The sequence below is a fragment of the Chenopodium album genome, chromosome 3, assembly GCF_948465745.1.
Source record: "Chenopodium album chromosome 3, dcCheAlbu1.1, whole genome shotgun sequence".
Lineage (NCBI taxonomy): Eukaryota > Viridiplantae > Streptophyta > Magnoliopsida > Caryophyllales > Amaranthaceae > Chenopodium > Chenopodium album.
Window position 1 is genome coordinate 42,615,577 of NC_137836.1, and position 72,089 is coordinate 42,687,665.

Here is a 72,089-nt window from a genome sequence, read left to right on the forward strand (position 1 = left end):
ATGTCATGTCATATCACTTTGATTTGAGTCTAACACATGTGTCATTTCACTTTGAGTCGAGTCAACCTCGACTCAGTCGATCAACGAGTCAAGTTTATACCTTGAGTCGTGTCAAGTTATTGAGTCAAGTAACATTAAACCTTAGGTCAACCCTAAGATGGCTAAAGAAATTGGCAAAGTTCTATAGTCAAAAATAAATACAGGTGCAGCAGAACAGGGAAGACCCTACTCTAGCGCCTGGCGCCAGAAATATTTCAGCAACGACAGAGCTCGAAGCCTCTCAGAAAGGTGATTTCAACTTCATACAACAATTTCGGGTTCCTTGGTACGCTAGTTAGCCCCTATAAGCAATTTGACATGATTAAGTAGTCAGTTTGATTACAATCACAATAAGGGGTCGACCTGATGAAAGATCGTCTCGCTTAGCTTAAAGCGCCTAAGATATGGCTCATTACGGAAACACCGACATACTGGTTTTAGCGAAAGCAAAGTTCAGGCGAGCTTTAGAAATCGACAAACGTTGGTCTTCGGAAATTTTTCTTCAGAACATTATCGCAACAAACATTCACGCACCGAAGCTCTATTGTTCAGAGACGCGTGAACATTTCCATCAAAAGCTCTTTTGCTCTAGAGACGCGTGGGCATATCAATCAAGCTCTTTTGTTCAGAGACGCGTGGACAATCCTTTTCAAGCTCTTTTGCTCAGAGACGCGTGGGCATCCTATTATCAAGCTCTTCGTTCAGAGGCGCGTGAACATATCAAGAAGAAGCTCTTTGTTCAGAGACGAGTGAACATCGAAACAGCAAGGTGGCGTTCCCTGGATTATGGAGAGTTGTCACAAACAGCTGAAGATTGTTTCAAGAGAAGCAATCTTCGATAGTATTCCCTTGGACGCGGAATATTATCAATGCGGATGAGGATTGTTTCGAGAGAAATAATCTTCGATAATGTTCCCTAGGATGTGGAATATTATCATAGTGGAGAGGATAGTTTCAGGCGAAGCAATCTTCTAATTTGGAAGCAGTTACGGGCGTAGCGGTTTTCAAGCGGGATGGCATTCTCTAGCTTGTAGGAGGTCATCAAAACAGTAAAGCAGCAACAATCGGTTACTTTCAGAGACGTGTGCTCGACGGTGCAAGATACGCGTTTCTTAACTCTTTTATCTGTTTAACTAATGCTAGTTTTGCAGGTATCGGCGTTATAAGATTGATTTAGGATCGCAGAACGTTCTGAATCATTCTCCTTCCCTATCGTTACTTTGACTTTCGTTTTCGAAACTTGCGTTTCTCCAAACTCAGTCAAAGTGGGGGCTTCTGTAGACACCCATTTGTGTCTCCCTAGAACCAAACCCGGTGATGAATGCCTTTCACGTCGAATCATAATCGAATGAAACGAAAGTGTGGAAAGGTCTAGTGTTGCGGAAAGTTTTATTTCTTTTCTTTTCTCCCTGTTTTGGAAAACTTTATTTTAAGAAAACAACCAATCCAGTTTTTTTGGTCCATGATATGGGTCCAATAGTGGTGTAGTTGGATGGGGCTTGCAAAGGCCTTTCCAACGATATATTATAAGCCCAATTCCGATGAATATTGAGGAAGTTATGGCCAATTTACTAAACTGGGCCCGGTTTGAGCTTTATGTACGGCCCAATGATCTAGGGGAGGGCCTAATATGATTTATCATTCCTAATGAAATTAGGAATGGTTTTAGTCTTCTAGAATATTCTAGAAGGTTCTTTTCATTCCTAATTCAATTAGGACTTTTCAGAGTTTTAATCAAAATCAAATAGCATTTTCGAAGAAATTATATTATTTTATCTTCCAGTACGGGAAATTTATCAGATTTTCGAAAACGCGTTGAAATCCAGTTTGGCGTCCAACCCCAGGCCTTGGCGCCTGGAACCAGGCTTGGAGCCTGGAACCAGGCTTGGCGCCAGACGCTAGCCATTGGCGCCAAGCGCTAGCCACTGGTGCCTGGCGCCAGCTAGCCAGGGTTGGCGCCAATACTGTTTTGTGATCTTCAGACTCTGTTTTGTTAAATTATCTTTTTTGGCTGATTTTCTCTATAAATATCGTATTCAAAACTCCGTTTTCATACACCAACTCTCTTCATCTACATCTTTCATTCACCAATTCTCTTAACAATCAAGTATTCTTTAGCATTCAATTCTTTCTTGCTTTTTCATACAAAATTCCGCATTCGCAAGATCTAGAAACACCTAGCCATATTCGAAGTTGCCTTCGCCCTAGACGTGAAAGGTTTAATTTCTGAGGGTTTGGTCCTAAATCTCTATTTCAATTATTTAATTTAATTGTTTTGTTTATTATTTTCCTTGAAGTTACTAACGTGTGTATTTTGTAATTAGAAAGAGGTACGAGGCATCCAAGTAAGTACTTTTATTGATTTTATGATGTAGATTTCATGTTTATATTGTTATTATGATATTCCTAGTATCATGTCTAGGGTAATTTTAATATTAAATATGATTGCTATGATGCCTTTTATTCTCTTCCTAATATTTATGATTGTTAGTATCATGTTAGGGTTAAAGATTTGATTTTTATTGCTTAGTGACATGTTAGGGTTTGTTATTAATCTGGTTAGTATCATGCCTAGGATCTTACTTTTATTATGCTTTAACATGAATATTATTTATTATTATGTTGCTTGGTACATTATTTTTATTGTTATTGCTTGATCACCTTTTATTGCATGTTAAAGGGAATTTGTACTTATAATCACGCTTAATAAGATAATTAATAATTTTGTTAGGGTTAATATGATTATAATTCAAGTGATCGCCAATAATAGTTTATTTGTGCATTAATATTCAACCAACATAGATTAAACAGGTTTAGGGTTAATCCTATTGATTGCATGTTAATTAGAAAGCGCACATGAATACGAGCAGAATAAAGTAGAGGCCTATTATAAGGGCAGGTTCAATCTCTTTTAGGTTGGATTTGTACCTTCATCCCCGAACCCTTATTTGGTTCATGACCTTATGGAGTTGACGATCTCTTGGATCGTTAAGGGGTGTAACCTTCACCTCGTGGACGGTTTACAAGTTCCTTAAAAAACTTGTTGGCGACTCTTTTGCTCTATCTTCTTCCCTTTTGGACGCCACCGTACTTTAGTGTATGATCTCAGTGGGGTTCGAGCTAGTGGGATTTAAGGCTTGAAATTATTCCCTACAGTATTGAACATATAACTAGAGTGAAAAGAACTTATTTCCATCAAATAAGAGTGAAAAGAATATATGTCTATGTTATTTGATTACCATTGTAATGTAATTTTATTTGTGACATAATGTTCATTGCTTAATGTGAAGTGGTTTTTTTGAATTTTGTCTTCAAATTATGGTGGGTACATATAAATAATGTTCATTACATAATATTATCGTGTTTTTATTTATTTATTTTTTATATTAATATCAAAGATGTTCTTTAGATATTAAATAAAAATAAACGGGATATTCTTTACAAAACAACTATATGTTCTTCACAAAACAGATTTATGTTCTTTACAAAATAGCTACATGTTTTTTCCGCCTTTTTTTGTCTGTACCAAGTATGGTAAAACCACCTGTAACTTAAAATTTTCACATTTCGGGAGTAAAATATATTGTATGAAAGAAAACTAATTTTAAAAATGCTTATATCATTCCGTGTAATACAATATCTTATGCATTTAACCACAGATATTCTAGTATACTAAAAGACACACAACTAACAACACATGTCATCTTCTGGTGTGTCCTTAGGTTTTATTATTTATTTTATTTTTAAAAAAATCTATTTAAGAAACATATCTTATATATATTAGCAAATTTATATATAAATAAAATATTTGATGTATCTTTCCATGATAATACATTGACAACTATATAAATTAACATTAGTAAAAATATAGTAATCAATCAGATATTTAACAGAATTTGTGTCAAATATTGCAAATGGATTTTTTTTTTATGTTATTTTTAATATATATTAGAAGTTCTAAGAAAGTATTTCGAATAATAAACATTAAAAATTAAAATAACATTTACTAAAAGACACATCACTAATTATTTAGGGTAAAAATAACACCAACACGTGGACCAATCCAATGGCGACACGTGGCCCAATAAAAGGGCAACACATGTCCCTATTGGAAGATAACACGTGTCATCACTTGATTGCGTCGCCAATCAGAGCATGTAATTCTAAATCCCTAAAGGGGCACAATTCCCCACCCCTATAAATACCCTAATCATTTGTGATAAGAGGGGTGGATTGTGACATAACATAAAAAGAGCAATAAGAGCTCCAACTTCTCTCTACTTTCTCCCTCTAGTTTTTCCATTTTCCAGTTACTAACTTGACCGTCGAAGGCGAATATTCTGGTAAATGGAATATTCATTATTTTTCAGGTGTTCGAGCCTATCTGTTCGAGAGCACGACCAATATCCCGAAGGAATAAAAAAACCATATAACATTTGGCGCCTTCTGTAGGGATACTCGTTCGTTATGGCATTAGATGGTCAGACAACTAACACTGGTCCTGATCCTGGTAAGGACGGACGCGTAGAGAATTTAATCGCAACAATCAATACTAGTGATCCTCTAACTACCTTATTCCATGAGGTCGAGGATCCTCTAGCGACTACTAGTTCTCTCCAAGATGCCTTCAATAAGCTTCGAAGAGAGCTTGAGAGTAAGATGCCTTCTAGTTCTAGGCAGCATCCCAGGAGGGAAGGAGAAGGCCCTTAGAGAAAAGCTTAGAGCAAGGCTGCCAATGCTGAAGATGCCAAGAATACCCCATTCCGCCGACATGGACGGTCACCGAGGGTTCCACAGACGAATATGTCTAGGCTCCTCGAGAAAACATATTCAGCCGGGGGGGCATATCAACAGCCTTAGAAGGAAGTAACTGAGCCGTCTTGGCGGTGGAAGGATGCAAGAGAACACATTCGGCATAAGCAGCGTGAGCGGGCAACCTATTTGGACACTACTTCCACTTCAACCATGCTTGATAATTTCTCAAACTACACCTTCTCCAAGCATACCAGCTTGGCCAGGACCTGCAGAAGTCAAGCTTACAGTACACCTACTCAAATTCTTGTAGTTGAAACCCTTTAATAATAGATGCCCCAATATTTTAGTGCAATTCTGCCGCCTAATCCCTCTGTTTATATACAGTACGGGAAATATGGCTAGTTGTACGAACATGTAGTTTACTTAGCCAAACCCGCCGCATAACCTCAGCCCATTGATTGGCAAATGCGCTTGTTAAATCTTAGTGACAAGCTGCCTCTGTTTCTCAAGAAATTCTCAACTCTACTTAATCAGCGATGATGAAGAGTGTACTTATGGGTGCCTATGATGGTACGGGCAACCCAAAAGAGCACGTCACCTCGTACAAAAATCTGATGTACTTGTAAAGTGTGGATGATACCATTTGGTGTATATGATTCTCGACCACTCTCAGGGGCATGACTCATGATTGTTTCCATAGCCTGCCGCCCGGATGCATCAATTGCTTTACAACTCTCAGTCTGTTGTTTGTTGGAAACTTCTCCTACAACATATATCCTCGGAAGACTAACCTTAATTTGGCAACTATAGTCCAAGGAAAGAACAAAGGGTTGCGTTCGTACGTCCAAAGGTTTAATCAAGAGAAAGCCCAAATTCATAATCTGCCGGAAGAATTGGCCTACTTGGAGTTTCTTCGGGGATTAAGGCATAGCAGTTTCAAGTTTGACTTGATCATAAAAAAGGTTCGGACATACGCTGGTGTTCTAAGGGAAGCCAAAGCCTATATTGAAGCAGCTGATTTCTGTTCGCTTACAAAAGTAGAAGTACTGGTTAAGTGGGCTAAGAAGAAGCAATCTACTCAGCAAGAGTTGGCCGATAAGAGGAAAGAAGGAAGCAAAAAAAGAAAAGAAGTCTAGGTAGCCGACAGCCAATGGAAAAAATCAAAGAAAGCCAAGATGTACGAACTCTAGTATGAATTCAACAAAGATTGTTATTCAATTTTGATGAAAATCAAGGACAATAGTTCGAGTTTGAGAAGCCTCAACCGTTGAGAGGATTGGCTTAGTACCAAAACAAGAGCAAGTGCTGTCATTACCACAAAGATGTGGGGCATGGCACGAACGACTACAACAACTTGAAGAGGTTGCTAGACAAGCTGGCTGAGAAGGGCATGCCCAACTGGTACGTCATGAAGTCTAAGTTCACCTACACCCGGACAGACAACAAATTCGAGAAGAAGAATGATGGGAAAAGCACTGATTCAGGGTTCGTGGACCTTTATTAGGTGGCTTTGTTGTATGCAGGCGGCCCAACCATTAAAGCAATTAAACAAGATGCATGGACTGAGAATGTGATGCACACTGAAGGGGTTAAGGATATACCTTTCCTAGAAGTGATGGTTTGCAAGTTAGATCCCATGGTGTTCCTCTTAAAAGTTGCAAATTTTAAGGTTGACCGAGTGTTAGTAGATACTGGTAGGTCGTCTGACATAATCAGCCTAAGATGTTTGAAAAATTTTAAGTTCCCAGAAGATGCTATCCATGATATTTCTCATCCAATAGTCAGATTTAGAGGGAGTATTATCTACCAGGTCGGAAGAATTGACCTGCCTGTTCGGATCGGGAAGAAGAGAGAAGGAAGGAACATGGTTGTTTTCTTCCTAGTGGTCAAAGAGCTCATGGGCTACAATGTTATTCTCGGGCGCCCTACTTTAATAGCAACAAAAGCATAATCGTTCCTTACTTAATGCTGATGAAGTTTGAGCGGATGGATGGAAAGATAGGATCCATTCAAGGAAATTAGAAAATAGCTGAGTAATGTAATCAAGTAGCTATAAAGCCAACATCACGCATACATAGGAAAGCGTCCGAGCAAAATTCTGAAGAAAGGTCTTTCCTTGGGAGCCGCCAACAAGTTTTTAAGGAACTTGTAAACCGTTTATAGATCATAAAAGACAACCAAGATAAAGGGGCAATGAAAGGCAACAACAATTGACCCGTGAAGGTTACACCCCATTCATAATCCATGAGTTTACTAACTCCATATGGTTCTTAACCACGAAAGGAGGATCGAGGATGATGGTACAAAGTGATTCATGGAGTCACATTCGCCCGTATTGGCCTCTACTCGATTCTTATAATGAAAAGTGATTCCTGCGATCTCGAAGGCATACAGACAAAGATTCGATCACTAGTAGAAAAACATAATGGCAAGCGGTTCAAACCCCCTAATGGGTAGAGGTTCTAAACCGCATGCCCTTAGGGGGCTTGCAATTGGTCTTTAAAATGGCAAGCAGTTCGAAACCGCTTCCTAGTAGTTGTTAAAGGGAAGCGGTTTTGGCACCAAACCGCTGCCCATTAGGGGTGTTAAAAATAATTTTTTTTTTGTTTTTTTTTCACTTAAATTGATACACAATCAAAACATATGTAAAAACATTAATATTTTTATTAATTAATTATTGTAATATTACAATTTCTGATTTTCATCAGCAAAAAAATTGATAATAAACAAAAACACACAACCAGTCACCATCCCACACCACCACCCACTAGCTACAACCAACATACCCGTATCCAGCCACTAGAACCCCCAACCCTGACCCACCCACCCGTACCCAGCCACCACCTCACACCTCCTGCCTCCCTAACCCACCCACCCATCACCCCACACCTTCCCCCTCTGTAACCCACAACCCACCCAAACAAAACCCACAACCCACCTAAATAAGATCTCCGCATCTTCCCACACCTCAGACCTCCACCCTCTGTAACCCACAACTCACCCAAAGAAAACCCACATCTCTACCCAAACCGTAACTCACCCACCACCCCACACCTCCACCCTCCATAACCCACAACCCACCCAAACAAAACCCACATCTCCACCCAAACCACATCCGCAGCCATGAAAACACCGATTTTAGTTTGAAATTATGGTTTTAGAGGTTAAATTCGACCATGAAAACTCTAGAACTAGAATTTTGATGGTCGAATTCGACCTAAAAAAACTTAAAAACCCACATGGTTTGCACGAATTTCCTCAAAATTTACTAAAAATTTTACTCGAAAGTTGCTCGAAATTGTAGTCTAAATTTGACTCGAAATTTGCTCAAAATTATACCCTTTTTGGTTCGAATTTGCTCAAAATTTTTGCGGGTTTTGGTCGAGGAGAGTGAGAAACAAAGAAATGGAGGGAGTGAGAAAGAGATTGAGAGAGGAGAGTGAAATGAAGGGAGTGAGAAATGGAGGGAGGAGTGAGAACGACAGCGATCGAGAGAGGAGAGTGAGAACTGAGAAAGAGAGGAGAGAGAAGAGGAGAGAGAATGGGTGGAGTGAGAATTGGGTATGAAATGGATAGGGTTTTTTTGTAAAGGCAAGTGGTGTACGGTACGATCCGCTTGCCGTTTGGGGTTTTGGCAAGCGGTTCACACAAAACCGCTTGCAATCTATAATTATGCAAACGGATCACCTAAAACCGCTTGCCATTTACAATTTTGGAAGCGGAAGTGCATAACCGCTTGCCATTTGGGGCTTCCCATTAACTATTTTCTACTAGTGAATTTGCTCCAAACTATTACTAGGCTAAATTGGTTGAATATTAATGAAACATATACGTCTAAAATATTATTGATCACTTAATTAAACAACAATAATAAAAAGGAACGTAAACCGGTTGTCCAAATTATCTTATTAGGTGTGATTCTCAATTACATATTCCCTTTAAACATGCAATACAGTGATACATAAATATAATAAAATCAAAATTAATATTAGAAGCAATTTAACCATAAATTGGTAGTCAAATCAAATATAAACCTAATCATGATACTAGCAACAAGAATAAAAATAAGTAATTAAATTAATTAATTACTCACATTTCGCGCGTTCCTTTAAATTGCTACATCATGAATAAACTGTTAGTAACTTCAATAAAAATATAAATTAAATTAAATTATAAGTAGAGCTGATTTGGTCTAAGCCCTCAGTAAATTCTACCTTTTACGCCTTGGTTTAAGGACGGAACCTCGAGTTTTGTATGGACTCGTTCGAGTGCTTAAGTAAGGAATGATGAGAGAATGTGAATATAGATTTAACGCTTAGAGAGAGAAAGAGAGAGAGAGAGAGAGAGAGAGAGAGAGAGAGAGAGAGAGAGAGGAGGAGGAGGAGGAATGCCTTTTGATCTTGAAGAGAGAATGATTTTGTGCCCCGAACGGTAGAAATCAGGCTCGCGAAGAAATGAGTAGGGGATCACACGGAACCATAGAAAAGATAAAAACCCTGATTTGGGGCACCATGACACGGTGTGTGTACCATGACACGGTCACTAGGCACCGTGTCACGATATTACCTATTGTGGTGCGGTAAAATGTTTTCCCCTAAATGATAAAAGGCGTGAGGTATGCGTACCGTGATACGACAAAGGACACCGCGATGCGGTATTGTCCACCGTTGCGCGTCACGTGGCGCTGTGTCACGGTGTACATCTTTTCCTAAAATGCGAGAAAAAATGCGGAAAAGACATGGAAAAACCACCGTGTCCCGGTACCACGACATGGTATAGAATACCGTGTCACAGTACAAGGCACCCTGATACGTCAACAATTTTCGCGATGCGGCAATTTAGTTGTTTGGCAGTAATTCCAGTTTTTTTACGTGTTTTTAAAACTATGATAAATTTTGATTCGTAATTCAAAATAAAACATATAATATATAATTGGAAATATTTTCAAGTCTACTTTCCAATCCAATTAGAATCAAGTCAAAATCATTTGTAGGTTTTAAGATATGGCCGTTTTAGTGAAAGGGTTTCGGTTTTTAACTAAGTTTAGTATTTTGCTCATATCTTCTTTGTTTTCAATCGGAATTGGGTTTATGATATATAGTTGTAAAGCGTATTTCAAGACCTATCCAACCTAATACTAGTTGGATCATAATTATAGGGCCACAAAATCAGTTTCTCTCGGTTTTGTGATGTGGACACGAAAAGAGAAAAATAAGTTATGGTTTAGCAAAATGGGCTAAGAATTGAGTTGGTTTATGAAATGTAATGAATGGAAATATGGATTAAGTACTCCAAATGTTAAATACTCAACCCGACCAATAATGGCAGTGAAAGTTTGTTCTTCATCGGGATTGGTTTTGGGAGAAATTTATAGGTATCTACAATCTCAGGTCGGCCAGAAGCGTAAATCGATCAACAAAGAGCAAACATAGGAGCTAATGACTGTCACACTACCAAAAGAGATGAGGCCGCAGCTGGCCGAAGATCATAAAGACATCTTACTCGATATTAACCATCCTAATCGGAAGGTCAAAAGTGGGCATTATGGCTATGGGTTTGCTTGGAGATGACTTAGTAAAATTGTTAAGAGAATTTAAAGATATGTTTGCGTTTAGATTTCATGAAATGGCGGGCATCAGTCCAAATCTGGCCGTTCAAAAGTTAGCCATGAACTTGACTATTAAACCTGTCCGGCAGAAGAAGAGAAATAATGGAGAAGAGGGGAATCAGGCGATTGCAGTAGAAGTAAAGAAGCCACTGGACGCAGGTTTCATTCGATAATGTTATTATCTTGATTGGGTAGTGTAGACACTTGATTGTGTCTCCCTAAAAACCTAACCCAGTTATGAGTACATTTCACATCACTGATTATCAAGTAAGGTGAAATTTTGAAGAGTCTCGTGAATTCTCTTGTTTTCTAAAAATGTTTTAAAAATAATTAATTTCATATTTCGAAAATCATTCATTTCGTATCCTATTTATAATTAACGCCCAATCCAATTTAGTGTGGTTTATATTATGGGTCTTATAATAATGTAATTGGATGAGGTTTGAAAGAGCTTTCCAACGATATATTATAAGCCCAATATTGAGTTATAACGAGGACGTTATGGTAAAAATACTAAACTAGGCCTAAATCGAGTTTTATGTACGGATCGAATGATCATGTGGAGGGTCTATTAATTATAATTGTATTCTTAAATTCGATAGAATTTATTTTAGTCTTCTATTATTATATAAAAGGTTATTTTGAGTTATAAATGGATTATGATTAATAATTGTTTCAGATGATTTTGTGATTTCCTCGGAATTTTTTCACGTTCTTCTAACAAGTAGACTCGGACACCTGCAAAACACAAAGATTCCGGTAACGAAATATTCGCCTCCGCTGATTAACTTAGTAACTTGAAATTGGAAAGGCTAGAGAGAGAAAGTAGAGAGAAGTTAGAGTTGTTTTATGCTCCATTAAATGCTGTCTTAATCCACCCCTCCCATCATAAATGATTGGGGTATTTATAGGGGTGGGGATTTGAGCTTCTTAGGGTTTGCCCCCTTGAATGATGTTTTCTGATTGGCGGCGCAATCAGGTAGGGACACATGTCCTTGGTAAGCGTCGTTTTGCGACTTTCTCGGATTTGGGCCTCTTGATGTAAGGAGGGTCCTTTTCTCTCTTATTCAGGTGTTGTTAAATAAGGTTGTATAGGTGGCTTTTTCTTATAGTGACACGTGTCGCCTTCTGATTGGGCCACATGTCACCGGGGGGTAATTAGTCCACATGTTTGGGAAATTTTTTTCCCTAAGAGGGGGCGACTCGTACTTTATGGGCCGCCTCCTCTGATTTTCTACTCGTTCAGTCATGTCCGAGTATTCATAGAACTTTGTGTATTGAGTTGGTATGCAAACATTACCATTCGTTTCATTAGGGGATTCTTTCTTTGGGCCGAACGCTTGGTTCTATCCTCTTGTAATTCCTCTATTTGGATACATCTTGGATTTGAAGGCTAGTCGGACGCAGCAGGCCGACTTCCTTTTTAGAAAAGACACTTGTTGCCCGGGATTTCGGGACAACGGTTTAGATTCGGCTGATAAGTCCATCTATTTTAACGTGCTGTCAGTCCGTTTGTTCTCTTCCATTTAAAGTGACGAAAAAGGTAATTTGTTTATTCGAATTCTAGGTTAACTTTTTAAAAAATTTGCCTTTAGAATTTTTAGGGGGGAAATGTAGATTACCATTTTTTCCCCATAAATTTTCCTATAAATATGGGGTGTTTAACTTCATTTTCTTACTTTGGGACTTTGAGAAATTTAGACATAAGTTAGAGCTTTTAAAAAGAGAAAGTGATTTCTTCCTTAAATCTTTAAGAGCTCTCCCATACGCTTGAATTTTCCGGTCACAAATTTGTGTTTTCTGGTCAGCTTCCAAGACTTTCAAGGATTTCCAGAGTTTTATACACGTACAGAGGTAAGCCGACTGTTCTTCTTACTTCTCTTTTATTTGCCTTAGTTTTTTCTTTTTTTCAAAACCTGGCTCAACACTTAGCTTCGTCTCTTTCTCCTCATGAGGCCGGCCGTTTGCCTGGGACTAAGGAGTCTAGAGTGGACGGAGACAAAATGTCTCCTTCATGGAATGGGTCCATTTCTAGTGTGTACCAACTCTCATCCACCTACTCTTCTCTTTCCCTACAATCGAAAATAGCCCGAACGATGCAGACGTACGACATGTACGCCAAGGGAAACTAAGAAAGCAGTCTGGTAAACCTTAGAGTCCCCCATAATATAAATGACACGGACGGGGAGATAACCACTACCACAAACACTAACACGAACACTTCCACGGTAATCAAAATGCTCGAAAGTCGAAGTGATCACCTCATTCGAAGAACGCCTGAGGCAAGGCGTTCCTCCAGGAAGGCAGACGTTAGGACAGGCTCCTGGCCGTCACTTCCCTAATTCGCCTACTCGGTCATAGACCCTGTTGAGTTGTAATCTTTGAAATAACCTCCTTCCTCTTCTCAGGAGGACGTTGGGGCATTCACTCGAATTTCTCAACAACCCCTTCCACACACTACCAGGTTGGCCAGACCTAGAATTGGCACAATAATTGCTGAACCTATTGACCTGCATCTCGCAGCGCTCCTCTTCATAGAAATCAGGCGGACACTAGGAGGAAGGATAAGGGAAAAGAGCCCTTAGTTTCGGAGGGAGTTTCTATCTCCGAAGGCGGCCGGGGCTCTAAAACTAGGATCTCGGCCAAAGCTGCCGAACTGGACACGGTGCTATCCTCATAATTTGGGGCCGCCCCCCACCCTGACGAAGGGAAGGCGGTGAATCAAGAAGTGGAGAACCTAGAGGCCGATGCAGACAATTTTAAAGATCCGTACGCCTGTTTAGTTGGAGACACGACCCTGGGCTTTCTTAAAGATGGGCTGGAGGAGTTCAAGAGCTTCCTTATGCAGGGGGAAGGTTTTGAGCTCAAGGCTCCAAAACTCTTGTAACACCCCAAATTAATCTCCAATGATAATTAAAAATAAAACATTATTTAGAGAGTAACTTAGGGATATTACCACCATGTGATTACGTAAGGCTTTTCAAAACAGAGACTTGTAGTGGAGGAAATACATACTAAACTTTTATATACTGATAATAATTGTAATAATGGCTTTCAAAATTGAACCATATGAGAATTCCTCATACAAAACATCAACCATGAAATCTAGACTACACGATTATCGCCCTTCATGCCCAATGCCACATTTAGATCACGTCGAGTCATAATCACCTATCTACTTATCATAATGATAAGTAGGGCTAAGCCAAAACAAAAGAGATACTTATTAGCAAAAACGCTAAGTACATAGTAATGCTAGATTCGTAAAATCATGTTATTTAATTAAACATGTTTTTGTAAGATTTAGCAATTATAAATAACAATTATTCAAACCTTCCATAAATAGAAATTTCACATTTATAAACGTTTAGGAACATTCCAAATATTATCAACATTTCAAAACCAACGACTTTACCAAAATAGATTCCAATAGAAATGGAAGATCATTGTTTTCGAAAATCATTTTTCCACTTAAGTGTGCACACCCCCCATGCTAGTAACTCCTTACATAGTGCTATATCAAGGGGAAATACTAGGTCATACATAACCCATAGTCTTTAATTTTATCTCCGCATAGTGGGAGTCATAAAAATCCAATATATATTTTTGATAAATCAACCTTCCAATTCCATGTATGGGATTTAAATAATATTTGTTCTTTAAAATGAATTTGAATTCAAGTATGCGTATAAACAACTTTTTAGAACATTGAACTTATTTCCGAAGGTAAACAGTAAAACATTTCAAAATATTTATTTCATAAACATTCATAAATCCTTGTTCAACATTCAAACATATTTCATCATTCAAAACACAAAACACATTTGTATAAAATTACATATTTAATGATCTAGCCAGAAGTACGTACCTTGATCATTACAACTATTCCACCAAGATTTACTACCACGAACTATCTCCTAAATAAACATTATATGAAGTATATTAAATAAGCATAAAATATGAAACCTTATAAAAATTATAAATTGAAAATAGATATTAGTTTTGAAAGACTAACCGCAAAACAATATAAAGTAGCAAAGCTTACGAGAAGGTTCACGTTAAAAAGAAGACGTCAGATCTTGTAGAAGCCATATCTCATAGTATATAACTTTTAATTAGGTTATTCTTGAGCCTAACCTCAAGTAGTTTTTTAGAGGAACAACTTTGTCTCAAACAACAAACGGCTAAAAATGATCATAAGTGGTTGAAAAATGGCCTAGAACATATACAGGGTGAAGTAGTACGAAAATGGGAGGAAGAAAGAAGAAAAGAAGGATGAAGCTTTAATAGCAAGAGGCTTTTGGATTAAAATGGCTGAACTTTGGTTCTATTTATAGAGTTTGAGATCTTTAACTTGAAAACCTATAATAATCATTAACGTTCAACAACGAACTTTCCATAGAACATCTTCTTCATTATTGCCATTAAGGAAACAGTATTCTTTACATATATTTTAGTAGACTTCCTGAAGATGCTTTGCTTGGGTTTCATTATAAATGGCTCACAATGATTTAGGATACCCTAATCAGTTGTGATCATAAAAATTTACCATAAATTCGCGCACATTACACACAAATGCACGTCCGTGTTACCATTCTCAAGCCACGACTCATTGTTAGCTCGTGCTTATAAACGACTTCCTTGTTAAGGATCTAATCCTTGTTAAGGTTTGTGATTGAAACATCATAACTCAAATCATATTTGTTTCCATGCGTCAAGAACTCATCCTCATAATTATCCAAGTACTTTGGATGTTCTTGGCAATAATCTAACAATCTATTACATAGATTCAGGTTGATTGGTACTATATACATAATTCACATGCTCTAAGCAAGTAAGTCTTGTGACAATTTCATATCATAGCGTACATGACGGATTTAATTTTAGAATGATTCTTAATCTTTTTCCATCCATGTTACATTTTAGCTCATCCAGTTTCACTGAGTCTTGCTAAACTGTTTGCTATGTGATATGGTTGAAAGTCTCTACTCGAGTCTTTCTTGTTTGACTTAGTATTTAGCGTAACTTATACTTAGTTCAAACATTTACATAGTTTTATAGATATGGGTCAAAAGCCTTTCAAAGCCCTTCAATTCATATTTAATGCGGTAAATTCCTTTACTCATTTAAACATTTTATTAAGTCTATACAATAGATCTTAATAACCAATATGTACTAGTTATTGTCTTTTTCTTGGTCCATTGTCAAAAATAAATTCAAATCTAAGCATTTAGCATTTGATAGTTAATTTACAACTGAGTTTGTAAACTTCTTGTTGGACCTTATGAGATTGAATCTTGCTCCAACTAAACTTCTTATCCACAAGAATTTCTATGTTTCTCTGATAAGTCAATCCTTTTATTAACTTTATGAGAAAACACGTTCCAATTCCTTTATGCAATGATTCCTTCAATCCCATAATGGATTTCTTGAGCTTGCTTTCAAATCTAGCATTATTTAGATTTTAAAAACCCTTAGACTATTTTCATAGTCACTTCCAAAATTCTATTTTAGGAAGGCGGTTTTGGTATCTATTTTTCCATACTCCATATGTGCAATTTTGCTAGAATAATCACGAAAAGACTTGAGCATTCCGATTGGCAAATAGGTTTTTACACTAGTAGAAAAACAGCAAAGGGCACCCCTATATTGCCACCGGTTCAAGGAAAATCGGTGGCAAAAAGGCTAAGATTGAAGCAGCTTTAACTGGGCTAGACATATGGCACCGGTTCAGTTTTGAACCGGTGGCAAAAGAGGTAAAAAAAAAAAATCGGATCGTCACATACATAACCCTAATAAATTCTCACTCCGCCTCCTTCTATTCCATTTTCTCCTCTCTCCTTCTCTCTCCTCTCTCCCTTCTCTCTCCTCTCATCTCCCTTATTCGATCCTCCTGTCATCTCCCTTATTCGATCTCCTCTCCCTAGCTTCTTCGATCTTCTTTCATCTCCTCTCCCTAGATTCTTCGATCTCCTATCTCTCTTCGATCTTCACCACCACAAATTCGACCACCGCCACAAAGCCCACCACCACCACATCACCACAGCCGCAAAGCCGCCACCACCACTACAAAGGTCGACCACCGCCACAATGCCCACTGACATCAACATCAACAACAATTTCTGGGTATAATCATTCGAGGTTAGGGTTTAAATCGATTTTGTTGGGTTTGTTTTATCGATTATTGGAGATTTTGTTATATTTAAATTTGGGTTTGATTTTGGATTTAAATCGATTTTTCATTGGTTTATTTAATCAGTTATTGGATTTTAATTCGAGTTTTCTCAATTTTTCTTGGTATATTATCCGAATTTAATCGGTTTTGTATTTTGATTCGATTTTTCTCGGTTTTTCTTGGTTTAATTTTGGGTTTAATTAATCAAATTTTCTGGGTACATGCATGTGTATTTTGGGTTTTTTTTTTTTAAAAAAAAATTTTGAGTTTTATGGGGTTTTTTTTAAAAAAAAAAAAATTTCTGGGATTTTGTATTTTTTTTCAATTTTTCTTATAATTTTGAGTTTCTGGGTTTTTTTTTTATTTTTTTATTTTCAGTTCGTGAATATTTTTTTATCAATTTTCTGGATTTTTGGGTTTTTTTTTTTTGGGGGGGGGGGATTTATGGGTTTATTTTCTTGCTTTTAATTTCGTGATTTTTGGGTTTATTTTCTGGGTTTAATTTTCGTAATTTTAGTTTATTGTGTGTATTTATTAATTTCGTTGTTTTAATTGATGCAGGTAAGGAATCAAGGTGTTGATTTTGGAATTTTGATTTCAATGTTGTAATTTTTTTTTCTTCGATGTTGTATTTTTTTTTTTTTGGATTTTGATGTTGTAATTTTATTTTTTTTTTTGTATTGTAAAATAACAATTTAATCATCAATAAATTTCTGATTATGTTTCGTATTCAAGCTTGGTTATATGTTTCTGATTATATTTGTTATTTAATGATCAATTTTGATCAATATATCTCTTGTTGTATGTCTAAGTGGAGAAAGCAAACTAAAAAAAAAATAAAAAAAAATACATGAATTGGCACCGATTAACCAGTGCCAATTGACTTTAGTTCCAAAAAAAAAATAGTTATGGCACCGGTTAACCGGTGCCAAAAATCAATTATGGCACCGATTTTGAACCGGTGGCAAAAAGGGGGGTAATTGGCACCCCCCACATTGACATCGGTTCAAACCGGTGCCTTAGGCCGGGTTTGAACCGGTGCCAATTTCATTTTTTTCACGTAGTGTTATTAATAATCAACTCTGTGAATTTAATTATAACCTTTTCAACCAATCTAACTATGTATGCATATACATTTCCACATTTGTTAGTTTTCTCCTTGAAAACTTATTTGCGATCGATAGGTCTTTCACCCTCATGAAAATTAATCAAGTTTTTAACATGATTTTCAAACATGGAGTTTGTTTCGGATTTTGTGGCCTCTAACCATTATTTGGAATTTGGATTCATCGTAGCTATCTTACAAGACATTATTCCCTTACTATCTAATACTTCCTCCGTTCTGTTAATATTGCAACAAGGAGGAAATTACGCATCCCGAAACACCTTTTATATGCTAAATATCTATAATTGTGTAAGAGTAAAAATTATAAAAAGTTGATATTGTGAAAGTATTTTATGAGACGAATCCAACAAGATCCCACTTGACTATATTTTGCTTAACGCATAACTCATATTATATGGTCAAACAAGAGTGATGAATAGTGCAAAAAGTCCATTGTTGCAATATTAATAGAACGGAGGAAGTAGTAAATAGTATGCTTGTAAGTCCTAGGTTTATTTCTAACTTAATAGAAAATTTATAGGATTCAATCCAAGCTTTGGTGAATCCTATACCTATACGGGGTAATTACATCAAGCACTGAGTTTCAAGGCGCTTTCAAAGCCCTTTGAATATGTTGATCTTACTCTAACTTTTTAGATTTTTTGTGAGTAATGAATTCTCTTTTAAGTCACTTGTAAAGTCCTTTTGATTATTCTTGATAAATCATTCTCATGAAGCCCTTTTGAGTCTTCCGAGATTCTGAGTTCTAGTTTGTTGCCAAGCTCGATAGTCATCGAGTTCATTTTCATCCCACTTGTCATTCTGGAAATGTGTTACTTTCCAGAAAGACACCACTTAGAGCAACAAACATTATGTTCTCATTTAGGTTGTAGAGGTTATGCCCGTAGTATCAATTGAATGCTTACAAAGAGACATGTATATTGTCTTTGGTTAAAAGTTCATTTTGAAACTAATAGTTAGCTCCTACTTGAGCTATCTTAGCCTTTAATGAGCCATTAAGCTCCCACTGAGTTACTAAGCTCTTACTTAGCCAGTGAACTTCCACTGTGGCTAAGAGTTTTAGACATACTTGAAAAGACGTTTAGAAGTTATTTCTATCCATAACCGAATATGGTGTCCTTTCTTAGCTTTGACATTTTGTTTAGTGTAACATTAGTCATTTGTGCAAATCTTTAAGATTTTATAGGAAGGGATGTGATCCATCATTGTTCGAGTCATTTTTAAATGGCATTGAGGTCTCCGTGAAAACACACTATGTTCTTTGTGGAGTTTATTTATGAAAATTTAAATTTCATAACTTTGTGATGGTCACGCTTGGCTCGAGCAAACATCGCTCGATCTTTCCTTAGTTTTCATGTTAGGGAAATGTTTGTCTATAATCAAGAATTCTTGACTCATGGTTTAGACAGCCATGCCATTCGAATAAATTCGCAACTATTGCTCTTTACTTTGAATGTGAGTCTTTCCTTGTGTTATTGGATTGTTTGCTAATTATGGAATACAATAAAAATTTATTTGCTTCAGCCATAGCTTAAAAGGTCATTAAATTAAGCATACGACCTTACAACTGATGTAGCTCTTCTTTCTTCATTCTAAGCTTGTAAGTCAATAACTTAGCTTATCTTTAATAGTTTGAGGTCACTTTCAAAGTGGAACACTCAAGCAGTATCTGATACTTGTGAAGATAATGACTTGATAAGTTAATTAGAGTAACATGAACCTTTTAATAGAAATGGAATCTAATTCCTTTTCGTTGTTCCTCGTTTCCTATAATTCTTATCATACTTTATCTCATAATATTTGAGAATAATTTCTTTAAGAGTCTTTGACTTTTATACTTTGTTAGGCATAATTAAGCATTTTGTGCGCCGTATAACAAAGTTCTATCTTTTTCTTTAATTCGTACTTGAATTAATACATCAATGGGTTGTACTCATCAGCGTATAGAGCAAAAAGATATGTTGGTTGTCAAGCATTGATAATTTTGAGTTTCCAACTCAATACTTCATGTTTATCAAAACTACCTAGTATTTTGAATACATGATGTCCAGCCATCCTTTCGGACTTATAAAAGTTATTTATGAGAATTGTATTTTAGAAATATCTTTCCTTTCTTTGAAAACCATTCTCAAAGATTTCCTTTACCAATCATGGAAAACAATATAGTTTGATTTTGATTCTACAAATATATGTGCAAAGTATAACCATTTATCAAGAAAATAACATAATAAGTTTGAAATTTAAAAGAAATCATGCAAAATTTCAATTTTATTAAGCGTCTTATCCACGCATTAAATTTGTCCGCATTTGGCGAGTATAAGGTGATTCCAAGATCTAAAGAAACAATGAGTGGTTAAGCATGCTTTGGCTTATCTTAACACTCAATCTTCTAAGATAAGCAACTCTTTGCTAATGGCTCCAAGCTACTCTTGGTTGGATAAATCATCGCATCTAATGCTCTCTCAACAGCTTATCCACTTTGCCACGACATGTTAGGACTCCATCACTCATATCTTTGATTATAACCAAAACAACCTTGCATAACCGATATACCTTACGTATCCTAGGGCGTAATAGTGATGCGTCGCTTTGGCGTAGTCCATCACTACACTAGTGGAAAAAATCTCATTCGTAACAGGCTATTTGTAACGGGCAAAGATTTGCCCGTTACAATTAAGATATTCCTAACGGGCAAAATAGTGTCCGTTACGAATACTTATTTATTCGTAACGGGCAAAATAGTGTCCGTTACGAATACGTATGTATTCGTAACGGACAAATCAGTGCCCGTTACGAATAAATAAGTATTCGTAACGGACAAATCAGTGCCCGTTACGATAAATAAGTATTCGTAACGGACACTATTTTTCCCGTTACAAATACTATATTACACGTAACAGGCGTATTGTGCCCGACACAAATGCCCAAACTTGGCCCAACTGATGAGAGGAGCCCAGTACTTGGAATTTTAGGGTTTCACAACCGTCATTCACCTCGATCTTTCTCTCTCATCAGTCCCTCACTGCCTCTCCTCTCCTCTCCTCTCTTCCCTGTCATTCACCTCTTTCTCTCATTTCAAACTCAGGCCCTCTCTCCTCTCCTCCATCAATCTTCCCCTTAACAACAAGTGAAGATCTCTAAACCTAACCACTGAAGAACAATTCTTCGATAATTTAGGATATCTTTGCCGAAAACTTCAATCATTTTAGATCGTGAGGTAAGAAGTCCTTTAATTGTTTTTTCCTCTTCTTGAATTGATTTCTGGGCATCTAATTGTTTAAATTCTTGAATTTGTTCTTGTGAATTCTAATTTGCTTTAGTTTTTTCTACATGCATTTTGTATTTGATGCATTTTTGGCATTTATATGGTTTGATTATCCTTTGTACGTATAAACGAATAATAAATCTAAAAAAAAATATGTTCTTCAATTGAAGCGAGTAATACATGCAATCAGTAGTGAATTTAGTTCATCTTTGTCGATTAATACCTGATTGCCGAATTTTTTTTGTAATTTTTTTTGTTTATAGAGAGAATTAAGAAACCTGATATGACATGTTGATTAATTCTAGGGTTCTTCGAGTTCTTTCCCGAAATCAATCAATTTATCCCCAATTCGTTCATTTTTAGTGGTAATTTATGGGTTGTTGGTATATAATCTCTGTTAATCTGTTTATTGAAGTGAGAATTTTGGTATTGGTTATTGATTCTCTATGCAAGGTTCTTTCTTTCTGCATTCTTTGGTGTTTTAATCTACAATTGGTGAATGTTGGTGATTTTTAGTTAATGTTTTCTACCTGATAAGGTTGCATGCGCTCAGATATTTTTGTATACTGCAGTGGCCTCTTCATGTTAGGTTTTGTTTTACCCAACCTCTGCAATGCTGGCATTCTTACTAATTTCGAAGTACTTGATTTATTACATACGAGAGGGGCTGCCAAGGAACCTACCCGGGCCATGGGTTTGTTAAAATCGTCTGAATTCAAGGTTGATACTTTAGCTTTGTTCGTTTCCTTTTTTTTAGCTGAATGGCGTGTTTTTGATTTCGTGATATGGAGACAATTATACCTACAGTTGATGTTTATTCTTACAATTTGTGATTAGGTTTATGATTATTTGGTTGAGAGTGTTGCTTGTGATCAGACTAGAGAAAGTATCAATGATCTTAGAGAGAAATTTAAAGAGTATCGGCTACCTAAGCTGAGTTGATAAACATCGTTAATAATCGCCCCTCTTCTGCAGTCGAATTGGCTCCGGTACTATGATGTTGAACATCTTTTCTTAATTTTGTGTTTTAAATCTTCTACATTCTATCATTGTAAATGTTTTTGCACAAATATTCCATGTCCTTTGCTAGGCTAGTACTCTGTTAATGAGTGTTTGCAATTGGTGAATGTTGGTGATTTTTAGTTGATATTTTCTACCTGATAAGGTTGCATGCGCTCAGAAATTTTTGTATATTGCAATGGCCTCTTCATGTTAGGTTTTGTTTTACGCAACCTTGCTACCAATTGGAAGCGTATCTTGTATTACATGTACATAATCTAATAAATGCTTAGATTTATGGGTAGTGAAAAAAACAAACAGCTATAATAATATGAGTGAGAGTAGTGAAAAAAGATCATTGTAGTTTCTGCATTTTTAATTTGAATATTGATAACTGACATCAACCTTTTGCTTTGCAATATTCGGAGATTTATGGGTAATTCTCAAAGTGGGATTGACTCTTTGGAGAATAGAGTATTTGGCCTCGAGAGAGCATTGTATTAGATCTCACATGATTTAGCTGTGGAAAGCGGAAGAATAGCCAACAATGACTCAGCAAGAAGCACATGCTGTCCTAGTACAGAATTCTTGAGTCCAAAATTCTGGAGAAGAACAGAAGGAAGGTCGTCCTCAATTCCAAAGTCATCCTATTTAGGAAGTATGTCTAGTAGTGACGGTAGTCTCGAAGCTGCTCCACAGATGGATGGTTTTAAGCACCACGAGCAGAACGAAGGCTTTTACCTGGAGCCATGGGGAAGTATCAAAGGCATAGGAAAAACTGCCCACAGAGGAAGAAATTACAGTCCTAGAAGCTTTGATTCAGCTTCCACTGCTGCTTGTTTTAATTCAGTGGTTCGAGGAGCATATACTACAGGTAAATTTAATTCGCTTTCTACCTAATTAGTATGCAATTTTGTCAATTCTTTCGCCTTGGTCATCATATCTTTTGCTGTAGTTAGTTAATACAGGCATTTAGCATTTCATATATGCTTCTTAATTTTATCCATTACTTTTTAATGAGTCACTCGCTATGTGGTAGCAGGTAGACATCAAAACCGACTCATAATTAGTAAAAACCCATACCTTACATGATACAGAGTATTACATAATATGATATAAGATTCAAAATTGACCTGATTTGACCTGAGGTAATATTGGCAATGGCCGCAAATATGGCCCAACCCGATATTATGTAAACAGACCTGATCCGTCGAACAACCCTTTAGCCACTTCTAGTTGATATACAGTTTGTTTTTCATTCTACAACCTGCTGAATGTTAAATGATCATTGTTCTAGAAATGAATTTACACCAACTTCCTGTTTCTACTTTTCCATCATAGGATCTTTTTCTTACTTTTCTTGACAGTGAATCCTCTTGTTATAATATTATGCCTTTTCCCCTCCTTTCTTCTCACAGTATAGTAAGATTAATTACATTGATTTAATATGGCCACCAAATATGTCAAATAACAAATAGCACTTGAATTATTGAGTATGCTAGAATTTTGGAATATTCATATCTATGTCAGTCAAGTCATTAAATCTGACCAATATTGAATATATTACAGGTGGGATGGGAGTTTGTTGCTTACTTAACCGTTGATTTTATATAATTGATAGTATGGGCCCTTTAAACTGTCGGTCCTTCCCTATTTATGTCTATTTTCTACTATGTCAAAATCAATGTAAAGTTTAGGGAAAAAAGTTTTATAGAGTAATAAGTTGTGAATATAACGGCTAATGAATTCATGGATTCTGAATACATGAATGAATACTAATCATTGGATACGAGTATTTTTTTGCTATTCAATTCTGTTTGATAATCAACTGGTCATGAGTATTATAAAGTATAAAGATGAATTTTCTTTTGATGTTTTTCAGGTTAATGAAGTTCTTGAACATCGTAGTCAAGTTGAAATTGTTTGAATGCTACTTTTGTTGGTGTTTATAATGGGTAAGCCTCCAAATAGGAAATTAATTTAGCTTAGCGAGCTTGTTGTTTTTGTACATGTTATTGAATAAACTGGATTTTTAACATTATCATTATGCCAGAGGGAAAAAGATGGTGGGCAGAAGTGGGATTGGAGACATGAAGGAGACACAAGAGATGATTGATTTTCTTTTGCTCTATTTTTTTAGTGTTTTTTTTTACAAAAGAAATAGTTGAAAAGTCCATGGAAAACAACAAATATGAGTATGTTAAGTCCTTTTAAGTACAAAATTATGCTGCCCACTCGGATGGTTGTTGTCATTGATGGCTGGAATTTTCGAAGGTTCTCTGAAGCTCATAAATTTGAGAAGCCTCGTTATAGAAAAGCCTTGGAGTTGATGAGTTCATGTGCAAATGCTGTCATGGAGGAATACGCTGACATAATATTTTCATATGGATATAGCGATGAATTTAGATTTGTATTAAAAAAGGAGTCCAAATTTTACCAGAGACGTGAAAGGTTTGTGGTTGAATCTACATTCAGATGTTAGTACCTGAGATTCACAAATTTCCTTGTGGACATACTGATGTTTTAATTATTGTTTCATATTGCTTTATTTTCCCCATTTATTATGAACTACTGAGCCCAGTTTAGTTTTAGTAATTAGGCGATAAAAAATGTATTTTTTTTTTGTGATTGTATAAATATGAAGTTCTTTGTTTTATCTCAATTAATTAATAAAATAACCGTGCTATAATTTTTATGCAAGCTAGCTAATTTTTTTTATAATTGGGGCACACACTATTTGTAACGAGCATATATCAGGCCCGTTACAAATAACACCGTTATTTGTAACGGGCAGTTGAATTTTCCGTTACAAATAAGTCGTTATTTGAAACGGGCACTTAAAATGTCCGTTACGAATAACGGGTTATTCGTAACGGGCACTTGAAATGTCCGTTACGAATAACGGGTTATTCGTAACGGGCACTTGAAATGTCCGTTGCAAATAACGAGTGCCCGTTACAAATAACGCGTTATTCGTAATGGGCATTTCAAGTTCCCGTTACGAATAACGGGTTATTCGTGTTATTCGTAACGGACATTTCAAGTGCTTGTTATGAATAACCCGTTATTCGTAACGAACATTGCCCGTTACGAATAACCCGTTATTCGTAACGGACACTGCCCGTTACGATTAACACTAGCTATGCGTAACGGTGGCATACGTAACACCCGCTGCCCGTTACAGATAAGCCTTTTTTGCCCGTTACGGCTAGCTATTTTTCCACTAGTACTACTCTCAAAAGGTCGATAAGTGTTGTTTTGGAATGTCAATTTTACTCAATATTTTAGGGACCAAGGGTTTCTATGTTGGTTGATTTAAGTGAACTTAATTTATCATCACAACATTAAAAATCCTAAACATGCATCTAACATATAATTCATGTATATAATCATAAATATATATCGAAAACATAAATAAAGATGCATTTGACAACTAGCATGACCCCTTGAGTCTTCAAGTCTTAAAGGGTCAACTTTTGCAACTTCATGGTTTCGTCTTCCAAGAATCTCTGTCTTCAAGACATGACCACAATTATGCAAATACTAGTGTCTACGATTAGGACTAATCTAACTATTAAGGTACAAAAATACTCAACGGTTTGCAGACCGTATTTAGATTTACAAAAATACATTACGGATTGCAGTCCGGATTTTCTATCCTAATCGGGCCCCACTAGTTGCCATTTTTTAAAACCTTAGGAAGAATATACATTCCATTCACTATTTGTGAATGGCCCATGCATTTTACAACGATATACAAGTAACAATGCACAAACACGCGTAAACTAGTAACTAATTTAGGTCGTTAATCCAATTAACACGCCTAATTAAAACTAGTCAATGTTGTTTAACCGATTATGTAATTTAGCGCAATTAAAATTGAAGCTCCCACTAAATTTCGCATCCATCTTAATTAATCCAATTAATTAAGCCGGTAAACAAAAAATTATACCAAAATAAAATTTTGCCAATGCCGCTCAAAACCGAAGTCTAGCCTCAAAATTTAATTAAAATAATTAAAACCAAATATAATAAAATTAATTAGAATAAGTAAAACGGCAAAATCCGCAAAATAACATTGCCATAAAACTCGGGGCTAAAGTGCCAAGTGTGGGGTTGTGCACATCGTGCCGCAAGAACGCATCAAACCCCACATGCACTCTACAACGCATCAATGCACTACACTTGCTCGCATTGCACACATTCACACATGTGCACCAATCCTCGCACGCACCAATCGCATAACCGTTATCCCGCGATAGCCCCATGCGCGCTGTGCGAGCAACCCAGCAGGCCAAGGGAAATTCGTGGCTATTGTACTTCAGCTTGTGTGCTAGTGCCTCGGGATTATTTCCCTATTTTGTGTGACGTTTCTAATCAATTTTAATTTAGTTTAGAATCAATATTTTAAGCAAAATGAAAATAAAACAAGTCCAACTTAATATATTCATCTAAGTGCACAAAAGCAAATTTATTTCCAAGAACTATTCTTTAATAAAACTGGTTCAACTTGATGCAATAAAATGAATAAGGCAATACTCACTATTAATTTAATTAATTTAAATTAATCATGAGACTTGAAAAAATAAAAGTGAGTTGCAATTATGAACATTAAATTCAAATAATGATTCCAACTTTAACTTGTGAATCCTTGAAAAATTATATCTTCCAATAGGAAGATAAATGAAATTTTATCAGAAGTTTCAAAATTTGTGATTCCAATCAACTTAATACATGATTAAATAAAAATTTCAACCAAAAAATAATGGAATTAAGTAACTCAAAGTTCTAACCACTTACAACAATTAATGATTGGATATATAGTACTTAGAAGCCTCAAAGAATAAATTTTTCACACTTAATGACTTGGATTTGCAATTATGTGAAAATTTTAACCGATCTTTCAAGCACTAATTACAACCAAGTAACCATGCTTAAAGAGGTTCAAAATTGCAGAAATATTAAGGAAAGGACCAAATACATAATCACCATAAATATGCCATTAAGATTCAAGGTTAGAAAGACATAAATTTTTCGTCAAAAGGAAAAATCCCTCGAAAAAGGCATTTTTGGTCAGATTTTGGCCTAAAACACGTCCCTAAAACAATGAAAACATTTTCGGAATGCCTTTTCCACCTAAAATTCACTATTTTTGGGCGAAAATCTGGGTTTGGGGCCATAATAAGCTTTGAAACTGGATTAAAATTAATAAAACCAAGCTACTAATCTAATTCGATCAATAAAACTAGAAAAATAAAACCATAAAACACCTTGAAAATTATGATTATAAAAATAAATAACCCAGCTCTAATACCACTGTTGGGTTTTGATGAGTCCGACTCATCGCGAAAATAAAACCCGAGCCAAGAACGCACTCACAATTGATATAATCAAAAGACATATTTAATTAACAAGAATTAAGGAAAGACGAAAATATCTTTGAAGCGTGCTATGCTCGTATCCCAAGATCTTACTTGAGGAAGCTTAAGTCTCGCAATGGGCGAAAACCTTCGACAGTATACACCCGCAACACGACCCCGGCTAGGTATATTGCTTGAAGGTTAGCCACCCGACCAAACTACTTGAGTAATTATGAGTTTAAAGGTTTTCTCAATGGAGAAGCCTTTCTAACTCTTACTCAAGCGAACAATCCCAAGGTATGCCTTGGCTATTTATAAGGAGTGTTTTCTTGTGAATTTCACTCATCTTTCAATGTGGGGCTTTTTCATAAAAAGATCCCGCATAGAAAGAATGTTGAATTCCATCTTTAGTTAAATAAACCAAGGAATTACAAAGTAACAAGTGTCACGTGGTTAGGTGAGGACCACTTCCTCACTTGCTCCCTAAGATAACTCACATGCATTGTGAGCTAACCATGTTGCACCCAACCCTGAGCCCCAAGTTGGATTCGTTTGGGCCGCCACGCACCCTTTGGCCCGCATCCATGACCCGTCACCCGGGTCTTGGCCTGTTGCAACATGGCAATGCCAACGTGGATGATTACGGTAAAGTAGGTCGTTGAATCTACTACCCTAATCAAATTAATTATTTATAAACCTAGACCTTCACTAAACTAGTTAGTGGAAAGTAAGGGTCGAACCCAAAAGGAAGCACACTAGTTAAACACCAAATTCACTAAACCAAGAGTAAATTAGAGAATTTTTTTGTTGGTTTCTTTGATTAAGGACACTAAAGAAACAAAGAAAGAAAGATAAAAAAGATTAAACCAAAGATAAACAATGCTAGGGATACGGGGGTGTCAAACATGATTAAACAAAGGTGGACAACGATGATTATCATGAAGAACATGTCATAGAATGCTAAATTCTACTTAAACAACTCACTTTCATGCAATTGTTTAAGTAAATCAATGAACTATGTCTTGGCATAATTAAGATCACTTTCATGCATCCAATTATTCACTAATCAAGGCAAGAGATTAAGAGTGCACAATACATAAAAATCTACTCAAATAATTCATTTTCATACAATCATTAAAGTAAAGGTGATCTTAATCTAATTTAAATCACTCTCATGCATCTAAATTAGGGAACATCAAATAATGTGCTACTAATATTCTCAAGCTATCAAAAATCATACATTCATCAATTTATGGCATGAGTTTAATCAAATCATCATCAATCATCCATATTAATACATGTTTTTCACCCCTTCCCCCTAGCTAAAAACTTAGCTTAGTTAAGAGAAGCTAACCATAATAACAAAACTAAAAAAGGATTTAATAAGCACAAAACTAAACATGACTAAAAACAAAGAAAAACAAATCCAACAAGGTCAACTAAAGAGATAGATGAAAATAAACAATATCAAAGCAAATAAATCAAACTAAAAGAAAGGACTAGAGATTACTAAAGCGAAACTTGATTAAAGATGAAAACTTGAAACTTTAGTATTGGATTGAAATAACCTTGACCATGTCTTGATTATGAAGAAACTTGAAGAATAAGCTACTTTCTCTCTCTAAAATACTAGGTCTAATTTTTATTTAAAATAAGATGCTTACAAAATTCAATAAGACGGCTATTTATATGCATCTATAAACTGGAAATAAAAACCCAAGGAAAGGCATCTCTCGCATTGTTGCTCCCTCTCATGAAAGGGTACGACTTCGTCTAGCCCAGAAGGCCACGCCTGCAGGAGGAAGATGGAGAGTCCTCTTCAGTTGAGGAGAGGCCGCAGAATGGGAACATGTTAGAAGCCAGCCTCGAAGTACCGTGCCCGCGTGTCAGTGAGGTGAGACCTCTCCCAGGGCGCAGCTAGGCATCTATTGAAATTCTGAGCAACTGCAGACCAGCACCCCGCGCTCGCAGCTCCTATAAGGCTGTCACCTTCTCCTTGAGCATCTATTTCCCCTACATAGCTCAATATGAAACTATAGGCTTCTCCAAAAGGGCTTACAATCTCCAAAACAACGAAGAAAAACTAAGAGAATTGAAGAAAAGGAAGAAAAAGAGGGGAAACACAAGCAAGGACAAAAGATCACAAAAACGAAGATAAAAAGCTTTAAAATGGATCAAATAAGTGCAAATGAGGGGAAAATCCTTAGAGAAAGAGGATAAAGGAGTGGCATAAATGCCACTCATAAAAATCCCCCACACTTGATTCTTACTTGACCTCAAGCAAAGAACACTAGAAGAGTAAAAGCTAATAAAAAAGAAAAGCAGAATTTGTTTTTAGCATAAGCAACAAGCCATTTGAAGCTCAAGGTCGCTAATGAGGACAAGTTATGATCTTGGTTTCCAAAGATTTTTCCCCCCAACTCTCACAAAATTGCGTTCAAGACAAACTAAGAATTAGAACACAAGATGATGAATCAATAAGCACATGCAAATCATAATCAAATCAAGCTTTTAAAGACAACAAGCACAAGTGAATGGCAAGCTTTCTAAGTAGTAAAAGTGAGCTTGCAAGGGGATGCCAATGAATGACTGAAGGATAAATCATGTTAAGCATAGAGATCTCTTACATGTGCCACCCCCCCCCCCCCCCCGAATCCATACATTCTTACTGCGTTCCCTCATCTAGATTCAAATCCACCCTTGGAGGTAGCATCTCATGACTACTCAAAGGAGCCGGAACAAAAATTAAACAATATAAAATAGGGGAACCCGACATCTTACCAAGTCATTCCTTTCACCATACTTAAAACCTCCCTTCCGCCTCCGACTAGAGACTCAACAAACCTAGGTCAACAGAACATTGAAAGGGTTGTAGCGTTCAATATGGGGTAAAGGTGTGGAAAAATTTGGAAATTGGTGCTTGGCCTAATCGTGAAGCGAAGGGTGATCAAGCCTCTTTTTAAAAATTAAACATCTACCAATTTTCAACTATATTGCCACAAATTTGAGTCATATTGCCGAACATTATGAACTTTCATCCTTTCCTTTCATCATCATTCAACAACTTTTTATTATCGTTTTCATTTTGAAAATTTTCCATTCTACTTTTTTTTTTTACTTTATTCCAAAGTCCTTGCCTTTTATAACAATGGACGGATTTTTCTAGGATTTACACTTGCTTTTATTGAACAAATATTCACAACATCACAATCTCACTTTCTATTAAGAACCATTACCTTTCACATTTCAAATTAAAACATCTATAAGCTTTCGAGGCTTGAATTTCCAGATCTTAAGGGTGAAAGTAAAATAAAAGGCCATGGGCTTATAATGTGCAATAATTAAGGAGGGGAAAGGTTCAACATGGGAAGAAAAAGGAGCAAATGCAACCAAAAATACAATAAGATAAAAGCTAAACATAGAAAACCAAATAGTCACCAAATGAAAGAATGTTCTTTGCCATCCCTAAGTTAGTTCAATCGCGCTCTTGGGAGTTAGACGTCATTTTCTAGATTCAAGCATGCCTTGGTAAGGATCGTACGCCGCTCATACTAAGAAATGTTGGAGTCTTGAACAATGAACCTCACAACGGGTTACAAAAACTACCTCTAGGGCTTCAAATCCCCTAATGAAAGCAATACTTTCTTACCACAAACAAGTGAAGTTTGGTTCGATGGGCCTTACGAGTTCTAAACCGGCTACCTTAGCATGGACCTATCCAAAAGTCAATCGATGGCAATCCCGAAGCATGCATCAAACTTTTAAAACTTAGTAAGAAAGACATTTAATCGCATAAGTTAACTTTTATTATGCTCAAAATGAAGATGAAAGAACTAAAATTTTCGTGGTTTGTCTTGAAACAATAAAGTCATTTTTTTTTTCTTTGTAAAGAGGAATTTGAATAAAAGCAATAAGAGGCAAGTAAACATTTAATTTCCAATCGACAAACAAAGATCATTCGGCATCATACCAATGAACACCACATTACGTAGAATATAATACATACAACCTCGAACAATCTACTCCACCCTAATCTAACTATCTATGCACACAACAGTAAATGAAAGAGAGTAAAGTAAAGGTCTCACCCAAATGTTTCTTGAAGAAAAATACAGCAACCAAACTATTTACCATAACTTGATATGTTGCTTCCAATGTTCTTCAAAGCTACAAAAGAGAGAGATAAAAACAGAGATAAAAACTATAAAAAAAGAAAGGTTAGAGAAAAATCTACAAACTTAAACAGAGGGCACAACCAAATACCCAAATCATCATCCAATCATCATCATCATCATTATCAACAATCAACAACAATATAACCAAAAACTATAAAACCCAACACCTAACAACAATACCAACATAAATCCTTTAAACGTTCTTATGAATCCTTGGTGCCTTCCCCCACACTTATCCAAAACTACTTCCTTTTTACTTAAACACCCCCACTCTAAATAAGAGCATTGTCCTCAATGCTTCACATGAAAATAAACACACAAGGGAGGGATCAAAAGGGGAAAGGAAAACATGCATACCAAAGGGGAACTATTGGCCATTAGGGTCGGCATCATCATCATCATCCCTATCATAAGAAAAGCCCAAGAGGGGGCCACAGGGATCCCAACATCCGGTGTAACTAGGGGTCCACCCATAATGACCTTTGAAAAGGTCAAGCTGGGATTGGGTCAATTGGTCATATGGCTCGGGTTGCACAAAAAACGAAGGCTAAAAGGGATCAACGTAGGGGTAGTTTGGGCCGCCCCTATAATAACTCCCAGCCAAAACCTGATAGTCATAGTAACCAGACTCATCGGAAAACTTACGGCTTTGCTCATCGGGGTTTAAGACATCCGGCTAATAGCGGTACGTAGGTTGGTTGTCACCCCCCATGATGGCACGATCCCGTGTTTGGCTAGCGCATATGGATATTTGACCGAAGGAGTGACCTCCCCCCTACGTACACTAACATCATATAAAGAGTTAGTTTAAAAAACGTTATGTTGGTGAGAGGCAAACATACCTTGCATGCTAAGTTGCATGCTCTTTATTTGAGCTCTCATCGCTGCCATCTCTTTTAGAAATTCGGGTTGTTGTTGTTGTTGTTGCCTTCTTCTTCTTCCTCCTTCTTGATGATGTTGTTGCTGTCTTCTTCTTCTTCTTCCTCCTTCTTGATGTTGTTGTTGTTGTTGTTGTTGTTGTTGTTGTTTTTCCTCCACTTCATCTTCTTCCTCACCTTCAACATTAATCTCCTCATCACTAGTGGAAAAATTGTCATTCGTAACAGGCTATTTGTAACGGGCAAAGGTATGCCCGTTACATAAAATACATCTGTAACGGTCAAAATAGGAGTTCGTTACAAATATATAATATTCGTAACAGGAAAGATACTGCCCGTTACAAATATATAACATTCGTAACGGGCAAAAAATTGCCCGTTACGAATACTATATTATTCGTAACAGGCATATTGTGCTCGTTACGAATACTTTAGTCCAACTGTTGGGAAAGGAGCCCATTAGTTATTGCCATTAGGGTTTTCACTCTCCAGCCGTCACCCCTCTTTATCCTCTCTCCTCCATCATTTCCACACACTCTCTCTCTCCCCTCTTTCTCTCTCTTGCTCACGTACTCAATCGCTCTACTTCTCTCATTTCGACGGTAATAAACCGGCGCCATGACCATTACTTCTCCTTCCACATACTTCTCTCATCTCGGCGATAATAAACCGGCGCCTGAACAATTTGTGAAGAGCGTCGGGGTGGTTTCATGGGTTTTGCGGGTTTGTTTTTGTGGGTAATTCATGGGTTTTGCGGGTTTGTTTTTGAAGAACAGTTTTCGAACACTTTTCTGGTTTCGTGGGTGTAAATCTGGGTTCGTGGTGGTCGGATGGCTGTTGGAAGTGTACGACGGTGGTGATGGTAAGTGTACGGCGGTGGTGCTTTTAGGGCGCCGGAAGATTTGTTCCTTGATGGCTTGATTATCAAAATTCTGGTGCTGAAACTGCTGGGTTTTTGTCTTTCCTTGGTGCGACTAATGTTGCGTTTGCCGCTGCTCTTGCTGTTGCCGCTTCCCGTTTTTGATATGGGTTCTAATCGGTTTGAATTTAGGTAATTTCTTGATTGTCTTTGGGAATTTCAGATCAGATCAATGTTATCTTTTATGTTTTTTTTGTTTGATTTATAATTGAGATCTTAGAATAGAGAAATTTTCCTTAATTTGTATCAATCTAATTACGGATTTGTTATAGTAGTACATATGAATTTTTTTGTTACATGTTCATATTACCTGGTTGAGTAATCTGTTACTTTTAGGTTTACTGATTTGATTTTATTCATTTCATAAAATTATTGATTTACATTGCGATGATTATATGTGTGTGAATTGTTAGTTTTGAAGAATTTAGAACATATATGAAATTTCGAGTTTAGAGGAGGGAATTGGGATACAGTGCACTAGGAATTTGGAATCTCAAGTTTATATTTTTATTAATCAAATTGAAGGTGCAGTTTTCTCCTCTGCAGTTTTTTTTTTTTTTTTTTTTTTTTTTTTTTCATTTTTTTTTTCCAAATTAGTTGATTGATTTTACATGTTTAATTTAATTTTTTCCATTGGGTGGAAATAAAATATAAATTCATAATGTTTTAGATGGATTCGAATTAAGATTTTAATTTATTTCTTGCTGAAAAGTCCATTTGATTTTTCATAAACGAAATCATAGTTAAAGCTGGTAACACGATATTGTAATTATAAAAGAGTGTTATAAATAATACTGTAATTATAACAATATTGAATGGTAAAATATTTATTTCAGGAATAAAAGGGGAAAGTCAGTGATAATTGATCCGGCTTTATACAGTCTAAATAAATCACAGATTTGGTGGGCTGTTAAACAAAGGGGTCTTCCTAGTTCCTTTAAGCTTTTCACAGGTTAATTATTTATATGAGGTACTCCATTCTTTTAACTCCTATTTTTCTTAAATAAAAAAGGAACTAATCTATTACACATTTTTAGTAGACAAAGACCTCACTAATAAAAATGATTAGGATGATAATTACCGAAGGAAAAGGTTTCATGTGTCAAGTCTCACTGCTGATTCTTTTCTACTGATTGATTTCCTAATATATAATTTTCATTTACAGTGGTAATGTATTGCGCTTAACACCCCATGATTCTACATCTTCATGGAATCTTCTCTCCCTTGATGAAGATAATATCATTGCTAGTACGTCCATTACTCTTTCTTCAACTTTTCTTTTTCTTTTTTTTTCGTTGTGTGAATGCACTTTTTTTTTCCTCAATTCTTAGCTTTGAGAGTAATTTCAGTTTGTAGCAGCCTAGTAGAGGTTCGAGAAATCAAATATGGTTCGCTTCTTAAAGAATCTTGAACAAGTGCTTTATGGGGTTGGCAAGATGTGTCTGGCCTTGCTTTCAAATGCTATAAGGAGGTTCACTGTTTATTTTGATGCATTCATTTATGCACTTGCATGACTGGGAAGTGTGTGCAACACTATTAATGAGTAATTAATTGTGATTGCAGGTCGAATCCTTGTTGTCTTCCCTTCAGTTCAGCATTATGAAGGTTTCTGTGAGGGACGAATCAGGGAACTCTTCTGAAGGTAGCTTTTAAATGTCTTGTTAAAATGAAAACATGCCCTTGCTTCTTGAATATGTAGCTTCAAAATGCAAGCTCTTGATTTTTTCTTTAATTAGTAAGTTTTAGTCACTTAATTGTTAGTAAAATTGATGTATATTGAAATTCAAACTGATGTGCACTAAGATTATTGTTTGATGTGAATGTGGTAGTATGAGTTCATTTATTGTTAGAGATATGAATTCGGATTTTTAATATTTTCGGCTTTTTGATTGAGGCTTTACCGAATTGAGTAATTGATGCGGCAATATTATTGGAATTGCTTGTTGTATCAGTCTTAATTTATGGTTGAATGGATTAGTGTAATATTGCTGTAATTGCTATAATATGTATGAGAATAATGATTGGTTTCTGATTATTATGTTGGTGGTTGATACATTAAATAAAGGGGGCGTGTGTTCCATTTAAGTCTAGTGTAGGGATTGATTAATCAACTTAGCTTGTTATTATAGCAAATTGGAACAAACAAGTTCCTTTTGCGCGTTTAATCTGGTTTCCTATTGGTGATTTTCTTGGCATGATGCTCCTCCATGTTGTTTTGATAAACATCAGTTGTTTGACATCCAGATTAAGACATTAAATCGGGCTCATTTGCCTACTACATATGAATCCTTCTGAATAATGTTTATTAAACTCTGAGTTGTGTAGGAGATAAAAGTGATTTAAGATTAGAATATTGAGGCCATGAGAGTCAATATTATGACTATCAAATAGGTTGAAGAGTGTGTAAAATAGTACCAATTTGTTCAATCTTTACCCTGATTTTGACAAGGTTACATGTGTTAACTAAACATGCTTGTTTATTCTGTCCACCAAGTGTTTTTTTCATCAGTTTCTCATTATCATTAATCTAATAGAACTTTGCTTCTTTAAGATTTCTACTGCCCCATCTTTTATTGTAAGGCCCGGGTAAGCCCCCCTTGGATCCATCTATGATCGGTTGTGGGATCCGCCTCTTGGTTTTCCCAGATTGGTCAGAGGAAGACCTACACAATTCTACTGTCTCCAAACTTGAGGGCCTTAGCTTGCTAACTCGATCTATTGAAGGTAAAGAGTAAACATAGACTTGAATATGTTCAACTAGTACTGCATAATTATAAGCTGGTATAAATAGCTGAATCATGTCAAAATATGTGTTTATCCTTTCATGTGAGCTACTAATAATGGTTAGAACAACTGTTTGGTAACAGATTACAATAATTTCTAGTGGTGTAACATAAACGGGATCACTTGAATTGAGGTAGAATCCGATCCAAGTCTTTGTCTCTTTGGTAAATTCACATCCGACTTAAGAAAGTGACATAATATGACTTGGCAACTATACTCTTCAGTTGATGTTCATTAAACTGTTATATTTACTAATTAGAACTTACCGATTAAAAGTAACCTCTATTTTACACTTGTTTTATAAAGTAGTAGAGAACATGGTCTTAGTTAGGGAAATGGTGTATGGTCACATGATATATGTTAATAAAATTCAAGTTTTGAGGCACTCTTTCGATCAGCATGATCAGTAGCTACATTAAGTGCCTTCCTATTGTTTTTGATGGCAGCATGTGTCCAACAATACTTCAGTGACTCAAAATTAGAAGCTGAAAAGATAATTTGTTTGACGATCCAATCTATAAAGATATTTTAGATTCAAAATTTGCCGATGAGGCCCTAGTAAGGATGCATACTATGCATAAACTTACATAGGACAGTATTTTATTGAACAACATATTGTGGTTATACTGTTGGTGCCTTGCACAGATTTTTGTAGACCGAAATACAGGTACTGCAGTTACATTTCTAATTAATCACTAGAGTAACCTTTATTTGTTAATCTATGTGAAGTTTTTCTATGTAGCCTCAATGATGTTTTACTTTTATTTGCTAATCTATGATTATTTATTTTTTTTTGATGTTTTTAGGAGGCAAGAAAGTTCTATTGATGCTGCTGAAGACAGAGACGTTGGTGACGAAGAAATCAAGAATGCAGTGTTAATCCTTTTAATGTTGAGGATAGAGGTAAAGAAATGTCCAAGACATCATGTACCAAAAGATTTACTATGGCTCAAGAAACAGGATGTACTAAGGAAGCAGAAGATTTGAGCATATATGGAAATGAGACTCTGAGAACTGCTATTCACGAAAAGCTTGATTAAGCTCTTGAACAAGAATTTTGCCAACAAAGTAATTGGCAACATACTTTTTCTTCAACTTTTGACCTTATTGTCTTCATTTAAGAAGGCTCTAACTTATTTTCTAAAATTTTCCTTTAATCTATGTAGTTATGTCTGTTGGTTTAATCAAGAAGAACTTCATTTGAAATCCAATTTGGTGTATATGTTATGTTTGATATTATGTTTGTGGCATGAAATATTTGGATTTGTTATTAATTATTATAATAATTTGGGTGGTAAATGGAAAGAAGAATAGGGGTATTTGTAACTAGCACCTGAAATGCTAGTTACAAATGCCCCTAATTTTTTGTCTTATTAAGAGATTATTCGTAACGGACATATCAGGTGCCCGTTACGAATAACTACTTATTCGTAACGGGCACTTACAATGTCCGTTACGAATAACTACTTATTCGTAATGGACATTGTAAGTGCCTGTTACGAGTATGTAGTTATTCGTAACGGACATTTTTAGTGCCCGTTACGAATAAGTAGTTATTCGTAACGGACGGTGCCCGTTACGAATAATAATGGTCATCCGTAACGGCCGCATACGTAACTGACGCTGCCCGTTACGGATGGGCCCTTTTTGCCCGTTACGGATGACGACCTTTATTCCACTATTACATCCACTTCATTTACCTCTTCCAAATCCACCTTTATTTGATTGGGAAGTACCCACGAGTCTTTCCTTACCCACCAAGGGTTAACAACTCCCTCTCTTGTGCAGGAAGATAATTTTAGCTTAGGGAGGAAACAATGATGTTTGCGGGGATACTAAAATACTACAAATCTTGTCAATGTTGGCCGCTTTGATGAATTGAGTCGCTTTGAGTTGCTCACATTGAACTAAATATCACTCCCGTCGCCTTTCCCCACTATGCTGCAGGAGCGCAACTTCTCCTCATGACCCAATTTCTCCGCTAATCGAGTCACCATAGCCCCATAATGAATCTCCCTTGTCTTTGTTCTCGGAACAATAGCCTTAATGAATTGGGTGAAGATATATCCCAAATTAACTCTATGTATGTACTCTAGCTTAGATGCAAGCCATAGAATCCAGACATCTTCCAAAGTTATCTTCCCCAAATGTTGTTTGTAAAAGACCATATACCTAAGAATACGGTGAAGTAATCTAAAAATCGGGTGCATGGTCTCACTTGCTAATGACCACTTAACATCAAATTATTTTTTCGGGAAATACTCTTCTGCCAAAGAAGAGGGTTGTAATCAATTGTTTCTCATACTTAGGTAGGAAGATGTTGGCGTCAGGATTTAAGTCGAGGTACTTGTTGAATTGTCGGAGGGACATGGTCTCTTTTTTCTTACAGAGTTAGAAGGAGATGGAAATGTTGTTGTTTCTTGTGGCATGGGTTTCAAAGAGGCTAAAAACTCAAGGGTAGGCTAAGGATAAGTGTTATAGGGTTTTTTTTCAAAGGCTTTTAGCCTAATATTGTTGAAGAAAACCAAACAATATTCATCAATTTCTAATTTTATAGTTGTGGGTCGATGATAGTTGATGAGTGACATTTATGTCACTCTTAGGGAGTAGTTTTAGAGTCATTTTCGTGTTTATTTTATCTTATTTTTCCTTTCTTTCTCTTTAATAAAGTTTCTAGTTTATTTTGGTAATTTTGTCGTGTTTTAATTCTTTTCGTAGTTTTTAGTTTATTTTCGTATTTTATTTGATTTTGATTTGTTATATTTCGTTCTTTATTTTGATGAGTGGCATTTATGCCACTCTTTTATCCTTTTTCTCTAAGGATTCTCCCCTCGTTTGCACTTGTTTGGCCCTCTTTCTAAGCATTTTTACTTAGCTTTGCTTTCTCTTTTCTTTCTCCTTTATCCTCTCTTTTCTTAGTCTTCCCGCTTTGTTCTTATTGTGCTTTTCATGCTTATGCTTTGTAGGAACCATCGAGATTTTCAAGAGGAGGAAGCTAAGCTCAAAGGAAGCTCAAAGGAAGCTAGAGGAAGCATGATTCAGAAGAGGTTCGGCCGAACCTCTTGATGGTGTGGCCGAACCAAGGTGTGGCCGAACCTGCTCAGTGGTTCGGCCGAACTTCGAGGCAGGGACAAGATGAAAATTGGCAGTTTTGCAGGAGTGGCCGAACCACAGAAGTTCGACCAGACCAGGATCAGGGAGGTTCGACCGCACCTACCCATGGTTCGGCCGAACCTACCCTGTAGTTCGGCCGAACCTACCCTGTAGTCCGGCCGAACCTACCCTGTAGTCCGGCCGAACCTTCCCATTTGTTCGGTCGGACCTCTCCTTTTCTCAGCTGACTCTATACGGACTATATAAGTCCCTTTTTTTAGAACGTTTTGGGGGATGGAATAACTATCTATTCCTCTCCCTAGTTAGTTTTAGTTTTAGGTTAGATTAGGATTAGTCTTCTTTGGTAGAGAGAGAAAGTGAGGTTTTCTTCATTAATGAACTTGGATTTTGAAGAAGGAGCTTGTTCAATCCTTTGTAGACCTTCATCTTCAGTTAATGAGCAATTTCTTACTCTCTCTCCTCTATTTTTATTTGTTTATTTTGATTATTATTTTAGTTGTTGGTATTGCTTGTTGATCATGTTGATTCTTGATTATTTGTTGATCAATCTTGTTATTATCATGATTAGTGAGTAATTTCCCCATTAAGGGGATGGTTGTGGTGTAGTTGGACCTTGAGCATGTTCTAGGGCTTAGAATTGATTTATTTGTGATTAAAGTCTTTATATGCTTGATATTCTTTAATCTTCTTGCAAGTGCACATTGTTGGTTGATTAAAGGTGAATCTTTGCTAACAAGAAACGGAAGTTGACTTAGTTGAGGTTCATTACTATCGATTGTTATTTAATAGTACCTCCTAGTATATGGTTCTAATGTGGAAACATAGAGGCTATGTTAGGAGAAGCCAATTGACCCCGGAAGGCGGCTAGATTGGATTCTTAATTTCGATATTCGAGCATGTTTAGTTCATAATTAATTCAATTTCTATGCCTTTGTTTATGTTCAAGTGAATGCTATACCTAAACCATTTCCCTTAATGTTTTATTTCTTGTTTTAGCATCTTTAGACTTTAGTTTATTTATCTCCTATTCCGGACTAGCTTAATTGTCGATAACATTTGGTGGTGTTTACCGTTCTCTGTGGTTCGACCCCTATGCTTGCCTTATACTCGTATTAGGTTTGTTTAGGTTGTATAAATTGTATTTGATCTAGGGATAGACAATTGACGACGCGTTTATTCCCTTGTCAATAGTGTTTGGAGGGTTTGATTTTTCGTGATTGGAGGGCATCGTATTTTGTTTTGTGGTGTTTGTTTGTGAATTTGGTTGGAGGCAAAGGTGCTGGTGGTTGTTTCTCAACATCTTGAGGGGTTTAGGAGGATGAAGCTTGGGGGTCTTTTCCCTCTTACTCTTCTTTGAACCCAAACCAAGAACCATTTTCACCTTCTCAAACAATTAAAGCACACTGCTCCAAAATTAGATCCAACAAATTCACCCATAAATCACACTACAACATAAACCTCTACAATTCAAACACTTCTCAATTCCAAACAACACAATTTGACCACAAGAATTTTCAAATATCAACTCACAATAACAATCAACCAAGAGTTAATCAATGTAAACAAAAAAATATCACCAATTCATGCATGAATAATCACCAAGGAAAATCACAAGAATTAACCATGAAAATCATCATATATATTCTAAAAAATTCAATAAAATCTAGAAAGGAGAAGATTATACCCATTATGAGACCCAAAAATCAACTCCAACTATCCTCAAAGAACAAGAACTCCAATCGTGCTTCTAGGAATGACAATGGTGAACCTCGAAAAATTCGGACCCTTGATGATGGAGATTGAAAAATAATACTTCCTCCGTTCTTTTTTTATTGCACCATAAGGGATTTCACGCTTGCCAGTGCATTACTTTAGCTATCACTATCTTTAATTATACTTTTGTAAATATTATAAAAATTTGATTTTTGAAAAGTAGAGTTCGATACGAATCTAACTAGATCCCACATGACTATATTTTTCCTATTGTATAAATCACAAATGATGGTCAAAGATGATTAACTGAATAGTGTAAAAGTCCTAATGGTGCAATAAAATAAAAACGGAGTAAGTAATGTATTTAATGTTTTGTGAAGTGATTTTGTGAAATTTGAGATGAGATTTAGTGGAATTTGAAGGTTTTTTGATAGTTAGGGTTGAGGATTTGGGGATTTTTAGAGAAAGAGATAGAGAGTGCAATGAGTGAAATAAAAAGTAAATAAGGCAAAATAAGCAAAATGGCTGATTAAATCGGGCTGAAACCTCGACTACCGCGCCCTTTGCTGCTGGGCCATGCCCGCGGATGATAAAGGGCCACGGCTTCGGGCCTTTGAGCCGCGCCTTCTCCTGGGGCGCAGCTGGGCATCTATAGCACCATTCGGAATAGGGGAAAATCAGCAGCCGCACCCGCGGGTTCATGGAGAGGGCCCTCCTTGGGCGCATGCTTTCCATTACACTTGGATCAACAATTTCAATTCTTCCTCCGCTCTCAACTCAATCTTAGCTTGACAAATCACGATCTGAAGGCCTCAAAACCCTAACCACACATTAAGTACCTAAGGGTTCAAGTACATACAAAGAAAAGCCAAATAACATAAGATCAAACTATCAACAATATCCACCAAAATGAAGGAAAATAAGAATTAAAAGAGTTAAGAACTCGTGTTGCTGATGGGCGTTAGAACGGTCGCACATTCCATACTCAATCAAACAAATTTATTAACAAACACCTTACACACCAAGCATAATGATAAGTAAGAGTTCGGTCCACAAGGAACGGGATATGGTTGCTAAAGATCTAATTAAACACTTAAGCTAATTCGAAGTCTATGTCAATTGGGGTTCGTCAAGTAGACAAACAAACTATGATTCTAAATCGATGGGTTAAAGACACTAGCGAATGGGATCCACTCAACCAGGGCAATTAGGCAAACAGGGAGTAAAATAGACAAGGTATAGCAAGGACAATATGTAAAATCAACCTCATGCAATTAGAAAACAACTCACACTACTAAACTTAGATTCCTCATTGGTATAGAAATAGATGATACATAATCAAATTGCAATAAGTAATGCCATACTCAATTTACATTCCCATGTCAAACTAAGCATATCATGCTATCAAGTTCCTAAGTCAAGGGTAGCTAATCTTATCATGAAGAACTAACAAGCAATCTCATATAATCAATTTAATTGCAATACAAACATCAATGCTTCTCCCACATTTGCATAATTAACCCAAAAGGTTGAGCTTCACCCAACCCCTAGCAAGTAGACTACTCACAACTCATGTTTATCAACATGCAAACAAGTATTAGGGTTCTAACTTCTTTAATAATTGGGGAAAAGTGATTAACAATTGAAATAACTATCATCCAATAACAAATTATCAACAACTAAGAAGATTTAAATATCATGCAAGAACAAATAAAATCAGAAATTGAATGGAGAAAAGTAGAAGGAAGTTACTAATTGAGGCTTGGAAATGTTAAATACAAAGTGCCAATTCTTGAGGATGAATCTTGAAACCAACTATTACAATGATTAATTTGATGAAAACTAAGCTAAATTAATGTTTCAAACTAAGAGGAGTTTCTAAAAACTAGGCTATTTGTGTCTAAGTTAAAAATGAACTAAAGGGGAAGTATTTATACTCCCCGAAACACATAGGGATATCCGTCAAAAGAAAACGAATTCCCAGCGAAGGAGCGCCCGCTCCACGGCCAGGAGTGCCCACTCTAGAATGCTGCACGCCCTCTCCAGTTGTCTTCAGAATTCAAACAGTTTTGAAAGTTTGGGGAGGAGCGCCTGCTCCACGGCCAGGAACGCCCGCTCCTCACAGGGTGCACTTGACATTAAGTTTGGCAGAAAGTTTGGAGCGCCCGCTCCTGAGGGGTGCACGCCCGCTCCGGCTGGATCACCCTCTCCATTCTCTAATTTCCTTGCCTTGAACACAAACCATGCATTGAATGCTTGCCAAATTGAGTCAATAGACCTGCAAAACATGGACAAACACAAACCAAGAGAGGGCAAGGTCGAGACAAAACATTTTCATTCAAAAACGGGTTAGAAAGAAAGGAAATGAATGCAAAATCGGGTTTAAATTAACACAATAAGTGGTCAAATTAACCACTTATCAAATCCCCCCAAGCTAGCCAAATGCTTGTCCTTAAGCAATTCACATTGCCCAAAAACAAACCCCAAGATCAATTTGCTCAAAGAAAAGCACATGATAGATTCAAGAATCCTTAAGCAATAAAACTCGAGCTTGAGGTATATGACTAAGATCAACCACGGTCATGACTAGCCAAGGCCTAGCAAACCTTCCCAAAAATACTCAACTCAAGCCTATTCAACACATCTTACCACGTCCTTATCAAAAAGTTCAAATCCCCCCTAATGTTAGTGCCTCGTGACTCCTCGAAGGAGCCGGAAAAACATAGATAAAGCGGGTTTCAAAACACTCGACATCTCAATGAAAAAGTACCTTCTCCATATGCTTGTGAGTCAACTCCCTCCACCGAAAAAGGCTTCCACTACTCTCCTAATCATTGCACAACTCAAGGACTATGACACAAAGCTAAGGCATATATAGAACTAGAAGTGTTTTGCAATTTGAGCCAACTAGAATGTATCGTTAAGAGCAAACCTTAAGAGGCTCCTAACCTTGACCCAAGTTACAACCTTGAATGGATTTTTAAGAGTACACCCCCAATCTTGTTTGGTTGCTAGGGAGGTGACAATACATTACTTCTTGGCATTTTTCCCCCTTTTTTTTCATTCTTCATTCATTTTTTTTTCTTTTTCTTTTTTTTTTTTTGAAAACAAAACTTGGGTATTTACATCACTATCTACTAATTAAAAAGAACTAAAAAAAAAAATAAACTATGGAAATGGTAATAAAAGAAATAAGGGGAAAAATAAAAAAAATAAAAAATAAAAATAAATGCCTTAACCTTTTGTGAATAAACAATACATGAAACCTTTTATCAATACTAAGAGTAGTTTAGGCCACGGTCTTGGGAGTTGAGACTCAAGTTCTCGATCTAGGTACTAAATCAAAGAGGATCCTTGCCACTCACGCAAAATGTAGTAGGCTTGAAAAATATTAAAACCTCACCATTTTTGGAACAATATGGGATCAAATACTACCTTTCGAGGATCAAATTCCTTTGAGATAAGCGACACCATCTTACCACAAACCTAGACTTTAAGTCTCGTACATTCGCGAAATTTATTCTCACAGTAGCCTAAACTAGCTAATTCTATGTTCAACCAAGGGCATCTAAACCATGCTCGAAATTTTATTACAAAAAGAAAACAAGAATCCATTACATACAATCCAATATCATCATTGCAAACCGATCAAAGGCAAGCAAACTCATTTTTTTTCTTTTTTTTATTATTTTTTTTCAAAGCTCATTTTTCAATTTTTTTTTTTCATTTTTAGAAAGCTTAAAATGGGAGAAAGGAGAACTAATTAAAGAATTTGGATATTAGGGTTTTGGATATTAGGGAATTTAAATATTAGAGGGGTTAGAGGATAATAAAAAGAAATTTGGATATTAGGGAAAACCATCATTATTAATCCACACAAATCATCATCAAGAAAGACCAAGAGCAATACCAATCAACCCATGATACCAACCATCATACAAACCAACCAAAGCATAATCATATCAAAGCCATAGATAAGATGCTCCAAATAGCACACACATAAGGAGAAGTGAGACAAAAACATCAATATGCAATTGTTCTAGCCTAGACATGCCATATAATCGTGAAAAGGGGAACAACCAACCTAAAATAGGCATGCAATCTAGAACATAAAACCATATGAATCCTACCACAAGTCCCAAAGGCTAAACTAAGCCTTTCATGCCAAACATTCCACATACCAACTCAAACTTCTCCATACATAGCACATAAAGAACCACAAGAAAGCACATGTCAAACCAAAACCAAAACCTACTTATAGGCACAAAAACCCCCTAAACTTCCCCCTAAACTAGACATTTGAATACCGTTCCCACAAAAGATGGACACAAAGAGGACAACTCTCCCCCCCCCAAGCTAGAACTCGACACCGCCCTCGGTGTTACAAATGACGGGAAAGGAGAGAAGGAAACGGTAAAATCAAAAGTCTAACCCTACTCCCGATCACTCCTCCCTACTCGACGATGGCAAGAAATTGTAGCTAGGATCTACATTGCCGGAGTAGGAAGGTTGATCCACATAAGGAGGAAGATCATAGTTGGGGCAATTACAGTAATGACAGTAATCCGGTGCATTACTAGTGCCCCAACCACCATCATACCCGGGTGGAAACCCAAAGTATCCCCTTTGGGGGTGGTTAGCGATGTCCTCGGGAGAGTCATTCTACCACATGTCTCGGGGACGTGGTAGTAAGAGGGGTCCCCCCTAAAATCACAAACTCCGGGTTGTGTATAATCGTATGGAGGGAAAGAATGTAGCTTCGAAATGGAGCTACGGGGTCCTTGCCAATATGGATAGGTGGGTTTGTTGTCGTTCCAACCCGCAACCGACCCTTCTTAAACGGGTCGGTAAGGATAGTTGACATAGGGGAGAATGTCTCCCCTTTCAACGAGGTTTTTGTAGGACATTTGGGAGACATAGCTTTGATATTCATTTTCTTGAAGAATTATTTGGTTAGAAAGGTTAAGGTGGTGAAAGGCCGACTCGAGGTTAAAGGAGGAAGATGAGGAGGAGGATTGACCGCCCATGAAATAAGGAATGGTAAAAATGCTATGGCGGAGGAGTTGAGATGGTTGATCAAGGTCGGGAACATTGCCAGGGAGTGGCTAATTTGGCACTTGCCAAGTGGTTCCCACGGTGTTCATAACCGCCGCATTAGGGAGAATGCAACGGTGTTTCCCTTTGAACAACAAAGAGTAGGTGGTCACATTTCCCCGGATTTCCACAATCATATTCATTGTGGCAAAACCGGCAAGGTCAAGAGCATTTGGGCCTTCAATTGGAGTTAATTGGTTAACCCAACCGGTGAATCCCAATGCCTTGGCGATGATAGTGATCATCCCACCACACTTAATCGCACCCGTCAACTCCGTGCTCATCTTGATATCGTAGCACCGTTTAATGAATATGTACCCCATATTCACGTTCCCCTCAAGATCCCCCTCAAATCGGGAAGCTATAAAGAGGCATTTAATCTCCTCTTTTGTTAGCTTCTCGAGGTCTTGATTTGTGAAGCAAGCATACCTCATAATTCTCATGAATATACGGAGTACGTGGTGGATGATATGGCTAGCATGGCTAGACCAGGGCGTCAATGTGAGGTACTGCGCGATAGTATTCCACAAGTTACACTCATCGTAACTGGTTAGCTTGTAACTATCGGGTTTGGTTATTTGGTTGCTAACGAGCCACCCGAATATCTAATTGAGGCGAGTTAAGCTTATGGTTTGAGGTTTATGAGGTTTATTGAACATGTTAAACTTAATCTCGCACTCAATGGGCTCTCCTTCCCCACTAGTCTTTCTCAAAGTTAGGGTGGATAGGAATTCGAGAGTTAGTGATTCGAATGTTTCCTCCCTTTTTTTTAAGGAAGTCTAACCATCCAAAATTTGCAGCCAGTTGACGAATTCCGTCGTCTATTCCTAGCATTTGGCACGACTCTTGGTCATAAAATCGTGTTGGAAGCATTTTTCATGTGGATAGCTTTTTGTGGTAACCTTTGGATTTTTCGGGTATTTTTATTAGAGGGGGGGATTGGTTTAATCTATTGTTTTGTTTGGGGTTTCGGTTGGGCTCTCAGAATGACGATTTTTGTTTATTTGAATGCCGGAAGTAGTCTTCCTCTTCTTCCCTCCCGCACCTCCAAATAAACGAAGAACCATTTTGTGTTGAGGTTTGGATTAAAAAGTTAACTCAAAACACCACAAACAAACTCACAAGACACCACAAACAATCTCCGAAACTTCAAACCCCCGAATAAATCCAAGTACCTGCTCACAATGCAATTCAATATAATTCCAACACACCCAACTAACAATTCCAACACAACAATTCTAACACAACAAATTCACAATTTCACACAATTTAACCAATTTTCATGCACAAGTTAATAAAACTTAAGCAAGAAACTAGCTACAATTCTCTTACTCCATAACTAATCACAAGAATCCACAAATTAATTATCAAAGTCAAGTAAGCTTGTTTAAATCACTTAATGATGCAACTAATCACACAACATTCATGAAATAAACAAATTCAAATATAGATTGAAGAAAAACCCTAAGGTTTAAGAGGGAAAGTGAAGTAGGGAAGAAGATTTTACCAATTAGAGTATGAAAATACTCTAAAATCCTCCAATTTACCCAAATTTCCTCCTTCTCTAGCAATCTTGGCCCTTTTCCTTTGTTGTTCTTCAATTTCAACTTGTGGGTCTTCAAAATTTTTGCTCAAATTTGTGAAAATTTGTGGTTTTTGGAGAGAGAATTTGATGGATTTGTGAATTTTGAGTGAAGAAAGTTAGGATTTGATGATGAAAATGAAGAGAGAAGTTGGAGAAAATGAGGGTTTTTAGAGTGAGAAGTAGATGGGAATGAGGAGAGAGAATATGAATGTAAGAATGATTGGTGAAAATGGGTGAAGGAGATTAAAAGGAGGAGTAAGATTCTCTTCGTTTTTTTTTTACCCGGACAGGTGGAGCAGGCGTGCAGTAAGGAGGAGCGCCCGCTCCAGACCTGGGCAAACATACTGACCCCCTTTTTTTTTTTTGTTGAGGAGCGGGCGTGAATATGGACGAGCGCCCGCTCCAACTGACGAAGCGGGCGTGCATGGACTTGGAGCGCCCGCTCCTAAATGTTGGAGAACCTACTGTTTTTTTTTTCAAAAAGGATCACCCTATGAGGAGCGGGCGTGCAGAATTTGGAGCGCCCGCTCCTGGCTTCGGAGCGGGCGTGCAGTTCTTTGGAGCGCCCGCTCCAAATCTTTGAAAAACCTTCTGTTTTTTCCTTCAAATGGGGTAACCCTGTGAGGAGCGAGCGTGCAGAAATTGGAGCGCCCGCTCCAGGCTTCAGAGCAGGCGTGTAGTTCCTTGAAGCGCCCGCTCCTAAGCTGTAGAAAACCTTCTGTTTTTTCCTTCAAAAGTGGTCACCCTGTGAGTAGTGGGCGTGCAGAATTTGGAGCGCTCGCTCTTGGCGTCAGAGTGGGCATGCAATTCCTTGGAGCGTCCGCTCCTAAGCTTTGGAAAACCTTCTGCTTCGGCTGTTGAATTTCACCCTGTGAGGAGCGGGCATGCAATGTTGAGGAGCGCCCATTCCTCACTGCTTATGGCTTAATTTATTTACTTATTTGTTCCTTTTTGCTCCCTTTTTTTTCCTGTATCAAAACCTTAAGAACATAATTCAATCAAATGTTAGCCAAAATCAAATATCACCAACATTCTTCTTTCTTTTCTCGCCCACTCATCAATCTATTTCTCATTTTCTACCTCTCTTCGATTTTTTTTTTCTTTTTTTTTCCTCGGGTTGCCTCCCGGAAGCGCTTCTTTAACATCAATAGCTTGACGACCTCCACACTCAGGAGGTAAGATTACATTGAATTTATTCTATTACACCGACATGAGCACCCTTGTAGTAAAGCTTGAGGCGATGCCCATTCACGTTAAAGGATCTTTTTCCGTCCAAATCCCAAACCTCCACGGCTCCATGAGGAAACACTTCCTTAAAAACAAACCACTCCACCTTGATAAAAGTTTCCCGGGAAACAATTTCATCCTAGAGTTGTAGAGGAGTACCTTATCGCCTTTAAGAAATGCTTTCTTTTCAATATTGCGGTCGTGGCAATCCTTACTGCGATTTTTGTAGTTGCTAGCACACTTATAGGCCTCCAATCTTAGCTCTTCAAGCTCATGTAAATCAAGCCATCTTTGCTCTCCCGCACTAGCCAAGTCAAAGTTAATCTTCTTGATTGCCCATTGAGTTCGGTGTTCAAGCTCCACCGGTAGATGACAAGATTTTCCATACAAAAGACGATATGGAGTTGTGCCTATTGGGGTTTTGTATGCTGTTCTATATGCCCATAGAGCGTCATCAAGCTTTTCCGACCAATCCTTCCTATTCCTTGCAACCGTCTTCTCAAGGATAAAAGTCAAAGTAGCGATAGGGACGGAGAATGATTCAAAACATTCTGCGATCCTAAATCATTCTTGTAATGTCGATACCTGCAAACTAGAGTTAGTTAAAACAGATAAAAGAGTTAACAAACACGTATTTTGCACCGTCGAGCACACGTCTCTAAAGGTAACCGATTGATGTTGCTGCATTGCTGTTGTGACAACCTTCCACAAGCTAGGGAACGTCATCCTGCTATTTTGACGATCTTTCTCAAGCTACGCCTGTAACTTCCTTCAATTCGACCATGATAGTCTTCTGCAAGCCAGAGAACCCTATCGAAGACTGTTTCGCCTGAAACGATCCTCAATTGTTGCGATACTTTGGGTGATGACAATCCTCTTTTCTTCAGAAATAGTTTCCAACACAACTCTTGTATGATGAATGACAATCCGATTTAGGGAAATTTGTCAATGCTTTGTAACAATCCATCTTCGGAAATGTTGCCACGATGAAGCGACAATCCGTATCTCGGAAAAATTTGCCAAAATCCAATTTTGGGAAAAGTTGCAAATGTTTCGTAACAATCTGTTATAAGAACTTTGTTACGATCGACAATCCACGTCTTGGAATATAACTCTTGAAAGAAATCCACCTAGGAAATTTGTCAATGATATGAGACAATCCTTTTAGGAAAATATTGCCACAATTGACAATCCGCGTCTTGGAACATTTGCAATAAAGAGTCGATCGACAATCCACTTCGGGAAAATTTGCCACTTATTGAAATGCATGACAACCCACGCTGAGGAACTTTTGCCAAAATTTATGATGAGTAGAGACCTACGACAATCCTTTAAGAAATTTTGCCATAGGGAACTGGGTGTATGACAATCCAATCTCGGAAAACTTTCCAGCGATGACAATCCAAACTTTGGAAAATTTTGCCAAACAAAGAAGGAGCATGACAATCCACGCTTGGAAACTTTTCCAGAGATGACAATCCAATCTTGGAAAAATTGTCGTATAAGTGATGCACTTGCTTTTGAACCGATGCCTTGGTGCTTGTAATGAGCCAGTGTTTAGGCGCTTAAGCTAAGTGAGATGATCGTTGTCAGGTCAATCACTTACTGCGATTGTAATCGTGTCGACTACAAATCATGTCAATTTGCTTACACTGGCTAACTGGCGTACCAAGGAACCCAGAAATTGCTGTGTGAGGTCCGTATAATCCAATATGAAGGCCACGCATTGTGTCGCTGCACCAACGCCTGCTGGAAAATGTGTCGCCGCACTTTGCTTCTGTCGCGAGGCGACAGATGTTGTCGTTTGGCGCTGGAGTCGGGTCTTTTGTATTTTGCCCTTGCTGGTGCTATTCGTTGCTCGATTTTGCTCCGAACTTTGAACTTGGTCGTTTCCTTTCAACCAAATCTGCTCAAATTTTTTGTAAATTAAAGCTCTTCATCTCTAATTTACTGATCTATGTAATTTTGCTCAAACTTCTCTCATCTTGGAAGAATCTCATGTGTCATATTCGCGGTTTTTCAAAAAAAAATCCGGGAATGTTCTTGCTTGCTAGGATGCACCTGCATATATATCTTTTACTATAGGACTTTGCTTATCTTTCTTTAGGGTTGACCTAAGACTTAGTGTTTCTTGACTCATTGACTGACATGGCTCAAAGTATAAACTTAACTCACTGTGGTTGACTGACTCGAGTTTGACTCGACTAGAAGTGTTTGACACATGTGTTAGACTCAAATCAAGGTGATATGACACGGCATGACTCAACGTACATGATTAGTGTGTGCATTATAGTGTGATCGTGCGACTCGAAAATGCAAAAGAGCAAAAAATTTCCGTCATTTTTGTGGAGGGTACCGACTTTCTCCTGAAAAAGAAAGACGAGAAAAAAGAAAGAATCGAAATTTTTGAAGGTGCATGTTGAATGAGCCTAATCTGTTACCGTTGTCTCTCATAGTATAAGGATTGTAACATCTTAGACTATCGTAGTTGACTCAATAATGAAAGTATTTAGGTGACTTAGGCGCGGAGGCTAAGTACTTCATACTTTGTGATTGATGATTGATGAGTGATATTGTTATGACGAAGTATGCTTCAATTTTCTCTTAAGATTTCATGACAAGGGGTTCCTAAGGGAAGGACTATTTGGTCATGTATCTGTGCAGTGTGTGAAAGTGACACTAAGGTTAGGCTGCAAGAGCTAAGTGTGTGGAAAGATATTATTTTTAGAAGATTCAAATAATGGTGACTCTTAGGCTAGGTAAGCTAATGATGTAAGGATCAAGCCCCCAAGTCTAGCTCTAAGTAGATAGGGATGAGCATAGGAGATTCCTTGATAGGATCATGATGTGTGAATGTGAATGTGAATGCATTTTTATTATGGCCGCACCTAGATGTGAGGTTGCCTACGTATCTGTTAGGAATCAGGCCGAACGTAGATCTAGCCGAACCTCGCACAAGTGTATACCTCAAAATGGTCTTTTTAATGATTGTAACGTGGTTAGGCTAAAGGTTGAAGAAGAAGGGGACAAAAGCTCAAGACCCCAGATAAGCCTCCAAGGTGTGCAGCCTTGCTTTTGAATCTTTATATTTTTATGCTTGAGGCTTTTAACTCTTTTTTAAGCTCTTTTTTTTTTTTTTTTTTTTTTTTTGCTTTAGCATTTATTTTATTTTTATAAGTGTGGGCTATCCCGATTATGCGTTCTATCCCTCACTTGGCATTCATGTTTCTCAGGCACGATACCGAGCACTCGATAAGAGACATAATCTGAGACGTGTTCATATCAAAGACATTGGAACACTTGCCCTTTTGCACACTTTTATTGTTTTTTGCTTATTTTTTGCTACTTTAATCTTTTGAAGTTACTCAAGCTTTTTAAAAATTGCATAAATTGCACACTGTCCCATCCAAAGATAAGGTAGATGTGAGTTGAAGTGTAATACCCCGTATTTTTAAAGCCGTTTACTAATTATTAATTATGGATTTTTCCGAAATATTTTATTATACAAAAATATCTATTAAAGTCCATATATGATTTTTATATTACAAAGATATAATTTTATTACGCTTTATAATTATATGAGTCAACTCAAAGTTGTCAAAATTTCAACTTCCAGTATTTTGCTTCCGAGTTAAACTAACAAGTACTAAAGTATTCCTCCTTCCGTAATCAAAGTCAACCCTTATACTACTCATATTCACAAAATTTATTAGGTCGGCAGCATTTATTGGGTCAACATCATTAATTGGGCCAACTGCATTTATTAGGCCAACAACATTTATTAGGTTGGCTGCATTAATTGGGTTGGCAGCATTTATGAAATTGGTAGGAATAGTTCCTGAGTTGGGGCTATATATACTCATGGATGGAGGCCATTGTAACCATAACATCTCCTCCTCCCTTCCATTTCTTCCTCTGTATTCACCTTCCCTAAGCTTTCATATAGTGGTCGTGAACTCCACCACGAGCACCACTTGCCGCCATCTGGCCACCCACTACCGGCAACCACAGACCACCAAAGGTGACACCACCCACTCCTTACTTCTTCCTTAATTATTTCATCTCTTAGTTTAATCTCCACTAGTTTTAAATACTAATAACTAGTTATTATCTCTAATTTAAGTACTACTACAATGCATGATTATTATTAATATTAATAGTATTATTATTGTTGTTGTTGATGATTTTATTACAACTATATGCTACTACTCTCAACTACACTAATACTACTACTACAACTATTCCTTCTATGTTGTACGTACTACTACTACTTCCTACTATTATTATTATTATTATTATTATTATTATTATTACTATTACTATTACTATTACAATTACTATTACTATTACTACTATTACTATTACTATTACTATTACTGTTGTTATAATTATTGTTGTTGTTATCGTAGTTGTTGCTGTTGATGTTTGCTATTATTATTACTACTAGCTACAACAAGTACTTGCACAAATTACTACTACTACTACTATTAACATATATAAGTACTACTTACTAGCTTACGTATAGTACTACTACTTCCTATTATTATTATTCTTATTGTTATTATGGATTATTAAAGATAGTTTCATAAATACAAGTGTTGATTTTATGAAAAGGTTCTGATAATAAATTTTTCATGCACAACTAGTCAAAGTCGATAGTCTAAGTCTTTGTGTCTATGGGTTGAAAAGTACTTGATTAGGATTATTGTTTTGTTATAGGTGGAATTTCGATTTCGAAATTAGGAGCTCCGTAATTGTGTTCAAAGATCAAGGTACGTACACGTGGCTAGATCTTTTAAAAAGTTACTTTTACATGCAACGTGATTTACATGTTAAATGATTTCGAATCATGTTTAAATGATTGTGAAATATATTTCGGTGAAACATGTTTTAAGTGTTTGATCTCAAAAGTTTAAATATTTCATATGGTTGATTATGAACTTGTACTGATATTCAAGATTTTTTAAAAAGGAAGTTTTATTGTTTGAATTATCCCGAGTATGGGATATTGAAAAGTTTATTTAACAGGATTTACTCCTTGGATCTTTGGATTTTTAACTCCCACTATGCGGAGTAAGTTGAAGACTATGGACTTTGTATGACCTAGTCTTCCCCCTTGATAGCACTATGTAAAGGAATTACTAGCTTGGGGGGTGTGAACACTTAGATGGGAAATTGATTTATGAATATGGATTGATCTATTTTATTCGGAATTATCTTTGGAAAGCTGGTTATTTCAAAAATTGGTTCTTAGACAAGTTTTTTTTTTTTTTTATACATGAGTTTCTATTCAGGAATGGTTTGGATAAAAATCTGATTTATCAAAGTTAAATCTCTTCGAAAGCATGTTTAATTAATGAAATTGATTTTACATGTCTAGCATTTATATGTACTTAGCATTTTGCCTAATACGTATTTGTTTTGTTTTGGCTTAGCCCTACTTATCATTTTGATAAGTAGATAGGTGATGACGATCGGACAACGTGAACTATATACTGCACTAGGAATGATGGGTGGTGATCACCTAGTTTAATTCAGTAAACATAGTATTAGTGTTGTAGTTACTTTGTTAGTCACTTTGAAAGTGTATCAAACTATTATTATTACTATTATTATTAATGAAAGACAAGTACTATTTACCGCTGCAAAACTCTGTTAAGCCTTGCGTAATCACGTGGCGGTAATACTCCAAAGTTACTCCCTAAAGTTGGATTATTACTGTTAATATTTGAGAGTAATTTGGGGGTGTTACAAAGTGGTATCAGTTTTCGGGTCTTAAAAAGATAAAAATTAAAATATAAAACTAATGGGTAGACCTAAGAGGGGCATATAGGATAGAGTTTCGCATTTGTTTTCTGAAAGTATATATTTAAGTAAAAACTACTTTCCATTTTAATATGAAGAAAAATTAATAGTGGGGATTATTGGATTGGCAATGAGCTCTGGCTAGGCAGGACTTGGGCTCAGGGCAACGTCGTCCCTAACCTCTCCTACCCGGGATCTCCTTGGTCCAATTAATCCTCATTATGAATCAAGTATTCAACTTATAACTATATATATATAATATTTCCGAAATTAAAGAGTTTGAAACGTATTCAAAAATGATTTCGAACTTTACGTGAATTATGTGCATTGGACTAAGCAAACGTCCAAACTATATTTTAGAATATAAAGGTTCGAATTAAAATTCGAATTGCATTTGGATTAGTGAAGGTTTATGGATTATTATTCGATAATTATTCCTAAATTAGTAAAGGATTGGAAGGTGAATTGCACTCTTATGTGATGAATTATATGGTGAAGTAGTGTTTGTTGATTTGTATGATATAATTGTATGCAAATTATGATAAATCTTGTGATGATTTATTTTGAGATATCACTTAGTGTTGCTTCTAAAATGGTAATTTAGACTTGCTAGTTAAACTGATGAACGTTTAGTAACCAAGATATTTTGTGAACAGTAAAGTTATCACATCTCTGAGTCTTTATTGGATGGATGAGTAATTTGTCTGTAAATTCATGTGTCTAATTACGACATTATTCAGGATCATGTCTTTAAGGCAACTAATTAAGAAAGGAAGTAGTTCCAATGTCAGCTCTGTCATTAAAAGGCTAACCAAAATAACCGAAAACATAGCTGGTATTGTCTAAAACCAGGGAAAAGCCCATAATAAATTTGATGCTTTTGGGGAAGTTTTTAAAAGAATAGCTGCGGCTAAACCACCCACTTACCTTGGCAAAGTAGACCCAGCGAGCTTAGAAAATTGGGTGAGAGAATTTGATAAATTTTTTGATGCTATCAATTGCCGCGAGGAATTAAAAGTCAATAATGCTATTTATTACCTCCGAGAGGAAGCCGATTTGTGGTGGAGTCAAAGGAGAGATGACTTGTTGAGTAATCCTAACTTTGGGTGGGCTCATTTAAAGGAAGCTTTGAGAGAGAAGTTTTACCCTGCCTATTTGAGGAAACAAAAGTGTATGGAGTTTACAAACCTTAGAATGGGGAACATGACGATTAATGAGTATTATAGCAAGTTTATTGAGTTAATGAGATTTGCACCTGAGGTAATGCCAACTAAGGCGCTTAAGGCCCTAAGGTTTTAGCAAGGTTTGACTTTAACCCTTCAAGGGAAATTGGGAAGAGTGACTTTTGAGACCTTAGATGAGGTTTACGGGAGGGCAGCGCACCTTTATGGGATCAAAGGGAGAGAGCTAGAGGGAAACTATTCTGGGGAAAAGAGGAAGCCTAGTGGAGCTTTCAATGGGAGTGAGAAGAAACCCAAGGTTGAGGGGAAACCGAGAGGGAATTTTAATGGGAAAAGGGACAACGGGGGTAATTTTGAAAGAGGAAATGGAAACCGAGGGAATGGAGACAAACCTAAGAGAACCTATTTTTGCAAGAGATGTGCGAAAAACCACCCTAGAAAGGATTGTGAGGGAAACCTAGTGACCTGCCGCTAATGCCAAAAGCTAGGCCACCGTGAGTATAAGTGTTACAAGAAGGTTTCAGATGAACAATCGGGTAAACCCCAAGATGAGAAGAACTAACCCAAGCCAATCCAGCCCAGCGGTATCAATCCTAAGCCTGGACCCAACAACAACAGTGGAGCTGCTCCCAAGGGTCGTGTGTTCATGATGAACAGACGTGAGGATGCAACTGCTTCTGATGTGGTAATTGACAATTTCTTTATTTGTTTTATGTCTACTAAAGTCTTGTTTGATTCAGGGTCGTCTCACTCTTTTATTTCTAGAACTTTAGTAGATAGACTCAAGTTAGAGAGTCCGGTGTATGTTTCCTTAGATATTGCTATCCCATCAGGGGAAGTGGTGGGTTGCACTAAAATGCATCAGAGTGTACCTCTTTTTATTTCAAATATAGAGTTTCCATCAGACTTAATCGAGCTTGACTTACAAGATCTCGATGTTATTTTGGGTATGGACTGGTTGGGCAAGTACAAGGCCCAAATTGATTGCGAGGCCCAAAAGGTCACATTGTGTGGCCCGGGCAAGGTTAGAGTAACTTATCGAAGGGAGGGGAGGAAATCAGGGTTAAAAATCATATCTGCTTTGCAACTTAATTAAGAAGTGTGTAGCAAGGGACATCCACTGTATTTGTGTAGCGTCCAAAGGATAGAAGAAGGAGGTAGAAATGATGGGAAAAATATTCCAGTAGTAAATAAATTTCTTGAAGTTTTCCCCGAAGAAATTCCAAGGATGCCACTTGTGAGGGTTGTTGAGTTTACTATAGACTTAGTGCCCGGGACAGGACCTATTTCAAAGGCTCCATATAGGATGGCCCCGGCTGAGATGAAAGAGTTGAAGACCTAGTTAGACGACTTGCTGGAGAAAGGATACATTCGACCAAGTTCATCACCATGGGGTGCACCAGTTTTGTTTGTAAAGAAGAAGTATGGAAGCTTGAGGTTGTGCATAGACTATCGAGAGTTAAACAATGTGACAATCAAGGAAAAGTATCCGCTGCCTAGGATTGATGATTTGTTCGACCAGTTGAAAGGGGCGGGAATATTTTCGACGATTGATTTGAGGTCAGGGTATCACCAGTTGAGGATAGCAGAGTCGGACATTGCAAAAAGTGCTTTTAGGACTCGTTATGGTCATTATGAATTCACTGTTATGCCATTTGGGTTGACCAATGCACCTCCTATTTTTATGGATTTAATGCACCGAATTTTTAGGCCATACTTGGAGAAGTTTGTAGTGGTGTTTATCGATGATATTTTGGTGTACTCGAAGGATCGAGATGAGCATTAGGACCATTTGAGGGTGGTATTGTCAACCTTAAGGGAGCATCAATTTTATGCCAAAACTCTCAAAGTGCGAGTTTTGGTTGGAAGAGGTAGCTTTCCTAGGTCATGTGATTTCTAAGGAAGGAGTATCGGTGGACCCAGCAAAGGTAAAGCCTGTAAGTGAATGGTCGACCCCGAGGAGTGTGTCAGATGTTCGGAGTTTCCTTGGGTTAGCAGGTTACTATAGAAGATTTGTTAAGGATTTCTCAAGAATTGCAAGGCCTGTGACGAGCTTAATGAGGAAAGAATGTAAGTTTTAGTGGACTCCGGAGTGTGAGAAGGCTTTTACGACATTAAAAGGGAAGTTGACTATGGCACCTGTGTTAGCCCTGCCTGATGGAAGTGAGCAATATGAGGTGTATAGTGATGCGTCAAAGTTTGGGTTAGGTTGTGTGTTGATGCAAAATCGAAAGGTGATTGCTTATGCCTCGAGACAGTTGAAGCCTTATGAGGTGAATTACCCGACCCATGACTTGGAGTTAGCCGCATTTGTATTTGTATTGAAGATTTGGAGACACTACTTGTACGGAGTGACATGTAGGATTTTCACCGATCACAAGAGTTTGAAGTACATATTCACTCAAAAGGAGTTGAACATGAGACAACGACGATGGTTGGAGTTGATTAAGGATTACGATTTAAAGATTCAGTGTCATGAAGGGAAAGCGAATGTTGTAGCCGATGCATTAAGTAGGAAATCAAGTCATGCAGTTAACACGATAATCCTACCAGATCAATTATGTGTGGAGTTCCAAAAGATGAATTTGGAGGTATTGGAACAAGGAGAGGTAAAGAAAATTTTGGGTGCCTTGTTGAGAAAACCGTCGATTGATGATGAGATTCGAGAAAGTCAGCCTGGGGACGAGAAGTTGAACAAGATTAAAGAAAAGATCGAGGAAGGGCAAATATTGGACTTTGCAATAGCCGATGATGGAAGCATGAGGTTTAAAGGGAGGTGGTGTATTCCACATAATCAAGGTGATTTGAAGCAAAGGTTGATGGAGGAAGCTCACATTTCTCTTTATTCAATGCTTCCCGGAGGGGATAAGTTGTATAAGGATATGAAACAGACATTCTGGTGGCCGAATATGAATAGGGAAGTGGCAGAATTTGTGGCTAAATGTTTGACTTGTCAAAAGGTCAAAATCGAGCATAAGAGACCCCAAGGAACAGTTTTATCCTTGGAGGTTCCTAGTTGTAAGTGGGATTCGATCTCTATGGATTTCGTAGGAGCTTTGCCAAAAACTCGAGCAGGAAATGATACGATTTCGATCATAGTGGATCGGCTAACGAAGTTTGCAACGTTCATACCCATGAGGAGTACATGGTCGATGGATCAATTGGGAAGAGCGTATGTGAAATTTGTGGTGAAATACCATGGTGTGTCGAAGGACATAATCTCGGATAGAAACTCAAGGTTCTTATCCAACTTCTGGCAGAGTTTACAAAAGGTTATGGGGACTAAGTTGTTGATGAGCACTGTATTCCACCCCACAACAGATGGTGAAACAGAGAGAACAATACAGACATTAGAGGACATGTTCAGATCATGTGTTATGGAGTACCAGGGTTCATGGGAAGATCATTTGGACTTAATAGAGTTTTCCTACAACAACAGTTATCATGCAAGCATTGTGATGGCGCAATTTGAGGCTTTGTATGGGCGGAAGTTTAGAAGCCCGATATGTTGGAACGACATAAGCGAGACTGTTACACTTGGGCCAGAAATAATTGAAGAAACGGTGAAACAAGTAAAAATGATTCATGAGAAAATAAAAGCCGCACAAGATCGTCAAAAGAGCTATGCAGATTTGAAGAGGAGGGGTGAGGAATATGAAGTAGGTGAAAAAGTTTTATTGAAAATATCTCCGATGAAGGGAGTGATGAGGTTCGGGAAAAGAGGGAGATTAATCCCGAAGTACATTGGACCATACGAGATCATCCAAAAGGTGGTAAAAGTAGCATTCAAGTTGGATTTGCCTAACGAGCTAGAGAGAGTTCACAATGTGTTCCATGTGAGCCAAATTAGGAAGTACCTACCAGATGCTTCCCATGTCTTACATCCCGATACCATCGAGATAGGTGAAAACTTGACTTATGAGGAAAGACCTGTGAAGATTTTGGATAGTAAAGTGAGAAGCTCTAGGAACAAGGATGTTAAGATAGTTAAGGTTCTATGGTCAAACCATAAAACCGAGGAAGCTACCTAGGAAGCTGAAGCAAATATGAGGGAAAGATACCCAGAGTTGTTTTCTGAGGTCTGTAGTCAAGTTACGGGGGCATAACTCCTTTTAAGGGGGGTAGAATGCGATAGAATTTCGCGCTTTTTCCCTTTTTGGTTAGTTTTAAGTAGTTATGCATTGTGCCAGAGTCATAGTTTGAGTTGTTCTGAGTCATTATAAGTTGTGCATGAGTCAATTTGTACTTACTTGAAATATTTAACCAACTTTTTACTCAAGTTTCGAGGTCGAAACTTCTTTTAAGGGGGGTAGACTGTAATACCCCGTATTTTTAAAGCCGTTTACTAATTATTAATTATGGATTTTTCCGAAATATTTTATTATACAAAAATATCTATTTAAGTCCATATATGATTTTACAAAGATATAATTTTATTACGCTTTATAATTATATGAGTCAACTCAAAGTTGTCGAAATTTCAACCTCCAGTATTTTGCTTCAGAGTCAAACTAACAAGTAATAAATTATTTCTCCTTCCGTAATCAAAGTCAACCCTTATACTACTCATATTCACAAAATTTATTAGGCTTGGAGCATTTATTGGAACAACAACATTTATTGGGCCAGCTGCATTTATTAGGCCAACAACATTTATTAGGTTGGCTGCATTAATTGGGTTGGCAGCATTTATGAAATCGGTTGGAATAGTGCCTGAGTTGGGGCTATATAAACCCATGGATGGAGGCCATTGTAATCATACCATCTCCTCCTCCCTTCCATTTCCTCCTCTATATTCATCTTCCCTAAGCTTTCATATAGTGGTCGTGAACTCCACCACGAGCACCACTTGCCGCCATCTGACCACCCACTACCGGCAGCCACAGACCACCAAAGGTGACACCATCCACTCCTTACTTCTTCATTAATTGTTTCATCTCTTAGCTTAATCTCCACTAGTTTTAAATACTAATAACTAGTTACTACCTCTAATTTAAGTACTACTACAATGCATGATTATTATTAATATTAATAGTATTATTATAGTTGTGGTTGATGATTTTATTCCAACTATATGCTACTACTCTCAACTACACTAATACTACTACTACAACTATTCCTTCTATGTTGTACGTACTACCACTACAACAAAATAAAGCAAAGGTAACAGTGAAAAACCATTGCCTAATATAAAAAAAGTGTTGCCTTATAGCAAAGGCAACAAATATGAGGCGTAGTATATGCCCCCGTTGTCTATTCATAAGACAACACATTTTTATTCAAAGGCAACAATTTTGAAAACCAAGGTAAAATGATACATAAGACAACACTTTTACAAAGACAACAAATGAAAAATATTGCCATCTAAGGAGACAATTCAAAAATGTGTCTAAATGTTGCCACTCCCAAGCATTTAGTAGGTTGTAGGGCTCGAACTTGTGACCTCAAAGTCACAAGGTGACTTCACCACCAACTCCACCAAATATATATATATATATTTTACACACACTCGCCATAAAAGCAACATCTTAAATTATGTTGTCTTTTTAATATAAATGTTGCCGTAGATGACAACATAGATATTAATGTTACATTTTCAAGCTATAGTTTTGTTATTGTTATCTTTTCATGCAACAATTATTATGTTTGTTGTCTTAGACTAGATAAAGGTAACACTTTAAGCGATTGTAGCCTTATAGTCTAGAGCAACACTTTTTTATCTGTTACTTTAGTTCAAGGTAACAAATAAATATTGTTGCTTTAGATTACTAAGAGTATCATTTCTGTAAGTGTTGCAATTTTAAGTGTTGCCTATTCTCATTTTTTTTTGTAGTGTACTACTACTACTTCCTACTATTACTAGTATTATTATTATTATTATTATTATTATTATTATTATTATTATTATTATTATTATTATTATTATTATTATTATTATTATTATTATTATTATTATTATTATTATTATTATTATTACTACTATTACTGTTGTTATAATTATTGTTGTTATTATCGTAATTGTTGTTGTTGATGTTTGCTATTATTATTACTACTAGATACAACAAATACTTGCATAAATTACTACTACTACTATTCACATATATAAGTACTACTTACTAGCTTACGTATAGTACTACTACTTCCTATTATTATTCTTATTATTATTATGGATTATTAAAGATAGTTTAATAAATACAAGTGTTGATTTTATAAAAAGATTCTGATAATAAATTTTTCATGCACAACTAGTCAAAGTCGATAGTCTAAGTCCTTGTGTCTATGGGTTGAAAAGTAATTTATTAGAGTTATTGGTTTGTTATAGGAGGAATTTCGGGTTCGAAATTAGGAGCTCCGTAATTGTGTTCAAAGATCAAGGTACGTGCACGTGTCTAGATCTTTTAAAAAGTGACTTTTACATGCTACGTGATTTACATCTTTAGTGATTTCGAACCATGTTTAAATGATTGTGAAATATATTTCGGTGAAACATGTTTTAAGTGTTTGATCTTAAAAGTTTAAATATTTCATATGGTTGATTATGAACTTGTAATGATATTCAAGATGTTTTAAAAAGGAAGTTTTATTGTTTGAATCATCCCGAGTATAGGATATTGGAAAGTTTATTTAATAGGATTTACTCCTTGGATCTTTGGATTTTTAATTCCTACTATGCGGAGTAAGTTGAACACTATGGACTTTGTATGACCAAGTTTTTCCCCTTGATAGCACTATGTAAAGGAGTTACTAGCTTGGGGGGTGTGCACACTTAGATGTGAAAATGATTTATGAAAATATGGACTTATCCATCCTATTTGGAATTATCTTTGGAAAGCTGTTTATTTCGGAAATTGGTTCTTTGACAAGTTTTTTTTTATACATGAATTTGTATTTAGGAATGATTTGGATAAATTCTGATTTATTAAAGTTAAATCCCTTTGAAAGCATGTTTAATTAATTAAATTGATTTTACATGTCTAGCATTTGTATGTACTTAGCATTTTGGCTAATACGTATTTGTTTTGTTTTGGCTTGGCCCTACTTATCATTTTGATAAGTAGATAGGTGATGACGATCGGACAACGTGAACTATATGCTGCACTGGGAATGATGGGCAGTGATCACCTAGTTTAACTTAGTAAACACAGTATTAGTGTTGTAGTTACTTTTGTAGTCACTTTGAAAATGTATCAAACTATTATTATTACTATTATTATTAATGAAAGACAAGTACTATTTTCCGCTGCAAAACTCTGTTAAGCCTTGCGTAATCACGTGGCGGTAATACTCCCAAGTTACTCCCTAAAGTTAGATTATTATTGTTAATATTAGAGACTAATTTGGGGGTGTTACATGAAGAAAGAAAATTCTATCGTTAGACGAGTCTCAAAGTGGTTTATCAAAAAAGGATTGCATATTTGAAGGGTGAAAGGTGATACGATGTGGCTACAAGGGTGCCTCAAATTATTCGTATACCTTGTGCTTAGTTTGACATGGATTTTGTGTGTGTGTGTGGGTGTGTGCAAAGCAATGCAATGATCGTATGCAAGGAAATAAATGCTCATTTTGTTAAAAGGGAAAAAGATAAAACCTACAAAATTAATCTAAGGGAAAAGAAAGGTGCCTATGCTAGACTTATTGGGGAAAGGAAAAAATGAAAAAGAAATAGAAAAAGAGTTCATGAAATCTTGTCGTTGAAGCTCGCCTCTTGTCTTGTGTCGTTTGCTTCATCATCACCCAGTCTTCTTGCTAGCTAGAGGCAATGGGATCTTGTTTGTTATTATGAGATCTTGAATGAGATTTTGAAACCTGTAGCATTCATCGGTGGTATGACCATTTCCTTGATTGTACTTGCAGTAGGAATTGGGACCCCATCTTGAAGATTTCTTTTCTGGCGTTAGATCCTTGGTAGGGCCAATAGGTTTGATTAATCCTCGATCATAGAGACAATCAAAAGCAACATTGTAGATCATTCCAATGGGTGTGAACTCTCTCCTGGAATTCTTTTTATATCCTTGATTATCCATAGCTAAGCCACCATTATGGTCAAAGGTACTAGCATTGTTACTAGAGTGGGCGTTTTCGGAAGAAGAAGGATTGTCGTTCTTTTTTCCTTTCTAGCCACTGTGATTACTATTATTAGTAGCTTTTTGCTTTGCGAGGTCATCTTCTATTTCAATACCGATGTCATAAACGGCCTTGAAAGTATTCAAGTTATGTTGATATTTTAAATGCTTTGAATACTTCTCTTGGAGATTCTTGATAAACATCCTCACAGATTCTTTTTCAGTGGGCACCTCAATCATCTTAGCAGAAGTTTCCCTCCACTTATTAAAGAAAGAAGTAAAGCCTTCATTCTCTTTTTGTCTTAGCATCTCAAGTTGTCTATAATCGGTTTCGACTTGAATATTACACTTATATCTATCAATGAAAGCGTTTACAATAGCATCCCAAGTAGAAGTTCTCTTTTATCAAGAGAAAAGAACCATTGTTGACAAACGGTTTCAAGAGATAAAGAAAACAAGGAATGAAAGACTTTCTTGTTAATCCCCTTAATGTTCATTATAGTTTCAAAGGCTCTTAAGTTAAAATAAGGATTATCTGTTGCCTTGAACTTAGGGACGTCAGTGGCATTGAACTTCTGCGGAAGAAGCTCCTTGTCCACCGAGACTCCTTGTGAGCTAATGCCCTAGAATTTATAGTCATTGGATATCTTGCTCAAGCTCTCTTGTATGATCTCCATTTGTTGTTGCTTCACGGGGTCATTAATTTGGAGGGTTAAAGTCTTCAACACCTCAGTAACACTAGCCATTTGCTTCTTAAGCTCATTGACTTTTTCTTGACTTGCCATTATCTTCTTAGCTTTCCATTTCCGACTCACTAGTTTATCAAAAAGTTTAACTTGAACAAAGGTGTTGTCTTTGATCAATCATCCTTCTCTCCTTGACCAAGTACAGTGGAAAGGGAAATTAGAGATATTCATTGTTAATTATTTGACTTAAACTCTATTTAACATGCATGGATGGAAGAAGATAGGAAGAATGAAGGTTGTGATATGGAGGAATCATGTAGATGGGGATATATAGAAGAATTTAGGAATAAAGTGGACCCCAACTCAAATGACGGAAAAAACGGACTCATGCATGAACCTAAGACATGGTCATGGTGACATAAACACAAAGTGTGACTAGTGAGTGTATGTGACATGTTAAGACTCTTGTGTAAGACAATGTGGCTAGACTATTGTACTAGACTCAATAAAGGACTTAACAAGGATACTACTATTAAGAAAAATAACCGAACTGATTAGCAAACTGTGGAAATAGACTCGTCGTGATGACTCGAGTAAAATGTTGAACTGTCGCCAAAGCAACGGTACTGTCGCCGCACTTTGCAGTGAAGCGCCAGACGACAATGTTGTCGCTTGGCGTTGCATAGCAACATGTTGTAAGGAGGGTGATCCCATCGTAAGGGGTACTCTCCTTAAATGCCCATGGCCGCTTAAAAGCCTAGGACTTTACACTTGTTAGGGTGTATTAGGATTTGAATTCCTGACTGTTTGGGAGACCTTGAATTAGAAATGATACTCTCATCACGCTTTTTTGTAAGAAACAAGTAGGAGTCGCCAATGAGTTTTAGGAAAACTCATAAACCTCGTTCATGCCTTGCTTCCATGTGGATTTCATGGAATAATTAGCACGAATCATAAGTTTACCCATTCCCAAATAGGTCTACATAAACCAGAAATGAGTTCGGGAGGGAGGGTACTAAAATAACGTTCCTTTTAGGGAGAAATCGCTATTCTAGCCCTAGTACGACCTCTACTAGCTCTTCCTTTTTCACAATTTCATTACCAAACAATATATGCAACGTGATACCTAAAGACTAAGTTATTTGATTTTATTTTCAAGCATTTATCACATAGGAATTACATTGCAAAAGTCGTTATTCTTATTTAATAATATTCGTGAAAAAACAATAAATGAACAAGATTTGCCTTGTCTTAAGTGATAAAACAACAATTAATTATTCAAATTCTAGTCTTGATTAACAAAAGGGTACTATGTGAATTAATTAATTAATATTATGTTTAAAGTGATAAAAAAACACTAATTAATCAATTAAAGTTATTTAAACAATAAGAGAAAAGTGATTTATCTAAGTGCTTAGGAAACTAACCGTTCTTCTTTTATGTTAAATCTTCGTTTAATGTGTTTATTGACATTCTTTCTTCTTTGTACCACCAAGGAATTCAATGGATTCAATTAGGGTTTGAAAGTATTTGGAAAGAGAGAAGGAAAAGTAGTATGATAGTAAGAGAAGTTGAGAGATTAAGGTTTTGAGAATACTAGGGTTTCAATTCTGAATTTTTCGGTCCCCGTAATGCTGAACGAAGACCCCTATTTATAGGCGTAGGGATCTAGGTTTAGGGTTTTAGAGCCGCGCCTTCAGGTGGCACGCGCAACTCTTAGAGTCCCGCTGGGGTTCCGCGCGCATCTCTTACCACTTCTACATTAGATTCTCATTGGACCACAAAGATCCATATGAACAAGTTCCAAAGGTGTATTGGTGCTTACCATTGTCTTTGACTTGAAAGAAACTCGAGTTTGTTTACCTCTGACACATGCATGGCATACTTTATCATATAGGAGCTTAATACAAGGAATCCCTATTACTAATTCCTTGGATCTAAGCTTGTCAAGCAAGGTAAAACTTGCATGACCAAATCTTTTATGCTACAGAAGAGGATCATCCTCAAAAACACTAAGACATGTCAAAGTGCTGTTAGGAACCTCATTGAGATCCACAGTATATGTGTTCTCTTTACGAGTTCCTTCTAATATAATGTTCCCAGTGTCATTGTGGCTGATTTTGCATTTATTAGAAGTGAAGCTAATAGAGTTACCTTTGTCACAAAACCGTGAAATACTTAACCAATTATGTTTAAGACCCTCGACTAAAAATACATTATAAATGGCATGGGAACTTGACCTTCCTACCTTTCCAATAGCAATTATATCACCTTTATATTATCACCAAAGGTCACAATTCCACCATATTAGGCATCTAGTGAGAAATCTAGATTTATCTCCAGTCATGTGCTTAGAACAACCACTGTCAAGGTACCAAGTGTTGTTCCCCCTCACTGGAACCTGCATGAAGAATCAAATCTAACGTTAATGTCAGGAACCCAGGTTTTCTTGGGTTCCTATGTAACAGATGTTGAATTGGATTTCCTAACCCATATCTGTTTAACATGATTTTCATTCTTTAGAGTGATCTTTTCTTTCTTAGGACATTTAGCTTGCTTATGTCTTGTTTTACCAGAAAAATAACAAACAATACTCCTAGGTATGTTAACATAGTTCTTTTCTTTCTGGAAGTTCATCATATAACCTAATTTTTCAGTTCTCTTGGCTTGGGCATTAACAATCCATTCAGGTACATTGTATTCAATGGGTTGTTTACCCTTCCCAATTGTTTCAAGTTCCCCCTCAAGATTAGATTTATCCATTTTTAATTTTTCTAAATTAGATTTTAACTTTTCAAAGTTTGGATACTGATCACTAAGTGGAACTTCAGAGTTAGGAACTGATTCACCAATTTTTAACAAAGACAGTTCCACATTCAAAAGAGTGTTATCATGTTTTAGTCTTTCAAGATATTCTTTCAAATTTATATTGTCATCAAAAAGACTAAAGGACCTATTTTGAATATAAAATTTCATATTTTCCATCCATTTATTATGGTCTTTGTAGGTATCTAGTGTCTTGTCACTTTGTGCTTTAGCTCTGTGGAGTTCCTTTAAATCTTCTTGAATGTCTAACACAGTATGTATCAAATTTTCTTCAGAGAAATGTCTTAATTCATTAGAAGAGTACCATTACTCATCCTCATATTCTTTTAATTTGGCCTTTTCATCAGTTTTAGCCATAAAACATAGATGAGCCATTTCTTTTGATGGTTGATCTTCTTCTTCTTCTGAATCTAAGACTCCCTATGCAGCCATCATTGCCTTCTTCATGTTATATATTTTGTGAATTAAGGCTTATAGACTTTGGACTCCTTGGCTTGATCTTTTCCTTTGAACTTCCCTTTGTTGTTCTCCTTTAGTGGGCAGTCTCTTATTAAATGATCTTTTGAGCCACAATTGAAACAGATAGTGTCTTTGGAATTTCCAACCTTCTTGTTCCTATCAAACTTCCTATTGTTCATAATCTTCTTGAACCTTCTTCCTAGCATAGCCATCTCTTCCTTATCAACTTCAAATTCATCTGAGTCTTGTGTCTTAAGAGCAAGACTCTTGTTCTTGGAACTTTAAGCATTGGAACTCAAGTGAAGTTCATGGGTCATCAATGATCCTGCCAGTTGTTCCATGTTGAACTTTGTAAAGTCCTCGGATTCCTCCATTGTAGTAAACTTAGATCTCAATCATTCTGTTGGGCTTCGGTGAGTCCGACCCATCCCAAAAGGAAACCTGACCCTAAAACCAAACTCACAATAATTATAACCATAAACATAATTAACATAAACATAAGACTAACACTTTGTTTGGATAGGAAGAAATGGAAGGAAAAGAAAAGAAGAGAAATGGAGGGGGACAAAATCTCTTGTTTGGGTAAAAGATTGGGGGAAGGAAAGGGAAGGAGAGGGAGGGATCTATTTTCCCTCTCTCTATAATAACCATAATCTCTCCAAAATTGGAGAGATTTGGAGGGAAAATGGAGCTCACCTCCCCCTCCCTTTCTTTTCCCTTCCCTTCCTCCATTCTCCCTCCCCTTCTTTTTTTTCCTTCTTTGCTATCCAAAGAAACCTTAAGTAAGTAATTATTACCTTTATAGCATGCTTCGCTCACTAAAACAAGATCTTACTTGAAAGCCTTCAAGTCCCTCTCACACAGCGACCTCCTTCAAGGTCCACCCGCAACACGAGTATCGAACTGGTCTAATGCCTTGGAGTTAGCAAGGCCCGACCTAACAACCCAAGTAATTAGTGTTCAAAGGCTTTCACACTATGATGCCTTTTTCAACACTTACTCAATTGAAGAATTCCCAACTCGATCCTTAGGTTGGTATTTATAGGGAAACGCTCTCAAAATTCCCATCATCTTTCCATGTGGGAGATTTTAATTTTATTCATTTTATTTTAAATCTAAAATAAAATAAATAAGCAAGCTACTAAAAAATTAACAAGTGTCAAGCTCACATGAGGGGTTAGGTGAGGACCATTTAGAGGAGGGGGGACTATACTTGCTCCCCACTCCTCTCCTAAAACCTGCCACCTCACACCATTCACCCTCTCTTGCTAGCCAAATTATTCATTAATATTACTAATCAGTATTATTCATTAATAATTTGACTTCTAATAATTTGACTTCTAGTAATACAGATCAGAAGCGGCCACTACCCAAGCATTCCGATAACTTTATCTCAATGAATAATTAGCTTTCTAATAATTCTGAACCCTCTATCGGAATAATTCACTTGTTTGAAGGATATCATTCCTTTTAATCTCCCACTTGTCCTTCCGGACAAGTGCACAATTAGTGCATAGCCTTTTTCCGATGTCGCTTAATGTCTCTTTATGAATTATAAGGTAAGATTTAATCGTCATCCTTATTATGTCCAGGATTGTTTTTCGATCCCGAGTCCGACTTTCAATAAACAGATGATTTCTAAAATCCATCCGAGCACGTCCATGCATTTTACAATCTCACTCTTCGAGAGGCCTTATAAACATCAAAGACATCTTCTCTATTTATAATAGGGGGACATTCCCAGTCTTATAATGTAGCTTCTCTTACTGAGAAGACCTAGCCGCCCGAGTGTTGCCATTATAATCCCCTATTACGGTAGACGTTTGACAGCATCAAAGCGGACTAGTACTCAAACAAGAAAGCTCACATACTCAAATAAGAAAGCTCACAATACTCATGGTCGAGGAAATAGGTTTCGATAGCCATAATGAGAAGTATACTTATGACGATTTTTAATCTCTTAAAGTATTCTCATAGGTCAATCTAGTATGGTTCTAAACCAATACCTGTGCAAATGATTTATGACGATCATGTCTTTGTAGCACAAGAAATGGTGCTATAAATCAAACTACACACTAATCTCAAATGGTCATTAATCGTCCATTGTTTAAATGACCTCGATTAGGGATAATTTTCGACTATAATATTCAATGTTCACTTAATAGGTGTTTCCTTACCAAGACTGGTCTTGATACCCTATTTTGAATATTCTAAGAATCGAATAGACTCATTATTTAATCCTAAACAAAAATTAAATAGCAAATGGAGTGATAAAATATTGCATGAAATTTATATTACTCCAAAAATTTGAATGGTTTTTCTTAGTTTCTTACATTAAATGTTCAAATATTAACTAAAACACTAAACAAGGAAATCAAAGCCAGTCTCCCACGTGCCTAATTCGCATTGCCTCAACGTGCTTGTTGTTCTTCACTTGAGGCAAAGGTTTAGTAAGTGGATCGGCTCCAATGTCATCTGTTCCAACTTTGCAAATTCTGATTTCACCTTCTAATTTCCATTCTCAAATCTGGTGAAACAGCCACTTGACATGTTTAACCTTCTAATATTATCTTGGCTCTCTAATACTATCACAATAAAGGGCTATTTGACCCTTGATTGAGGGCACAACATGAAGTTCACCAACGAACTTACGAATCAAAATAGCCTCCTTAGTTGCTTCAGCATCTGCTAAGTATTTGGCTTCAGTTGTAAAATCTTCAATTGTACTCTGCTTGGCACTCTTCCAACTAAACACTCCTCCATTTAGACAGAAAATATATACAGATTGAGATTTGAAATCGTCTTTGTTTTTCTGGAAGCTCGCGTCGGTATAACCTTCCACAACTAATTCCTCTGAACCACCATACACCTGGAATTTATCCTTATTCCTTTTATGGTACTGTACGCGTCGTTCGAAGTGCGCCTAAATAAAAGCATGTGGTGAATATGCTTGGCACTCTTAGGATGTGGGAATTGACATATACGATTAGGGACAAGGAAAGTAGGGAGCCGCCAACAAGTTTTTAAGGAACTTGTAAATCGTTCACGGATCATTTAAGGCAACCACGAATAAGGGACAACAAAGAAAACAACGATTGACCCGTGAAAGTTACACCCCATTCATAATCCATGAGATTACTAACTCCATATGGTTCGGAACCACGAAAGGAGGATCGGGGATGATGGTACAAAGTGAGTCATGGAGACACATTCGCCCGTATTGGCCTCTACTCGATTCTTATAGTGAAAAGTGATTCCTGCGATCTCAAAGGCATGCAAACAAAATATTCAATTTGCTCCAAACTATTATTAAGCTAAATTGGTTGAATATTAATGCAACATATAATTCTAAAATATTTGTGATCACTTGATTAAATAACAAGATTAAAAGGATCCTAAACAGGTTGTCCAAATTATCTTATTAGGCGTGATTTTCAATTAAATATTCCCTTTAAACATGCAATATGGTGATCAAATAGAAAATAATAGAATAAACATTAATATTGGAAGCATTTAACAATAATTGTGTTAGTCAAATCAAATATAAAATAACCTAATCATGATACTAGCAATATTAAAATAAAATAAGAGTAATTAAATTAATTAATTACTCACATTCTGCGCATTCCTTTAAATTGCTACATCATGAATAAACTGTTAGTAACTTCAATAATAAAAAAAAATCAAATTAAATTAAATTAAATAGAAAGTAGAGTTTATTTGGTCCAAACCATCAGTTATGTGTACCTTTCACGCCTTGGTTTAAGGACGGAACCTCGGGTTAAGTATGGACTCCTTGGAGTGCTTAAGGGAAGAATGGTGTAATTAGGAATATAGGTTTAAGGCTTAGAATATGGGAGAGAGAATAGAATAATTTTTGGTGTAAAAGAGAGGAAGAGAGAATAATTTGATGTCCCAAACTGCAGAAAGGGGGGTCCTATTTATAGGGAAAATGAGCAGAGGGAACACACGGAACCCTAAAAAGATAAAAACCCTAAAAAATAACACCGCGACACGGCGGAGAACACCGTGACACGGTGCCGCACCGTTAGACGGGGCACACTCCCATGACACGGTGGAAAATAGTGCGATGCGGGAAATAATTAAGGTACATGAGAGAAAACGCGTGAAGGGTTTACGCGGAAAGGACACGGAGATGCCCTGTGGCACGGTGTAAAAAAGTACGCGGAAATTATACGGAATATCCCCGTGTCACGGAATGGGCACCGTGACACGGTGTAAAATCCCGTGAC

The 72,089-nt window shown here is 36.8% G+C and overlaps 2 long non-coding RNA genes across 4 annotated transcripts; both read left to right on the forward strand.

Moving 5' to 3' along the window:
• The first annotated feature begins 20,719 nt into the window (after window positions 1-20,719).
• Window positions 20,720-24,645, forward strand: LOC145613581 (uncharacterized). Of its 2 annotated transcripts, XR_014106993.1 has the most exons (6): window positions 20,720-20,920; window positions 21,541-21,688; window positions 21,806-21,957; window positions 22,396-22,841; window positions 23,850-23,922; window positions 24,021-24,645. It is a non-coding gene; the product is annotated as an uncharacterized LOC145613581 (long non-coding RNA). The 2 variants fall into 2 exon arrangements; XR_014106992.1 differs by having other exon boundaries at window positions 21,806-22,841.
• An 8,241-nt stretch (window positions 24,646-32,886) lies between these two features.
• On the forward strand, window positions 32,887-37,456 carry LOC145623961 (uncharacterized). Of its 2 annotated transcripts, XR_014110339.1 has the most exons (5): window positions 32,887-33,431; window positions 34,136-34,269; window positions 34,465-34,547; window positions 34,649-34,941; window positions 36,890-37,456. It is a non-coding gene; the product is annotated as an uncharacterized LOC145623961 (long non-coding RNA). The 2 variants fall into 2 exon arrangements; XR_014110338.1 differs by lacking the exon at window positions 34,136-34,269.
• The last annotated feature ends 34,633 nt before the right edge of the window (window positions 37,457-72,089 follow it).